This window comes from Equus przewalskii, unplaced genomic scaffold, assembly GCF_037783145.1.
Source record: "Equus przewalskii isolate Varuska unplaced genomic scaffold, EquPr2 ChrUn-13, whole genome shotgun sequence".
Lineage (NCBI taxonomy): Eukaryota > Metazoa > Chordata > Mammalia > Perissodactyla > Equidae > Equus > Equus przewalskii.
In genome coordinates, this window is record NW_027228750.1 from 8,314,397 (window position 1) to 8,386,485 (window position 72,089).

The 72,089-nt window shown below is 38.3% G+C and overlaps 2 protein-coding genes across 2 annotated transcripts; both read right to left on the minus strand.

The window, feature by feature from the left end:
- Positions 1-6,020: 6,020 nt before the first annotated feature.
- On the minus strand, positions 6,021-33,329 carry CD53 (CD53 molecule). Its single transcript, XM_008542022.2, has 8 exons — positions 33,033-33,329; positions 15,608-15,687; positions 14,538-14,726; positions 13,686-13,760; positions 13,046-13,141; positions 8,895-8,975; positions 7,753-7,836; positions 6,021-6,888 (listed from the first exon to the last, which is right to left on the minus strand). The coding sequence occupies exons 2-8, from the start codon at positions 15,668-15,670 to the stop codon at positions 6,817-6,819; spliced, it is 660 nt and encodes a 219-aa protein (XP_008540244.1). The 5' UTR covers positions 15,671-15,687; positions 33,033-33,329; the 3' UTR covers positions 6,021-6,816.
- Positions 33,330-43,069: 9,740 nt separating this feature from the next.
- LOC103565859 (olfactory receptor 11A1-like) lies at positions 43,070-44,020 on the minus strand. Its single transcript, XM_008542026.2, has one exon. The coding sequence runs from the start codon at positions 44,018-44,020 to the stop codon at positions 43,070-43,072; it is 951 nt and encodes a 316-aa protein (XP_008540248.1).
- Positions 44,021-72,089: the final 28,069 nt, after the last annotated feature.

Sequence of the window (72,089 nt, forward strand, 5' to 3'; positions counted from 1 at the left end):
GTTTTCTATTGTTTAACTTCTGCATTTTAATTTTCTTCCTTCTGCTTTTTAAACATTGTTTAGGTTTCCTTTTTTGCAATTCTTTTTCTAACTTCTTCAGTTAGCTCATTTATTTTCATTCTTTTTTCCCCTAATATAGGCATTTAAGGCTGTAAATTCTCCTCAAGATTCAACTGCTTCCCATAGATCTTGATATATACTATTTGTGTTATCATTCAGTTCAAAATGTTTGCTAATTTCTATTATGATTTTTTCTCTGATCCCTGGGTTTCTAGGAAGTGTATTTCTTAACTTCCAAATAAATGGATATTTTTTATCTTTTTTTAGTAGATTTCCATTCTAAATGAATTATAAACAAATAGACGTATGCTATATATTTTAAGTCCTTTGAAATTTTAAATATTTCTCCTGTAAACAATTCGTAAACAATATATAGTTTGACTTACATTTTTTTTCTTCTTCTCCCCAAAGCTCCCTAGTACATAGTTGTATATTCTAGTTGTAGATCCTTCTAGTTCTGATATGTAGGATACCGCCTCAGCATGGCTTGATGAGCAGTGGTAGGTCCATGCCCAGGAGCCAGACTGACAAAACCCTGGGCCGCTGAAGCAGAGTGCACGAACTTAACCTCTTAGCCACGGGGCCAGACCCTGACTTATTTTTTTTTAACCCATTGTGATAATTTTTGTCTTTTGACTAGTTAATACAGTCTATTTATATTACCGATATAGTTACCGATAAGTTAAGATTTAGTACTAAGTTACCGATTTAGTTACTGATTTAGTTACCAATAAGTTAAGTTTTCTTTCTACTCTCTTATTTTGTTCTTTACGTTTATCATATATGTTCACTCTTTTTCTTTCTTGACTTTTCTTTAACTGACTAAATATTTTATCATTATTTTATTCTATTGGAAGTTTTAAATTGCTCTTTCTCTTATTGTGGTGCCTACCCTAGAAATTATAACGTGTACACTTTATCAAAGTCTGAGTTTAAAGAATATTTACCCACTGCTTAGATATACAATGAACACTTTAAGTCCATTTATCCTCTTCTTGACTTGTTCAGCATTTTAAATCTTATCTTTTTTACCCCAACAATACATTACTATAGTTGTTTTGTAGAAGCAATGGTCATTTGCATTTGTCCACACATTTACCACATATTTTTCCCCGTGATTCTTCTTGTAGTTCAGATCTTCCATCCAGCATCACTTTCTTTATCCCTGAAATTTATCCTTTATAATTTTCTTTACTTAATGTCTTCTGATGACAAATTCTCTTGGCTGTTATCTAAGAACATTCTTATTTCAACTTCAGCACTTTGAAGTGCCCTGGAGAGAGTTAGTACTGATAAGTCAGTGGTCAATGTAACTGTCGTTTCTTCAAAGATAATCTTTGTTTTCCCTATGGCTGTTTTAAAGATCTTTCTCTGTCTTTGGTTGTCTTCAGTTTTCCTATGATGCTTAAGAGTGTGGGTTTAGGGGCCAGCCCGGTGGTGCAGTGGTGAAGTGTGCATGTTCCGCTTCAGCAGCCCAGGGTTCACCACCTCGGATCCCGGGTGCGGACAGGACACCGCTTGGCACGCCATGCTGTGGTAGGCGTCCCACATATAAAGTAGAGGAAGATGGGCACGGATGTTAGCTCAGGGCCAGACTTCCTCAGCAAAAAGAGGAGGATTGGCAGCAGTTAGCTCAGGGCTAATCTTCCTCGAAAAAATAGAGCGTGGGTTTATTTTTATTTATCCTTCTTGAGATTAAGTGGACCTTTTCAATCAATGCATTGAGGTCTTTCATCAATTCTGTCATGTTCTCTTCAAATATTGCCTTTGGCCCATTTATTCCCATTTATTCTCTCTATTCCTTCTAGGACCCTAATTAAATGGATTCAAAATGTATTTTCTATGTCTCTAACCCTCTCTACATTTTCTGTATTTTTGTATCTGTGCTGCATTCTCAATACTTATTTCTGTTCTGTCTCCCAGGTCACAAATTCTGTCTTTTGTTTGTGTTTAATCTGTTGCTAAACACATCTATTGAGATTTTTTAATTTCAGGGGTTTTTTTTTTTTCCCCATTTCTAGATGTTACTTGGTTCTTTTAAAGTCTGTGATTTTTTTATGGTTTCCTAGTCCCTGTAGAAATTTTAAAATTTGTGATTTACTTTTATAACATGGTATAGTTGACTTAAAACATGTCTTAAAAGTCCAATATTTGAAGTCTGTGCAGGTCTGTCTCTGCTGACTGTTGTTCTCATTGGTTCTTGCTCATGCTATATTGTTGTTTTCTTTTATGACTCATAAGCTTTGATTTCTTGCTGACTATTGTCCTTAAAAAATTATTCTTGGGCATTTCCTAGGCATAAGATGGATTTTCTCTCCTCAGAGAGGTTTTCGGTTTGCTTCTCTCAGGTCTCTGGCGTATGTTTAGTTGGGATGACTTCAGACCGAATTTAATTTGAGAGTCCAACGAGGCCTTACTTACCTGGTGTGCAAAGATATGGGAGACTTGGTCTGTCATCATAACCACACAAGGAGGTTTCCTTTTGCTTTTCCTGTTTTTTTCCATTCCTACCTAGTTCAAAGCCATAGTAGCCCATTCTGCAGTTCTCAGAGTTTGAAAGAAGTATAGTGGGTCAAACTCTGGTTTGTTCTGACTCCGAGGGTGGGGCTCACTATGAAGATGTCCCATCTGATCCCCTCCCCTCCCATAATGGTGGATCCTGTCAAAAAATCAAAACACAAGTTTTTGTGATAGTAGTTCATGCTTTCTGGATATAGGCAATTTTAGTGCTCTAACATTCCACTTCTATTTGCCCATTACTAGAACCCTAACTTCTATGGCTGTTTTTAAATTGTTTTCTTTGTTTTTACCCAGGATGACCATGATATGTCTAAGTGTAATTTTCTTTCTTTTTTTTTTTTTATTAATGTTATGATAGATTACAACCTTGTGAGATTTCAATTGTACATTTTTGTTAGTCATGTTGTGGGTACACCACTTCCCCCTCTGTGCCCTCCCCCCACCCCCCCTTTTCCCTGGTAACCACCGATCAGATCTCCATATCAATATACTAAATTCCACCTATGAGTGGAGTCATATAGAGTTCGTCTTTCTCTGACTGGCTTATTTCACTTAACATAATACCCTCGAGGTCCATCCACGTTGTTGTGAATGGGCCAATTTTGTCCTTTTTTATGGCTGAGTAGTATTCCATTGTGTATATATACCACATCTTCTTCATCCAATCATCAGTTTCTGGGCATGTAGGCTGGTTCCACGTCTTGGCTATTGTAAATAATGCTGCGATGAACATAGGGGTGCAACGGACTCTTGAGATTTCTGATATCAGGTTCTTAGGATAGATACCCAGTAATGGGAAAAGTGTAATTTTCTTTTCTCCCGTATGAAAGTAATTTATTGGGCTTCTTATTTGTGGATTGAACCGTTCATCAATTTTGGCATATTTTCAGCTGTTATAACTTCAAATGTTGTTTCTACTATGCTTTGTATCTCCTCTTTCTGAAACTCCAGTTACACTTATGTTAGACTTTCAAACTCTGTCCTCATCATTTCTTAACCTCACTTTCATATCTTCCACTCTTTCCATGTGCTGTGCTACTGTATTAGTTTCCCAGAGCTGCTGTAACAAATTACACCAGCAAATTTGGTGGCTTCAAACAGCAGAAATTCATTCTTTTACAGTTCTGAAGGTTAGAAGTCCAAAACTAAAGTGTCCAGAGTTGGTTCCTTCTGGATGCTCTGAGAAAGAATCTGTTCCATGTCACTCTCCTACCTTCTGGTGGTTGTCAGCAATTCTTGATATTCTTTGGCTTGTAGACACATCACTCCAATCTCTGCCTCTGTATTCGTATGGCTTTCCCCTATGGGTCTTCTCCTCTGTATCTGTGTTTCAAATCTCCCTCTCCTTTGTCTTATAAGGACACTAGACATTGGATTTAGGGCCCATCCTAAATCTAGAACTTAATCACATCCACAAAGACTCTATTTCTTTTTTTGTGTGTGAGAAGATTGGCCCTGAGCTAACATCTGTTGCCAATCTTCCTTTTTTGCTTGAGGGAGATGGTTCCTGAGCTTACATCTGTGCCAGTCTTCCTCTACTTTGTATGTGGAATGCTGCCACAGCATGGCTTGATGAGCAGTGTGTAGGTCCATGCCCAGGATCCAAATCTTCAAATCCCAGGCCATCAAAGTGGAGTGTGTGAACTTAACCATTACTCCACTGGGCTGGCCCCATTTCTGAATAAGTTCATATTCGCTGGTACGAAGGGTTAGGATTTGGACATACCTCTGTAGGGGACACAGTTCAACCCACTATAGCTACATTCTGATTAATTTTCTCATATAACTCTTCCTGTTTATTAGTCTCACTTTATTGGTATCAAATCTGCTGTTAAACCTATTTATTTAAGTTTTTAAATTTCAATTATTATATTTTCCTCTTTCAAAATATTTAGTCTTTCTTTAGGTTTTTTCTCTGCACATATTTTAAAGTTGTTCTTTATTTTCTTAAATATAGAAAAACATGGCTATTTATATTTTGTGTCAAATAACTCCAATATCTGAGGTTTTGTGGGTCAATTCCTATTGTTTGTTGTTTCTCTTGGTTCATAGTACCTTATTTTCTCATGTGTTTAGTGAATTTTGACTGGAAGTAGTTTAATTTCATTGAAAATTTGCTTTTTGAGATTCATGGAGAGCTGATTTTAATATGGGTTCTTTCAGAAAGCGTGTGCATTTTGCTTGTGCCAGAGCCTGGGATAACTTTCTGTGTGAGATTACTTTAAACTAAATTTTTATTTTGAGAGTTTGGGGATAACTCAGACACTATAAATTTGCATTTTGAGTCCACATGATAGCCAGATTATGGATTCAACTTTATATGGATGTTGCCTTCCTCTGCTAAGTTGCCAAGTTTCAGACAGATTTTCATGTAATCTTTGGTGAAAGTGAGTAGTATTACTAGTTCACTGCTATACTAAGATACAGCACTTCAGCATCTCTGCCTTCAAAGAGGAAAGATTTCTGCTTAGACTCCTCACCTTAGGCAGACCCTGAAATTTGCCTCCTGTACCCCATGTCCATAAGGCCATGAAAACTGAAATCCAAGTTCATCTAGTTTGGCAAATGTGCTCCAATTCCTCCTACCTCTCTGGTTCCCACAATCACTAGGTCTCTGGCTTGCATATTCCTTACTTTCTTTCCAACAGAACAGTGCTCTTAATAAAATATTTTAAAGCTTTTATCTAGCACATTTGTTGTTTATAGTGGGAAGTTTAATCTAGTAATAGTGTCTGCTATCTTATCAGAAACAGAAATCTTGCTTTACAAAACATGGTTATCATATAGACAATTTAATTTAGCATATAGATAATTCAATTTAGCTTCTCCTGACCCAACAAACATGGTGTGGGTGGCCACTTCAATGACAGCCCCCAATAATCTCCACCCCATATTATCCACACCTTGTGTAATCTCCTCCCCTTGAGTGTGGGCTGAACTTTTTGACTCACTTCTAAGGAATAGAATATGGAAGAACTAATGAGATATCACTTCTGAGTTAGGTTATAAAAGGACTGTGGCTTGTTTGGTGTACTTTATTTTATGCTGTTAGATTTCTTGCTATGGGACAAACCAGCTGCCATGGCATAAGGCAGCCCTGTGGAAAGGCACACATAGCAAAGAACTGAGGCCTACCAAAAGCCATGTGAGAGAGCTTGAAAGTGGGTCCTCTTCCAGTCGAGCCTTGAGATGACTGCAGCTCTGGCTGACATCTTGATTGTAGTCGTGTGAGAGACTATTAACCAGAACCCAGCTAAGCTGCTTCCGGATTCATGACCTACAAAAACTGTGAGATAATAAATGTATGTTCTTCTCAGACACTAAGTTTTGGAGTAAACTGTTATGCAGAAATAGCAAACTAACATACTTGGCTTGCTGGCAGGGCAATCAGACTGAGTCATGGAAAGTGTGTTTGAGATGTAGAAATGAGAATATAGTGATTGAGATCATAGCTATTTTATTTATTGAATATTTAAAATAGTACATTAATAAAACTTTGTGTGATAGAGAAATAACACTAGAACTCTTTTGAATGTGATTGTCAACTAAACCACCATAGATACTGGTTCTGCTGAGTTCCTCCATAGTTATGTAAATCAAAGGCTGAGAGATTGGCTGGAGTCAGGATACAAATCTCTGGATCATTTCTTCTGAAAAGACTTAGAATGAATCAATAAAGTCCTTTAATAAGGAAATTGAAATGAAACCTTGCCCTTTGAAGAAAAAGTGCTCTGTCATACTGTGACCAAGGCCTCTAGTCAAAAGGAAACAGAGGGTTGTGACAATGATCTGGTGAGTCTGGCCCCAGAGCTCCCTTCAACTGGTTTCTTGGTTGACTTTGGAGAGTGGACTGTGCATGATTTAGAGGCTAGAGATTTGTTTGACAATGGGAAAATGCAGAAATTCAAGTCCCAGACCCATCCTTTGACCTGGAGCCATTAGTGCCACAGGTTCTCTTAGGCTCTCACATTTGAAAAATGTTCAGGTGTCAGTGTCGACACCTTGAGAGACATGGCAGCTGACATGAGTGAGTGAATGACTGGCTTGCTGCCTGAGGTGGGAAATGACTGCCAGCACCCTCTTCTCTGGTTTTATGAAACAGGAGCCAATACAAGGAAGAGATAGGAGGGGAACAAAACTGCCAGTCCAAAAGGTAGTCATTTAGGGTTTCACACGGTAAGTGGTTTGAGATTTCCAGAGATGAAACAAGTCTCTCCAGGACAAGGCAGCGGCAGGTCACAGCCCTAGGACCTGGCTGGTTTTATCAATCTGGCAGTTCAGCGTCAGCGCAAAGGACATCCCCAACACCTGAGAAAAAAGTTGGGAAAATGTGAGGTCTAATGTAAGAGGACCCATCTCTCCCACAAGCCCTGGGATGAGCCTCAAAGAAAAAGAAAGTGTCCATCACAGTGAAACCACCCTTCCTGCCCTCACTTCCAGTTCCTCCTCAGGAGTTCTCTCCTTTAGCTTTAGAATGGCATCAGGGAGATAAGTTGGGTGGCATTGGCAAGACAGTAGATTATAAAGTGTTGGGACATTTTTTTGTCTGCTGAAGAAGTCACAGAAGCTCTGCTGCAGGTATAGTCAAGTTCTGCACAAGTCAACATTTCATGCAATGAGTCATCTCTACCCATGCCCTAAGCCTCCTTAGTTTCTATGTAAAGAAAAATCATTTATCTCTGAGCTTCTTGATTAAGTCTTACTAATGTGCAATATACCCAAAACATTTGGGTATAAAAGTGGTAGAAATATAGCATAATAAAAAAACACAAAACTATCCCCAATTCACCCTTGACTTTTCAAACTAAGCAGAGAAACAAGGAAGAAATTGATTAATAATTGACATCATCAACTTCTGCTTAGCATAAAAGGCCAATTTTTCAAGTGGAATGTTTTATCCATCACAAGCTTTTCCAGACCAGTGAATGAAGGACCAAAGTAGGGATCTATTTGGTGGCTTTTAATTTGACTATGAATTACTCATATCTCTTAGGGATAAGTTGACCAGATAGATCTTACAGCATATTTTTTATATGCCTTAAATTGGTAATAACATCATTTGACTGGGGGAGCTCATATTCACTGAACACATACTATGTCCTTGGTACTGTTCTAAAACCTTACATTACTTAACTTGTTTATTTTCACAATAGCCTGTGGTTAAATTCTTACCTCTACCACACACACGCAGATAGTGATGATTCCAATATACAGGAAATTGGAGTGAAACCACTGTTCTGCTTTTGCATAGCAACCCTAGAAAAAATTACAAGTACAAATGAGACTACTATTATTCAACTTTATCAGAAGGCTTATTTGGGAAGATAGTTTGTGTTTTGCCTTATGCCAAAATACTTAGGCCAGGTATTATATTTTTATTTTCTTTATATGGATGAAGAAACAAACCTAAAGTAGAGAATATTAAACTAGAGACTTTTCTGGTGTTATCATTACAGTGGCACCTAATGTAGAAGTCCTAGATCCTTACACACTGAGTTAAACTAGCTCCCAAGAGGCATGTCAGCAACAGATGTCCTTATGTTTTTCGAACATTCACCACTGACTTGGGATTAACAAATGGGAATATAGGCTGTGCAATCCCAGCATTGATTGCATTTCAATTTTGCTTTAACAAGGAAAACTTTCATGGCCCTACTAATCTCCAGGACAGTTGCTGGTTGGTGGATGTCCCAGTATTTCTTCACAGACCTAAAAAATTTTGGAGATTTCCAAACAATCCCAAGAGTGGAAAACATGGGTAACAGGATCTTAGGGACTTGGTCTAGAAGATAATTTTGGCTTCTTCTCTGGGCCCAGTCTGGAGGTCCAAATTAAGCAGGCAGATTGTTTCAGAAGTTCCACCAACTTTTTCCCCCAACTCCTTGCTCTTTCATTTATGATTCATTTCATTAAGGGGCTGGATGCTGCCATCTCCAAGGTAAGAGAGCAGAAAGACAGGTAGAGAGAGAAGCTTTCCTACCTCAACATTACAAATTTCACTTTCAACCATAAGGAGACCTATGTCTTGCTGAAGAAAAATCTAGACATAATCCTCTGCCACTATCACACAAACTTTTCCTCTATAATGAAATAGTTTAGGGTAGCAAGATTCTTAATGGTGTCTCTAGTCTAAAATGAGCTTATTCCTTATTTTCTGATTTGTCTAGGTACCTGGGTTGTCTCCCTGGTCTCTATTTTGTTCAAGATTCTCTGTTTCTGGTTGGGAGGACTAAGTCCTATATGACTGGAGTTCCTAAGGCAACTAAAAGTTTAACCAATGAGGCCAATAACAGAAAAGTTGCCCAAAAAATTACCTGAACTTCTGGATATGGAGGGCAAGATGAGGGGTGGGCTTTGCCCCAATCACTCGCATTATTTACACCACAACATTGCAGCTAAAAAACAAACAAAAAAATGTGATGGTTAGAAAGTCAACAGAAAGAAAACTGTGGGCCTTGGAGAATAGGTGGGCCCTTCAGATCTGACTCTATAGCAGAAAATCCAGAATTGGCCTGACTACTGTGGCTTTTTAGGAAAAAAGTACTTTAAAACCCATTATACCATTTCATTCACATAAGACTCCTTGAAGTAGAGAAGGCATGCTTAATTTATTCGCATTTTACAGATCAAAAATTAGGCACACATGGGACTTTATAATGGAGGGATCAGGCTGACTATACCTAGACCCATCAACCAGTCTTAAGATCATAGGAAGTAGGGCAATCAGACATTATGTGCCTGCTTACATGATGCAATAGGAAATATGAGCTATGTTAGTCTCACCACAGATGGAACATGCATCAAGTCTCCATATTCACAAATATGGGAGATAAAGACTCCCTGACACTAAATACCTTGAGGAAACAACTAGCCTGATCCAGAAAATGGGGGATTCTACAGGACAAACAACATAATTTCTTTCCACAAATAAATAGCATGAACAAAGAGGGATACTGTTATAGATTAAAAAAGATTTAGAGAGACACATCATCCAAATGTAACATGTAGACCTTGTTTGGATCTTGATTTGAAGAAACCAATTAAAACTAACTTCTTGAAGTAGTTACGGAAATTTGAATATAGATCATTTATTAGTGTCATTAAGGAATCACTGTAAAATTTTATGTGTATTAAAAAGAAGTTATTTTACATGAATATTAAAAAACACACTTCTAAATAACACATGACCAAAGAAGAAATCTCAAGAGAAATTAAAAATCCTTTGAAGTAAATGAAAATGAAAACACAACTTGTAAAAATTTGGGGGATGCAGCAAAAGCAGCACTGAGAGAGAAATTTATAGCACTGAATTTATAGAATTGAAGTTCTTGCTAATGCAATAAGGCAAGAAAAAGAAATAAAAGGTATACAGATTGGGAAGGAAGACATAAAACTGTTTTTGTTCATAGAAGACATGATCATCTATGAAGAAAATTCTAAAGAATTGACCAAAAAAACCTCCTGGAACTAATAAGTGATTATAGCAAAGTTGCAGGATACAAGGTTAATATACAAAAGTCAGTTGGTTTCCTATATTCCAATAATGAATAAGTGGAATTTGAAATTAAAAACACAATGCCATTTACATTAGTATCTCCAAAAATGAAATACTTAGGTATAAGTCTAACAAAATATGTATAAGATCTATATGAGGAAAACTACAAAACTTTGATAAGCAAAAATCAAAAAAGAACTAAGTAAATGGAGAGGTAGTCCATGTTCATGGATAGGAAGATTCAATATTGTCAAGATGTCAGTTCTTCCCAACTTGATCTATTGAATACAGATTCAATGCATCCCAATCAAAATCCCAGCAAGTTATTTTATGGATATCAACCAAATGATTCTAAAGTTTATATGGAGAGGCAAAAGACCCAGAATAACCAACACAATATTGAAGGAGAAGAACAAAGTTGGATGACTGATGCTACCCAACTTCAAGACTTACTATAAAGCTACAGTCATCAGGACAGTATGGTATTGGTGAAAGAATAGATAAATAGATCAATGGAACAGAATAGAGAGCTCAGAAATAAAACCACATAGACATAGTCAACTGATCCTTGACAAAAGTGCAAAGGCAATACAATGGAGAAAATATAGTCTTTTCCACAAATGCTGCTGGAACAACTGGACATCCACATGCAAAATACTGAATCTAGACAGAGACCTTGCATCCGTCCCAAAAAGTAACTCAAAATGGATCATAGACCTAAATGTAAAACACAAAACTGTAAAAGTCGTAGAAGATAATATAGGAGAAAACCTTGGTTACAGTGATAACTTTTTAGAAACAACACCAAAGGCATGATCCATGAAATAAATAATTGATATACTGGATTTCATTTAAATTAAAAACTTCTGCTCTGCAAAAGACAGTATCAAGAGAATTAGAAGACAAGCCACAGACTGGAAGAAAAAATTTGCAAAAGACACATCTGATAAAGGATTGTTACCCAAAATATACAAAGACCTCGTAAAACTCAACAATAAGAAAACAAACAACCTGATCAAAAATTGAGCCACACCTTAACAGACACCTCACCAAAGAGGATTTAGAGATGGCAAATAAGCATATGAAAAGGTACTCCACATCATATGTCATTAGGGAATCACAAATTAAAACAACAATGAGATAGATGCCATTATATACCTATTAGAATGGGCAAAATCTGGAATACTGACACTAAATGCTGGTGAGGATGTGGAGCAATAGGAACTCTTATACATTGCTGGTGGGAATGAGAAATGGTACAGCCACTTTGGAAGACAGTTTGGCATTTTCTTAAAAAACTAAACATACTCTCACCATATGACCCAGCAGTTATGCTGCTTGGTATATTTCCAAAGCAGTTGAAAGCTTATGCCCCTCACAAAAAACTGTACATGGATGTTTACAGAGCTTTCTTCATAATTGCCAACACTTGGAAGCAACCAAGCTGTCCTTCAGCAGGTGAATGGATAAATGAACTGTGGTACATCCAGACAATGGAATATTAATTGACACTAAAAAGAAATGAGCTCTTCAAGCCATAAAAAGACATAGAAGAACCTTAAATGCATATTATTAAGTGAAAGAAGGCAATTTGAAAAGGCTACATACTGTGTGATTCCAACTATATGACATTCTGGAAAAGGCAAAACTATGGAGACAATAAAAGGATCAGTGGTTGTCAGGGATGCGAGTAGCAGGAGAGATGAATGGGCAGAGCACAGAGGATTTTTAGGGTAGTGAAAATACTCTGTACGATATTATAATGAAAGATTTATGTCATTATACATTTGTATTTGTTCAGTTGCATAGAATGTACAACACCAAGAGTGAACCCTAATGTAAACTATGGACTTTGGATGATACTTATGTGTCAATGTAGCTTCATCCTTGGTAAAAGAAAAAAAATGTACCGAAAAAAATGTACCTGGTGAGTGACACTGATAATGGGGGAACCTATGCATGAGTGGAGGCAAAGGGTATATGGGAATTCTCTGTACCTCTCTCTTTGTTCTATTGTAAACCTAAAATTGCTGTAAAAAAATAAAGTATTTTTTCTAAAAAAAATAAATTATTATCTTTATATTTAATAGGTAAAATGATAAAATGTCTAATATTTGCTTTAATATATTCTAGAAAAAAAAAGCATAGGGATTAGCTGAAATGACACTGGCAAAATGCTAACTGTTGAAGGTGGGTGATATGTACCTGGAGATTCATTTTGCTGCTATTCTCTTTAATTTTGTATATATCTGAAAAGTCTATGATAAAAAGGCTTCTAAAGTGAATTGAAAAGAAAGAAAAAGAAAGAATTGTAGATCTAAAGAGGCTAAGCAACTTTCGCAAGGCCCTCCAATCCTTGTCTCTAGGCTCTAGTTCCTGTGCTATTTTTCTACTCCATACTAAGCAGATATGGCAGGGCCACAGGTGGCTCCATGTGGTCACAGTGGTATTATCTGAGACACAGACTATGCCGGTGCCAGACTGGCTCCCTGACTCTTCTTTATCCCCCAACACACAAAGGCAGGAATGAAGAGATAATATATATGTTTGTGGGTGGGGAAAGGGCATGAGGAATGGGGGACTGGTGGGCTAGCTAACAAGCATGATTTGGGCTTCTCAGGAGTTCAAGAGATTTGCTGTATTGTACAATTTCCATTTTAAGAAAAATTTTGGAAAATACTAAACTAATCCAGTATGACTTGTTTGGGTCTTCCTTACATCTTAGTAGGGTTTAAACAATGAGCCTATCTGAGTTGGTGAAGGAAGAAAGAGAGAATGTAGATAACATTGTACCAATCAGACTGATTCCTATGCTTCCCTGTTTGTGAGAGCCAAGCATTATTCTGGACCTAGGGGCTGTGGACCTTAGATTCTGAAACTTTAAGGAAAAGAAATCCCCTCTAGCCCCTAGAGACTGAAGTTGGAAAATTAAGCCTGGGCTGAGCTGAGGAGGATTCCATCTATACTCACAAATGACTGGATGGAGTCCCACGCTGCCTTGGTGCTGTTGTCTGAGTTGTATCGCCGGATGCTGTCATTCAGGCCTTCAGCCACATAATTACTCAGCTGGGTGGGGCACATTCCAGCAGAGGAGACATTAAAAAAAGGAGGTGAGTTCAAGGAACAAGGAATTTCTGGGAAAGGCTAGTGGTTCCATTTGCTACTCCCTCCAAATGGTCTCCTCAGGGCTGAGGAAGTGAAGAGAGGGAGTTTATATACAGGAAGAAGTGCTGAGGCTGAGATGGCATTGAAGGAATAAGTACACAATGGTCTGTTGTCCTTCCAGAATTTTGGTTTTACAAAGGAGGAAAAGGGACCATCAAAGCATGAGCTCTCTTAGGCACTGAGGCAGATGTTCTCTACTGCCTAACACATGGAAAAAAGTAAGCAGGAGGAAGATAAAGTTGTTTTACTGTTCTTCCCATTCATTCCTTCAAAGCACCACTCAAATGCAATCTCCTTCATGACTGTTTTTTTCTCCCCAATTACAGTTAATCTCTCTTTCCTCCATCCCTCCACTTTGCTTCTATGTCTATTATAGGACTTATTTTATGCTACTTCTTTTCCACTGTCAGCAATACAACAATGAGTTGTATTCTTTATAACTTACCTTTTGTTCATACACGAAGAGCAGGATGGCCAAGGTCACCTCAGCAAGGAGGATAATCAGCAGCAGGACAAAGAACTGGGGCAAAGCAAAGACATGCTCACAGTACTGATCCCAGTTCTTCCCCAACTCCCACTCCATCCTGGGAGCATCCAGGCATGTCTCTGCACCTAAGCAAAGGTTCCTGATCCGGCCTGTTCAGGCCTTCATGAGCCTTCTCTTGTTTTGTGAGGAATATTTGCTATTTTCTTTCAACTAGACTCCAAGACTCTAGAAGGTAGATCAGCTGTCATCTAACTTTGTTCCCTCTTTCCCACTGTGCCTATCGAGCTCCATGGGCGTAATGCATAAGCAATACCATTTGTTGAATCAATGAAGCAATTTTGGCATTGGCTTTGTTGAAACAGCTGAGCAAAAGACCAGTAAACTAGACTACGTGTCTTTAGAGTCTGGGGCCTAGTCCTTTCTGCAAGATCAGGGCTAGTTTGGACTGGAGAACAGGTGATGGCGGAGATTGAGAGGAGTCCTCTACACGTAGGGAGAAAAGGTGCTGTAATTATGGTCCTAACTCATATTTATCTCCAACTTTAGATGCTTACTCTCTTTATGTTAATCATATACAACAGAAAACACGTTTTTACTTGTTCCCTCTCCTTCACCTTTTTACCCAACACTAATTTTGACTGATTAAAACCTTTCCCCCATGTCTATTATCTTCCACCTTTTGCCATTAGTCTGGGAACTAACCTGTGATTTCCCTGTGCCTGTAGGTGAGCTGCCAAGAAATATCTTCCATGAGAATTAAGGCAGCATGTCCCCCAACTTAGGGCACCACATCAGCTGCTAGGAACTCACCGACATAAGCAGGCACTTGTTCTCCTTGATGGAGCCCATGCAGCCGAGGAATGCAACCACCATGATAATGGAGCCCACGATGACGAGCGCATTGCCCAGTGTGAGGGAGGGGAGATTATGGAAAAGCACCCCGAAGTTGTTGTGGATCAGGAGGTAGATACCAAAGCCCAGAATGCAGCAGCCACAGAACTGAAAGGAAGAATCCCACAAATTTCTGAGATAAAACATGGTTCTTCAATATCTTTTCATATTTTCACTTGCTTGAGGTCAGAATCATCTTTTTCCACTGGCTTTATCAAGGTTCTCATGAACAATCTTTATCCAGCTTTCCCTATGAACCTAGAAAAGAGGTGATCCCAGCTTCACCCTGTGATATCCTGTTCATGCACCTCCTTCACATATCAGATACCAGGGGAATCTCACTCCTGGGAGTAACACAGTATCTTCATGCTTCAGATACCCTACTCCTTGTTCCCTGAACTGGTTACACATGGTCTTCCCTGTGGAAACTACAACCACGTGGATGGGGTGCCATGGTTGAGGAAATTCATCTTGGTAGGCAAAAAACTAGAGAAGCCAAACTTTTAAGAATTTTCTCATAGGCACATGAATACCATCCCATCCTATATCTGAAATTCAATTGCTGAATTTGGTACAGTGAAATCTCCCCAGAAGGGGTGACTTCCTTTTCAATCAGCTATTCTTCCAAGTGGCCCAGAGGGGAAAAAGGAAAAGCTGGAAAAAAAGAGGCACTCAATACACAGCATGTAGAGTCTCAGGTTTTCACCCTTGGGTGTAAGCAGTGAGCAGTAGTAGGCTAAAGTCCCCAGAGAGAGAAACAGCATCCCCATAAGTAACTGCACTGGTACCTTTCAATTTTACAGGCTTCTACTGTGGCAGGATGGCAAGAGGGGAGGAAGTTATTTCCCTGTTCTTAGGTTGAGTATGCTGCACATGACCCAGGTATGCATGGGTTGCACTCCATACCAGGCTCTTCAGTAGAGGAGAGAGAAGTAGAGTGTAGCTGGGGAGGAGGTGGGTGCAGCCATGCTCAGAAGAGACACACTTACCCAAAAGAGCAAGTTGAAGAAAAACAGGACATACTTCAGCAGTTTCAAGCTACTCATGCCCATGTTGGGACAGTTTTACCCTAAAAAGTAAAAGGAAGAAGAGAGGAAGTAAGTGACCTGGCTCTGCAAGGTGGCACAAGAGATCAAAGGCACCACTGTTCAGGGTTCAAGGATCTCCAGCATCACCTTGGATTTGAGCTGTGACTCTCCTCTGGAAAGTTTGCCCAAACTCCCTATTATCTTAGTCTCCAAACTGAGGTAACTATTGGATCATTTTGGACACTTGCTTTTGCTTTAATTCAGCAAGCCCAAAATGCTTGACATTGAATTAAGCACTGTAGAAGAAAGGATTAGAGACACTTTCAGAGGAGGGTGAATCACAGTGACACATACCAGGCCAATGTTCAGGGACCAGTTCCTGGGCACTTACTCAAGGAGGCAGCCCTGGGGTCAGAGATAGGCTGGTCAATCAACTATGGAGAAGGCCAGTGACTTGATTAACCAGTTCCTTAAATTCCCTGAGATGTATATACATACTACATTTGGTCTATAGCCCTCTCCACATGAAAGTGGGAGGGACATATCTATGCCTCGTTCATTCTTTTACCAAAGAAACATTTATGTTTCTAGATGCTGTGGGGGAATGCAACCATGACTAAGCTGTAGCTATCCTTCAGAGGATGTCAATCTTACAGCAGAGATAAAACTGGCCAACAGGGGCTGGCCGAGTGATGCAGTGGTTAAGTTCACACATTCTGCTTCAGAGGCCTGTGGCTCACCAGTTCAGATGCCAGGTGTGGACCTACACACGGCTCATCAAGCCATGCTGTGGAGGCATCCCACATATAAAGTAGAGGAAGATAGGTATGGACGTTAGCTCAGGGCCAGTCTTCCTCAGCAAAAAAAGAGGAGGATTGGCGGCCGATGTTAGCTCAGGGCTAATCTTCCTCAAAAAAAAAAAAACAAAAAAACTGAGCAACAAATATTCAATGGGGAAATGAAAAGAGATAGCAATGAAAGCTTGACTTTTAAAAAAAATAGAATTACGTTTTCTTGGTGAGGACATCAATACATCAATGTCAAGTCTTGTCCCCAATTCTAGAGATACAGATACACAATTTTGAATTTTCTCTCAGAAATAACAAGGTCCTACAGAGTGACACATATTTAAAAGCTGCATGTGAAACTGATAGATAGAGCATAATGTCAATTTATTGTTTTTTTATCCACTAGAACTATGCCTTTCTAGTGCATAGATTGCTTGTACAATCCATCATACCATCTTTGCAATGTCAAGGTACCCAGAAATCAGATGGTCTTGAGGAATAGTTCAACAAGGCTGTAGATAAGCCTGATGAGCTACTTTTGTTCCACAATACAATAATCCTCTCTGTTGAAAAGACCAAATACTTCTATCTATCTCAAATTGTTTTCCTTTTCCTTTACTTTGTCCTTCTCTTTCCCCTTTTCCTTCTTGTCTTGACTCTCAGGATTATTCTTAATTCTTCATTACTTCAACCAGTTAAAATAAAATTAATTATATTATAAATAAATTTGGATATACTTGTGAGATAAAAAAACATATGATGATTTACTACATAGGCTTTGAGGTCAAACTTGAATTCAACTCTCAAATATGCCACTAGATAGCTGTGTGAGATTTAGAAATCTACTTAACATTTCTAGTCACAATTTATTCCTATGTAAAACAGGGGTAGGGCTGGCCCTGTGGCACAGTGGTTAAGTTCACACATTCCACTTCAGTGGCCAGGGGTTCGCCAGTTCAGATCCTGGGTGCAGACCTATGCGCCACTTGGCAAGCCATGCCGTGGCAGCATCCCACATATAAACTAAAGGAAGTTGGGCACAGATGTTAGCTCAGGGCCAGTCTTCCTCAGCAAAAAGAGAATTGGCAGCAGATGTTAGCTCAGGGCTAATGTTCCTCAAAAAAAAAATGGGGGTAATACTTACACCTCAAGAGTAGATGTAAAGATCAAATGATCTATGACAAAGACTGGCATATGATTAGTACTCAGTAAATGTAACCCATGATTAGTTACTCTTAAAGGACCACTCTTGTTTGTCAGGAATGGATGATGGATTTGAGTGTTTCCCAGGCCTCTATATGTTGACCAAGTATCTCAAGACTAAGACACATCCATGGATAAATAATCTTACTCATTTTGTCTAGAATTTTAAAAATTAATTTAACTCTTAGGATGTGACATTTAACAGTTCTCATCTCCAAATTCTTGAGAATCCTTACTGTAGCCCTTTGTACAGGCTGTATCAAGTAATAAAAAATGAATATGTCAAGTCTCAAAGACAGTACCAAATGCCATGGAAATTCAGAGATTTTTCAGCTGGGTTAATCAAGGAGGTGACATTTAAATTAACATATTCAAATGAGTGCCCTTCCTTTGAGCAACTAAACATTGACTATCATGATTCTCCATAACTTAGAGCTCTGGTTGGCTACTGAACACTTGAAATCTGGCTAGTCTGAATTAAGATGTGCTATAAGTATAAAATATACACTTATAATGAAAAAGAGCATATTAATTTTTATATTGATTACATGTTGAAATAATATTTTGTGTATAATGTGGTTACTAAAATATATTATTAAAATTAATTTCACCTTTTTCCTTTTAGTTTTTTAAATGTGAAAATACAAAGTCACATATTTGGGATATGTGTCTCTGGGCAAGATGGATTGACAGGGATCAGATTTACCCTTTTACCTAAAACAACCAAAAAATGTAAAAATTATAAAACAATGGCCTGCAAGACACTGAACATCAGACAACAAGAGACAGTTATCCCTGAGAGATGGAAATAAAGGGTGTGAGCCCTATGATTGCCCCAGCTTATTGTGCTGACATAGTTTCCAGACCATGGGGCAGAGAGGAGGAGCCTGGCAGATTCTCTGAGTTGAGGAGACAGAAGATCTACAGATGATGCCTATATTATTTTCCTATTGCATCTATAACAAATTACCACAAACTTAGTGGCTCAAAACAACATAAATTTATTCTCTTATAGTTCTGAAGGTTGGAAGTCCAAATTCAAGGTGTTGGCAAGGCTGAAGTCTGTCTGAAGGGTTCAGGGAGAGAATCTGTTTCCTTGTCTTTGTCAGCTTCTGGAACTCATTTGCATACCTTGACCCCTTCCTTGCAACACTCCAATCTCTTGCTTTAGTCAAACACATCTGCTACTTCCCACTCTGACCTCTTGCCTCTTTCTCATAAGAACCCATATGATTAAACAGGGCCTGCTCAGATAATGAGATAATCTCCTCAGCTCAAAATCTTTAATTTAATCCCCCATAAAAGTTTCCTTTCCCTATAAGGTACATGAACATATTTTGGAGTTCATTATTTAGCTTACCACGGTGTCCATCAAGGATTCAGTTGAATACTGATTAACACATGCATGTAAAGAAATTATCCAAAACTAAGTAGCATATGAACAGTGCTTGGCGCTCACACAGAGCTGGGATTAGTGCTGTTCCCACCAGCCAGAATAGAAAACCTCAAGATTCTCAGGGTAGAGTACACAGAAGGGTCTTGCTTCAGTTAGTGGGGAATAAATAGCTCTAGACTGAATGCTGCTCCAGATCCACCTAACAAATCTTAAAAGCAAGGCCCAAAAGTATCAAACACTTTCCAAGTAACTTAAATTCACCCCAGAACAAAGCTGAATAATATTTGTAGGAATATAAAAATATCCATCCCTCAACAAGGTAAAATTTGCAACGTCTGGATTCACTCAAAATATCAGGCATGCAAGAAATAGAAAAGTATAACCCATAACCTTGAGATATGTTCATCAATTAAAACTTACCTAGATGTTAGACTAGTGGTTTAAGACATTAAACCAGATATTTAAAAAAGTAAGTAGAGACATGGAAAATATTTTAAAAAGATAAATCAAACTTGGATTGATTAATGGAAGATTGGACATTGCAGAAGAAAAGGTTAATGAACTTGAAGACAGCAAGAGAAACTATCTCAAAAGGAACACAGACAGAAAACAAAAATTTTTTTAATGAGAAGAGCATCAGGAGTTGAGAATTTCAAGTGGTTTAACATATACACGATTGAAGTCTCAAAAGAGAGGAGAGATAGGGTGAAGAGAAAAATATTTGAAGAAACAATCACTGAGAAACTCCTATATTTGATTTAAAAAATATACCCACAGATCAAAGAAGCTCAATGAACAAGCACAAGAAAAATGAAGACTACATCAAGACAGTTTATAATCAAATTACTCAAAATCAGAGATAAAAATAAAATCTTAAAACAGCTAAAGAAAAAAAAATCTTAGGTACACAAAAACAAATATAAGGATACGAACAGACTTCTCATTGGGAAAGAGGCAAGCCATAAGACAGTAGAGCAACATAGTTAAAATACTAAAAGAAAAAATGTGGTCAACCTAGAATTCTACACCCTGTAAATATATATTTCAAAAAGTAAGAAAAAAATACTTTCAGACATACAAAAGCTGAAAGAATTCCTCAGTAGATTGATACTATAAGAAATATTAAAGGAAATCTTCCAGGTAGAAGAAAAATGAGGTCACATGGAAATATAGGACTACACAAAGAAAGGAAGAGCACTAGAATTAGTAACTACATGGATAATTATATAAGATTTTTCTTGTTATTTAAATATCTTTAAAATATCCTGGACTGTTCAGGCAAGAATAATAGCAATGTTATGTGTGGTTAATAAAAAAATGCAAAAGTAAAATTTCTGATAACAATAACATAAGGCTGCAAAGGGAGAAATGGAAGTGTACTATTGAAAGGTTCTTATATGTGAAATGGTAATATCACTTTAAGATAGACTGTAATGAGTTAAAGATGTATGCTATACACCATAAAGAAATCACTAAAATAACAAAACAAAGAATTATAACTAATAACCCAGCAAAGGAGATAAAAATCATAAAAGTACTAGATAAATAAATTTTTTTTAAAAGCCAGAAAAAAAAAGAGGCAAAGGAAAACTGCTATCATCTGAATGTTTGTGGCCCCACCAAATTCACATATTGAAATCCTAACGTCCAGTATAACACAAAATATTGATATTAGAGAGAAGAATGGTCTCAAATAAATGACTTCATCTTCCATCTTGAGAAATTAGAAAAAGAACGGCAAATTAGACCCAAAATACATAGAAGAAAGAAACCTGAAATCAACAAAAAAAGATCAGAAAAACAATCAAGAAAATCAATGAAATCAAAAGTTGATTCTTTTGGCAGATGAGTAAAATTAATAAACCTCTACCCAGAAAATCAATTTAAAAAATAGAGAGGACAAAAATTACCAACATTAGAAATGACAACTAACAACACTAGATTCTACAGATATCAAAATGATAATAAGTGAATATGATAACAACTTCTTGCCAATAAATTCAACAACTTAGATGAAATAAATTCCTTGAAAGATGTGAATTACCAAAGCTCACTCAAGAAGAAAGAAATAATCTGAATAATATTATATCAAATAAGAAATTGAATTTGGAATTTAAAAAAGTTCCCATAAAATTCTCCAACTAAATGACATAGAAAGGCTGAATGGATAAAAAACAAGACCCAACAATATGCTGCCTAGAAGAGACTCGCTTCAGCTTTAAGGACACACCCAGACTGAAAGTACAGGGATGGAAAAAGATATTCCATTTAAATGGAAACCTAAAGAAATCAGGAGTAACTATATTTATATCAAACAAAATAGACAATGAGCCAAAGACTGTAATAAGAGACAAAGAAGTCACTATACAATGACATAGGGGTCAACAGGAGGATATAACATTTCTACATATTTATGTACCCAACATAGGAGCACCTAAATATACAAAGCATATATTAACAGACCTGAAAGGAGCAATAGAAGTACAATAATATTATAGGGGACTTCAACACATTACTTTCAAAATGTATAGATCATCAAGACAGAAAATCAACAAGGAACTATTGGCTATAAATTACATGTTAGACCAGATGGACTTAACAGACAAGTACAGAACATTTCTTCTAAGAGCAGCACAATACCCATTCTTCTCAGGTGCATATGAAACATTCTCCAGGAGACAATATATGTCAGACCACAAAACAAGTCTTAATAAATTTAAGAAGATTGAAATCATATCAAGCATCTTTTCCGGCCACACGAGTATGAAACTAGAAATCAATTACAAGAAGAAAACTGGAAAATTCAAAAAATATTTGGAGATTAAACAACATGCTCCTGGACAACAAATGGGTCAGAGGAGAAATCTAAAAATATCTTGAGACAAATAACAATGGAAATATACCAAAATTTTGGGGATCCAGCAAAAGCAGTTCTAAGAGGGAACTTCCTAGCAATAAAGACCTACATTAAGAAAAGATGAGTATGGGCCGGCCCTGTGGCACAGCGGTTAAGTGCGCACATTCCACTTCAGCAGCCCGGGGTTCACCAGTTCAGACCACAGGTGTGGACATGTCACCGCTTGGCAAGCCATGCTGTGGTAGGCATCCCACACAGAAAGTAGAGGAAGATGGGCACAGATGCTAGCTCAGGGCCAGTCTTCCTCAGCAAAAAGAGGAGGATTGGCAGCAGATGTTAGCTCAGGGCTACTCTTCCTCAAAAAAAAGAAAGATGAGTATCTCAAACAACCTAAGTTTACACCTCAAGTACTTAGACAAAAAAGAACAAACTAAGCCCAAAGCGAGTGGCAGGAAGGAAATAACAAATATCAGAGTGGAAATAAATGAAATAGAAATGAAAAAGACAATAGAAAAGGTTAATGAAAATAAGATCTGAGTTTTTAAAAAGACGAACAAAATAGACACGTTTATCTAGACTTACCAAGAAAAAAAGAGAAAGGCCTCAACTAACTATCTGAAGGAAATGAAAACACTATCTCAAAAAGATATCTGAGCCCCCATGTTCGCTGTGGCGTTATTTACAATAGCCAAGACATGGAAACAACCTAAGTGTCTGGTGACAGATGAATGGATAAAGAAGATGTGACATATATATGAAGGAATACTATTCAGCCATGAGAAAGAAGGAACTCCTCCCCGTTGCAATAACATGGATGGACCTGAGGGCACCATGCTAAGTAAAATAAGTCAGACAGAGAAAGACAAATACTGTATGATCTCACTTTTACGTGGAATCTAAAAATAGCAAGCTCAGAAACAGAGAACAGATTGGTGGCTGCCACAGGCAGGGCTGGGGGAAATGAGTGAAGGTGGTCAAAATGTACAAGCTTCCAGCTGTAAGATAAATAAGTTCTGGAGATGTGAGCTACAGTGATAATACCGTGACTATAGGTAACAATATTGTGTTGTATATTTGAAAGTTGCTAAGAGAATAAATCTTAAACGTTCTTATCATAAGAAAAATATTTTTTAACTATGAGATGATGAATGTTAACTAAAGTCACTGTGGTAATTATTTTGAAATGTATAAAATTTATCTATTTTTTCCAGTTTTATTGAGATATAATTGACAAAAATCATTACGTTGTCGGGTCTGGCCCCGTGGCCGAGCGGTTGAGTTCGCGCCCTCCACTGCAGGCGGCCCAGTGTTTCGTTGGTTCGAATCCTGGGCGCGGACATGACACCGCTCATCAAACCACGCTGAGGCGGCGTCCCACGTGCCACAACTAGAAGGACCCACAGCAAAGAATATACAGCTATGTACCGGGGGGCTTTGGGGAGAAAAAGGGAAAAAATAAAATCTTTTAAAAAAAAAATCGTTACGTTGTATACCTTAAACTAATACAATGTTGTTTGTCAATTATGTCTCAATAAAACTGAAAAATAGATAAATTTTAAAAATAAATAAAAAGCTTCCCATAGAGAAAATACCTGGCTCAGATGCCTTATTGATGATTTCTGCTAAACGTGTAAGGAAGAGCCATCACCAAATATATTCAAACTCTTCCAGAAAATAGAAAAGGAATGTAAACTTCCCAACTCATCCTTTAATGCCAGAATCATCAGATACTAAAAATGTAGAAAGACATTACTGGATGTATAACATAGACCAATATACCTCACGAATATAATATAACAATTATAAACAAAATTTTAATAAATAAAATCTACTAATATAGAAAAAGGATAAGAAATTTTGACTAACAGAGGTTAATTCCATGAATGCAAGGTTATTTTAACATTCGAAAAATCAATTTAATTAACTATACCAACAAATTACAAAAGAAAAAAATGATCATCTCAATAGATGCAGAAAACTCATTTGACAAAATTCAACATCTATTTCTGATAAAAACTCTCAGCAAAATAGTAACAGAAGGGCACTTAACCTTATAAAGAGCATCTATGAAAAAGCTAGAACTAACATCATACTTAATGGTAGAAGACTAAATGTCTTTCCCCTGTATTAGGAAGAAGACAAGGCTGTCCACTCTTACCAATTCTATTTAGCTTTTGTACTGGAGTTTCTAGGCAGTGGAATAAAGCATGAAAAGAATGCCACCCAAATTGGAAAGGGAAAAGTAAAACTGGCATTATTCACAGTTGACATGATTGTTTTTGTAGAAATTCTACAGAAATCTACCCAAAAAAATCTATTAATAAACTAATAAATGAATGTAGCAAGATTGCTGGATATGATTCAACATATAAAAATCAATAGTATTTTTATACTTTAGCAACAAATCAGAAATCAATTTTTAAATACATTTACAATGGCATTAATATATGAAATACTTAGGAGTAAATCTGATAAAAGATGTGAAAGGCCCATATACTGAAACTGAAACAAACACAAGCAAACAAAAAACGTGGCTGAGAGAAAGTTAAAAAGATGTAAATAAATGGAGAGATATACCGTGTATATGGCCTGGGAGACAATACTATTTAGATGTCAATTCTTCCAAAATTTGCATGTAGATTCATTGTAATCCCAATCAATATCACAGCAGACTTCTTTGTAGACATTAACAAACTGATTTTAAAATTTACTTGGGAATGCAAAGGTCTTAGAATAGCAAAAGCAAATTTAACAAAGAACAAAGTTGGAGCACAACCACTACCTGATTTCATTACTTTCTATAAACCTACAACAACAAAGATAGCATAGCACTGGCAATAAGACAAACAAATAGATCAATGGAACAGAATAGAGACCAGACATATATGGACAACTGACTTTCAACAAAGATATAAAGTCAATACAACAGAGAAAGGATATTCATTTCAAAATGACTCTGAAACAATTAGATATCAATATGCAAAAATAAAAATTAACTTGGATCTGTATCTCTCACCATATCAAAAAACAACTAAAAAATGGATCATAGACCTAAATGTTAAACCTAAAGCTATTAGGAGAAAATATTTACCATCTTGGTTTGGCAAAGAATTCTCAGATTAAGACACAACAAGCACAATCCATAAAAGAATTGATAAATTGAATGTCTTCAAAATCAAAAACTTCAGCTCTTCAAAAGACACTATTAATGAAAAGACAAGCCATGGACAAAGAATCAATATTTCCAAATCAGACATGAGTAGGAGCTACTTCACTCGTCTTTGAATCCTTGAGACCTAGCACAGTACTTGATTACACTAAAAAAAAAATGTAATTTTGAACAAATGACTGGATCTCTGCTCATTAACTCTTAAATAATCCCATGTAGTAGAATGAACATGACGCTGCTGAGCCAGGAGCCTTGGGCTTGAGATTCATTCTGCCAATAAACTAATCTTTGGACATGGGCAGATAACTTAGACAGAAGGAGATTGGGCCAGATGCCTCCTAGAGTCACCTCAGCCCCAACATCCTTGGATCCTGTGACAGCTGCTTCAGGCCCTTGTCATCTAACTGTCCACAGAACACCAACTAATGAGATGCCTACAAAACTGGGAATAGCCTCCTGATTCTTCTCTTCACAAACAGGAAGGAGAACCTCTATTTTCTCCTTCCCTGATTTTCCACTTACTCAGACTCACACTAAATTGAAGGAGAAAAGCTGCCCATTTGGTGAAGATTGTCACTGCTTTTACCTCATGCAATGATGGGCCCAGTTTTCATATAAACCCAGAGAGAATGCCACTCTGTCTCTCTTTCCCTTTCTTCACTATGACTGGCCAGTTCTTGAACTCCACCCCTTCCAACCCCGGAGTCTAGAAGAAGTTAAAGTCTGCAACTTCCAGCCCAGTGACTCATGACTCTGTGAAGAAAGTCCCTGACGTCAGCTTCCAGGAAGCTCTGTGACGAACTGCAGGTAGCTGTGGCTGCCTCCCACGGCCCACTGTGGAGGCCAGGGATGAAGCTCACCCTTTAGCTTCCTCCAAGCAAGGAGCTGGGACTGATAGATTCTTGTGGATCTCTAGTTCAATCCCTCTCTTTTCTTTGACCCACATGTGCAGCACCATCTAATCTGGTCTTGAATTTAATCAAGTTTAAAGTGGCTAAATTTGGACAGAAGCTTCAAGAAACTATCAATTCTTGATCTCCAGCCTCATCTGATTCAATCTTGGAGACCAATCTGGAGCCATAGCAAGCCAGCTTTTGTGTTACACAGACTGTTATATTTATAAGATATTAATAACTGTTCCTCAAAAAAACCAAGCAAACAAACAAAACAATAGAGAGTGAGAGGAATCCACAGTCAAATAACTTTGGAAATAAATGGGATTAAATAAAAATAAAATATAAAACAATAAACAGCTTTTTTAATGTATGACTTCTGAGAAACTTGTTAGATGCTAATATACATTATGGGTCTCTAAGAGAAAAATCTACTTAAATAACTACAAACGTGTTCTTATATTGAAAAATTACTTAACAGCTCAGAGAACATAGTGTTCCATGGAACAAAGATTGATAAATACTAGTAATGAAATCAGACAGGTCTAGTTTTGAATGCTGGCCAGTGCTACCTACCAGAAGTACGGCCTTGGGCAACTTATTTAACCTCTCTAACTGGTGGATGCCTGAAACCACAATAGTATCAAACTCTGAATATACTATGTTTTTCCCTGTACATACATACATACCTATGATAAAGTTTAATTTATAAGTTACAAATACAAAGTCCATAAGTAGGAGATTAACAACAATAAACAGTAATAAAATAGAAAAATTATAACAATATACTGTAATAAAAGAACCTCAGCATACAAGTTTTTTCTTTGCTTATTAACTCAAGAACTCTCACCTTTTCACTTAAAGGAAGCACTTTATGACTTCTCTTTGGCACATACAAATTGCTAGCATCACTACTCTTGCACCTTGGGGCCATTATTACGTAAAATAAGGATTACTTGAACACAAGCGAAAGTTGATCTGATCACCAAGACAGCTACTAAGTGACTAGCGGGCAGGTAGTGTATACCACATGGATACGCTGGACAGAGGGATGATTTACATCCTGGGTGGGAGGGAGCAGGACTGTGCACAACTTTATCACGTTCCTTAGAACGATGCACAATTTAAAACTTATGAATTGTTTATTTCTGGAGTTTTCCATCGAATATTTTCAGATTGTGGTTGACCATGTGCAACTGAAACTGTGGAAAGCAAAATCCTGGATAAGGGGGAGCTACTGTACTGACTAAAAGGTCAAGTTCAGAGCTTTCCTATCAGTCCATTCCTAAGGGCCATCCTGAGCTTCCTGCTAGAGTTTCAGGAATAAAATACATCAGGTGCCAAAAGGCCTTTAATAATCCTTTGCTTGTTTGACTTTTTGTAAATACCTCTTAAAAATAGTTTTGTGTACCCTTTGTAAAAAAATACAAAAAACAAAGAAAGTACAGAGGAGAAAGCATAAAATCTTCTGAAACCCCACCTCCCAGAGATGACCACCATTAACATTTTTGGTGAATATCTTCCAGACATTTCTCCACATAGGTTCCTCTATATACAGATCTTTTTACCAATTTACATAGAAGAACACGGCATTCAAAAAGATAGTCATTGGGTTCCTATCCCCTCCTACACAGAGCCTGTGGAAATCTTTGGTTCATCAGTGAAGAATATTAGGGCCTTGATTAATAACAATTTTTTCTAAACAGGAAAGAAACTGTTCTCCAAGAAAGCCCTCAAATTAAGGCCCTCACACCAAAATAAATTTAGATAGATGATAGAGTTTGCAGAACCCTGCGAAGTGCCAAGTTCTTCATAGAAACATACCTTATTTGTAATCCTCATATCAGCCCTGCAACTTAGGTGTCAATTTCTTTGCAAACAAGAAATATGACTCAGACCGCCTGCATAACTGGCATAAGATCACGAAGCTAATAATCAGCAAAGACGGGACATAGGCCCATATCTTTCAGCCACCAAAGCCCAGGCCCCTTCCACTGTCCCAGGCCCCAGTTTTGTGCTCTCACTTCCCAACTCAACTCACTTGTCGCAATGTGATGAGTCTCCAGGAGGACTCCTTCTCTCTTTCAGTTTGAAACTCTGTGAGCGGTGGCTGAGAAGGGACGGGGTTATGTATGCATGTCTCTTTGAGGGAGCAATTGTGGGGGAAGAGGTGATAGTAAAATAAAACAAAACCAAACCATCAACTTATAAGCATTAGTTTCCTGTCATCTCTCCATCACTTCGTCAAAGGGATGTGTCTGTCATCTTATTCCTCCTTGAAATTGTGGTCTGGTGAAAATTCTTTCATTTCAAGGCTCCTTTTGTGGGAGAGAAATTAATGATTTGTAGAAGAGAGAAAGAAGAAAGAAGCAAAGAGAGAAAAACCGAGGAAAGACAAATCCAGATGATCTTGGAGGCTCATTTCCTTCCCTTTGGAAGCGTAGAAAGATAATAGCTCAACAGAAAAATTATAGATGCTACTGGTAGCTGACCTGGGACAGGAACTTTTATAACAAGGCCACTCTCTAAATCAGGAACAGTTACATGAAACAGTTATTACTATTGCAGAGTCAGTAAACTAGGGGTTCTTTGTCCTTACCCTAAAGATATGCGGAACTTGGCAGCGGAGGGTCCCTGTCAGAGAGGCCTGTCCATGGTGCGTGCAAGCAAGCTATGCTCAGTGTGAGTAAGGCTCTGTGTGACATAATGAAAGCCACTTCTGTGGTATCGAAAGTTTGAATAACCTGAATCTAGTCATGAGAAAACATCAGACAAACACAAACACAAATAAAGCAACATTTTAAAAAAATAACTTGCCTATACTCTTTAAAAATACCAATGTCATGAAACACAAAGAAAGACTCAGGAACTGTCCCAGACAAAAGGAGACTAAAGAAACATGACAATTAAAAGCAATGTATGATCAGAGATTTCCTTTTGCTATAAAGAATATTAATGGGGCAGTTTATGGAATCTGAATAAAATCTATAGATTGTTAATAGTATTCTATCAGTGCTAATTCCTGATTTTGATCATTGTAACATGGTAATATGAGAGAATGTTTTTGTTTGTATAAAATACACCCTAAAGTACTTAGGGGAAAGGATATCACATCAGCAATTACTCTCAAAGGAGAAAGCCAGGGAAGGATAAAGAGAATGTGGTAAAATGTTAATATTTGGGAAATCTGGGTGAAGGGGGTTCAGAAATTCTTGGTACTCTTTCTGCAACTTTTCTGTAAGTCTGAATTTTTAGCAAAATTAAAAGTAGAAAAAAAGAATTGAACATGAGTAAACAATCTACAGGATTTTGATCTCAAAATTATTACAACTCAAGTCTCTGATGGTGTAAATACTGAGATTCTATAATACCTATTTTTAGAACAAACCATCGGGTAACTCTTTAATGCCTCTGTTTTTCCTGATACAGAGTCAATGCTAAGCCATGAGTTCAAATTTACTTGAACAAATTTTAAAAGATGTGAAGTATCAAAATCATTTCTCACCCCTATTTCTCAATCTAGCTCTTCCAAAATAGGAAATGTCAGACAGCAGTTGACAAATTAAATATATAACTTGCTAGCATATTGATTTCAGATTAATTGGATTTATAACTAAGTTGTCTTTTTATGTTTGCTTATGTTAAAATGTGCTGGAAGTTTCTTTAAATAGAACACAGTCTATTTAATAAGAAGTCTATAAGAAAAGGGAGAATAGCCTAGTGCGGAAGAAAGAGATTCCATAGAGAATCAGAAAACATTCTAAATAACTAGTTAAGTAATTTTATGACTTTGGACAAGTAACCATACCTGAAAAATAATCAGATTGGAATGTTATAATAATAGCTAATATTTATTGGGCTCTCCCTATGAGTTGGACACTTTATTTGAACCTAAATTATCTCTAAGTTTCCTTTACGGAAGAACATTCTATCACTTGGAATATACTGCTCTTATTTTAAATGATTATAGAAATGTATCCTTGTGGGATCTTTTCTTTCACAACAATTCTTGGCCATAGCTATGATACATCAATGCTACTGCTTGGGTAGGAACTCTATTGTGTGCTGGTGAAAAGGGACAAGAGTAGAGGGCTTGCCTCTATATCCCAACACGAAGATCCACAGCCTCCGCTCTAAGTGCTCACCCACTGGCTTTGGAAAGGCATTTTCTTCCTATTTTCCAGAGCCTACTTACAGACAGCCTTCCAAAACTGAATGCCCAACATCTAGCTGTAATCCTCTTCTCTTCCACCCCTACATCCACCCCAGAAGCGCGCTTGACACAGCTGTGTGGTTTCTCTGTGTTAACTTGCTTCAGCGCTCTGCACCTGCAGTGGTAGCTGGGTCCTGGAGCTTCCTGAGGGCAGATGCCCAGTCTCTAAGACCAGGGTGATTTTCACACATTGAATGCTCACTGAGTACCGGAAGTGCTGTGGGCTGACTAATGTAGGAACACAAACCAAACCACTGCAACTAAATCAACACAGCATTTCCTGGAACAGAGCTGAAGGCAAATGGCTGTAATCTTACAGAAAGCTACACCCTTCCCTCTAATCCAGGAGAAAATCTTGGTTGAGGAGGAAGAAATCTGCCTCTTCACCCTCATTTCAGGCCACATCCCATAAATTCTGGCATGTGGACGTCTCAGGGGTAGCCCATCCAAGGTAGGCCTAGGACCTGCCGGGTTAGTGATCTCACCATCCACTTTCAGGTTCTGGGGTTCCAGAACCAAGTAGGAGAAAGGGATTTCCATTTCCTGTGGTCCTACAACCATGACTTGTTATACTTCAGTCTCATTTGCTTACTCTCATTCCCAACATGCCTGGAAGTTCTCATTTGATTTTGTGTATACTGTGCCCTGTCTGGAAGGCCATTACTTGCATGCTCCATAATAAACTCATACCTCTTTGAAAATGAACCCAAGTAGTCACCTCCCCTCCCAGGGAGTCTTAGGCACACTCCTAAACTCCTCCAACATTTTGTGCTCACTCTTCCTCTGTTATAGAAAAGATCACTTTGTCTTATATTTGTGCATTGCTGTGTCTGTCCTCCGCACTAGACTCTACAAACACGTTGAGATTGATAACCACATCAGCTATCCTTGTGTCTCCAGCACTTAGCACAATTCCTAGCCACTGGTATTTTTTGGGGTGGGAGTGAGGAAGAGGAACAGGCCTCAGCTTCAGAGTCTGAAGCCCTCTGGACAGTCAGAAGTCGACCTGAGGACATAAGAAACTAAAGACCAGCAGAGTTTGACCTTTCCAGTTTGTGCCTCTCATTAATTACCAAAGATGAGGTCACTAAGGCAATGGAAGCTGTGAAGGCATGGACTTTGAATCCTTCCCTGTGGCTATAAAGGTACCCAATCCTGTCATTTAAATGCTAAATACTCTTAGCTGGCCCACACAGGAAATATGACAGGAAATCACACTTCAGCTCAGCCTCTGCTCTAGTTCAACCACAGTTTCAAAATAGTGCAGATTCCGGTGGAGGTTGAGAAAGCAAAACTTTGCTCAGCCAACAGCTAAGACTCCGCTTTTGCTCAGTTCTCTTCCAAATCATTTGCATATATATCTGATGCCTCTTACCTCCCATGGTAGTTCTTTAGGGGCAGGACTATTTGGTGGACAAATATCCTTCTTCTACCTTGACCCTCCCCCGCCCCAATAGTATTTTCCAAAGCACAGTGCCTGGCCCCAGGAGGCACTTAACCTGATTATTAAATTAACTCATTAAAAACTCTGGTCTTAGCCTGGCCCAGTGGCATGGCAGTTAAGTTCGCACGTTCTGCTTTGGTGGTCTGGGGTTCATCAGTTCAGATCCCGGGTGTGGACCTACGCACTGCTTGTCAAGCCATGCTGTGGTAGACATCCCACGTATAAAGTAGAGAAAGATGGGCACAGATGTTAGCTCAAGGCCAATCTTCCTCAGCAAAAAGAGGAGGATTGCCAGCAGATGTTAGCTCAGGGCTAATCTTCCTCAAAAAAAAAAAAAAATCTGGTCTTTATTTTTAAATTCAAGGCCTAATAGCCCCGGAGGTGCTTTGGGAATCTAGAGCTCTCTGGCTCATTCCCATCCTTCATTGTTAGGTAAGTGAGTGTGGTCCTAAGGGACTTTCTTTTCCCCTCCAGGGCATAATCAGGTGAGATTCTTGGAGGTCATGGAAAGAGAAAGCTCTGATCTAGTTTCCTGTGGTGACTAGATCTCCAGTAACTACTATGGGGTCACAGAAACCCAGGACCAAAGCTTGGCTATCACTTTGAGTCCATGAGACCTCAATCATTAGTTATGGGACATGAATTAGAAATCTTTGCAATATCGAGTTTTGTTAGTTGGTGCATTTTATACTATATTTATCTATATTGATGTTTTGTACACCAAGGACAAGTTTACTTGGGGGAACCCTAAGGATCACAATGTTCTTCCTGCCCTTTGAAAACAATCAATCTAAGCATCTCTTAGAAGTATCTAGATTTCGCCTCTCGAAATACAGGTACTGGGCACGTCCTGAGTTCTTGTCTGAGCTGGGGGTTGCGATTTGTAGCTATCGTTCCATTTAGTGGCTGTGAGGAATCACAGTGAGATTCACTAACTTTACTTTTGAAAATTTCTCAAATGAAAAAGACCTGCATCTCACAGCTGCCTTTCTAAATGGCTCCGGCTGTTGGTTCTCTCCTCATTTTAACATCACAAAACCAGTCTTCTGAAGACCAGAGCATGTAAGAAATCTCCCCAACTTCATCTCGCACACAAATGTCCAGGCATCAGCAATGACTATACACAGAAATTCAAGTTCTGAGGCAACTTAAGCACATGAATGCCCTGACCCAAATTGATATCAGATACTGTAATTGGAAGCTGGTCAATTAAAAGTGTTTCTGGCCTGATTGCCTGTTGAAGGTTACTAGGATCCTACTGATCTTTTTACTTCCTACACTAAAGATTTGCGAAACAGGCATAGTAGGACATTTTAGGGTTGCTAGAGAGAAGTCTACAGAGCCTCCTAAGAAGATACTCTATCCCACATAATATGGTTCGGGTCTTCGCTCTCAAAGCAGATTAAAATGTCACCAGTCTTACCTTTTGCAAGCACTTCTCCTCAGTCGTTTAGACAGAAGTGGTGATTATTCTTGCGTTGGCTGCGACAAGGCTGGTAACACGGATGTCTGGGGCTATTTGTGTAGAAGGAGAAATGAAAGAGGAATAAGTGTGATCACACTGTGACGACAGAAAGTCCAGAAAAGGAGAAGGAGGAAGTGAGGCTGGGCCCACCCTCTTTAGCCTCAGTTACTATCTTTCCCCTGTGGCTTTTCAGATGTTTACTCCCACGAACCACCCAAATATCTAAACTGGTTTCTGTGAAACACAAGAAAACTCAAAGAGCAAGTTGGTTCTGGGGCTAATCTGTGAGCCCTGGTGGGTTCTGGGGTGATTTTGGTGTTGACTTTTCTCCAGGAAAAGATAGTGCTTCCTTAATCAAGGTGACACCTCAGAATTACCTGGATCTGTTCAAAAAGAAGTAAACCTAGCCCTACCACCAGAGTTTCCCATTCAATATTTTAAAACGTTTTCTAGGACTGAGACTTAGGAATGTCTCCTAAGCCACTCCACCTTCTCCCTACCCTCCCTCCAGCTGCCTTCTTTAAAATCTTTGGTCTCCAGTTTGATCAGGTGACTATCTTCAGACTTCTGTGTCTCAGAAGCTGGACTGTCCTTATGTAAGGGTACTGTCAAGGGCAAACCTCAAGGCACAATCCAAAGGACACTTGTAGAAATGATTTGGTTAGTAGAGGGAGCCCCATATTTAGAGCCCAAAGACCTGGGTTTCAGTCCCAGTTTTATCTCTGTTGGATGTGAGACACTAAGCAAATCTCAACTTTCAGCTTCAGTTATATTAATAGTAACATCTAATAATAATCCTACTAGAGAGTTACTGTTATATCCCCATTTACAGATGATAAAACAGAGGCTCAAAGAGGTCAGACAATTTGCCCAAGATTACACAACTAAGAAGTACCAGAGCTGGTGATGTGGGCTCAGCAAGCTGAGGAGTCGAAAGAAAGATTTCTTGGACTCTCAAGGTCTGGTAGTAGTGCCCCTTTATTCAGAGAATGGCGTGGGGACAGGACCCATAGGTAGTGAAGAGCTGCAATGTGTTGAAGGTTAGGGCTAAATTTATAAGGCATAGGTAAGTGAGTTATTTTTTACCAGACAAAGGAGAGATCATGTAAAAAAGTCGTTACAATGGTATCAGTGCAGGTGGAATCTGGTTATCGGGTGGTCGTATAACTTTGGATACGAATCAGGTCAGGACGTCCTATGTGAGATATATAAGAAGATGATATAGATCGGTATGTAGGCCAGGACGCCTTGGGCTTCTCTCCCTGGGGCAGCCTTGATCCTCACAAGTGGGACTCAAATTCAAGACCACAAGAGAATGCTATTTTAGAAATACTGTGAGCAGTAGATTTTGAAAAATATGTTTCTATTTCTCACTCTGCTGTATCTACTGGGATTCTCTTAGATTGAAAGGGTCAAGAGACTAAGTGATAACCCCAATGGATTCCCAGCCAGCTGTCAAATGTGGAACTGACCACTGAGCCACAATATTTTCATCTGATGAATGAAGAGAGGGATACTCTCTCCAGTGCTTGACTTAGCCATGCTTCTGGGCAAGCTGGTGCTCTCTCTTCCTTCACCCTGAGACGTCCAGATTCTGGAATAACTCCCACAAGGGCTGGCTCATGGGGAAAGCTGAGTTAAAGAAGAAAAAGATTTTTACAAGGGAGTTAGTCAGTCCTTAATGTTCTCTAAGCGGAGAATATGGTATGTATAGTATGCAGATTTCCCCAAACATATTTGATCATGGAACAGTGTGTGTGCGCGTGTGAGTCTGTGTGTGTATGTGTATGGTTTTTCTCAGGGAACAATTTTTCAGCATAACTACACCTTAGGAAACGCTGTTATAACCTTTCCTCTCATCTGCTGGCATCAGTCTGAGGAATAATTGCCCCTCACTTGGAGCTGCTGTCATGTCGACAGGCCCCTGAAGTGGAAGAGCTGAGGAAAGATTTCTCGCTTGACTCACATTTCCTATCTCACTCATCCCAATGGCTTCAACTAGTATCACTCTGTGCCAAAGATTCACAAATCTCTATGCACAACCTGATCTCTCATTTGAACTCCACACCCGCACCTTAAATCCAGTATCCATAATTCAGTTTAGTAAATTTTGCAGGCTCCCACTCAAGCCTGCTCCTCCTCGGTATTGACCGTCTCAGGGAAAGGCCTGACTGACCTCCCAGTTGCCCAAGTCAGAAACCAGGCATCCTCTTAGACTACTCTCTCTCCCACACCCCCACCTATTATCAACCATGAAGTCCTATACATCATACCTTTGCCTAAGTGTCTCAAATCAGGCCATTTCTCTCCAACTCCAGAGCCATTACACTAATCCTTATATCTCACCTGGGTTACTGGATTCCAGCCTCCTTCACGATCAGCTTGGAGATTTTCTCACTCAGCCCCAAGGAGGAGAGGCTTTTAAAATACAAATTTAATCGTGTTACTTCCCAGCTTAAAACTCTTCAATGGCTTCTCATAGTTTTTAAGCAGCTCCTGTTAATTCCTAACACTCTCAGCTGGCTACTCCTTCCCCACCCCCACCCCCACCCCCGTGGTCTTGCTGCACTGGACTGAATTCCTTTATGTTGCTTGAATAAATCAATCTTGTTTTCCCTCTCTCTCTCCCTGCTGTCTCTGGAATATCCTCTCATCTCTTCACCTGACTAATTTCTACACATTCTCCACATCTTATTTCCTCCAGGAAACCTTCCAAATGGAACAGGGTACTCTTGCTATGTGCTCCCATTGCCCACAGGCATCCTTCTATCATTCACGCTTTTATAATTGTCTGTCTTCTGTATAGACTCAAAGCTCTGTAGGTAGGTTCTGTGTTGCTCTGCGTATGTTGAATGATTGTGTCTGACACATAAGAGGTGCTCTATAAATGTTTACATAGCTTCAAGTAGCGTGAGGCCTGAAAGTTATGGGAACTGGACATTTGGGAAGGGGAGAGAGAATAGGAGAAAGAGGGATAAGCATGGGGAAAATCTATGGGGGGAGATCTTAGGAATATCAAGAAGAATACCTCAAGACAAGTATTTCTCACAGCAGAAATGGATGACCATTTTAATAGAGAGAAGTTTTCCTTTGATGTACGCTTCTCCATCATGCCAAAGGGAAGGGTTGGTCCAAGTGCTTGACAACCAGAGCTGACTATGGGAATCAAGGAAGAGTAGAGAATTATATATTCACCTAGTCCCAAACCTTCAAGTTTTTGTTGAGAACTAATGCTGTTTCTGACAATCACATGTTTGCAATCCATTTGGAGGGACAAGGGAAAAAACCAAAGGAGAACAAGACAATGTTAGTACAGCCTACGTTGTTGAATAATCTAGAAGAACGCTCAAAAACTTTGAAAAAACTAAATTAGAAAAGGGGTTTAGCAGAAGCTCCAACTCATGTTTTGGTCTTCTCTGCGTGGTATATTGATGAAGCACCGTAGGTGATAATGGAACCTGGGAGTTTAGGAGACTTGAAGCTGGCCACACAAGGAGCAGGAATACAAGTTATTGATGCCCCATGATCATGCAACGTTACCTGCCAAAATGCATCTTAAATGGACAAAATATACATGGAGAGATCAGTGGGTCCCCAATGAGGCCGTTTTTTAAAGGCATTTTAGGTGAGTGAGTCTGTTTTTGTCATTGGAAAATAGTCACTATTGAAATACAAGAATACAGATAGAATTTCCAAGCTTTTTTCAGCAAGTTACCTAAGTATGCAAAAATATTAGAGTTCAGAAGGCATAGATGTTTGTGTAAATTAAACTTAATCTCTCTAATCAGAGATTAAAGTTAACAGTACCACCTTGGATTTTGCTTATGGACTCTAAAGTTAGAGTTTTGAAGACAGTACAACAGAGCATCATTTTTCTTTTTTTGAGGAAGATTGGCCCTGAGCTAACATCCATGCCAATCTTCCTCTACTTTATATATGTGATGCCTGCCACAGTACGGCTTGACAAGGGGTGCATAGGTTCACACCCAGGATCCAAACCGGCAAACACCAGGCCACCAAAGCAGAACGCACGAACTTAACCATCACGCCACCAGGCCGGTCCCCAGAACATCGTTTTTAAGTAGAAAATTTTTCATGCAATTTGATTCTAATTATAATTTGTTTCTTAGAAATAAATATGAGTGCTTAAAATTCTAACGTTTGGCTTCATATCGTTTGGATATTTCTGGAGCTTCAAAAAACCATTAATATTGAGAGATGAATTAAAAATCTGGGTTTCAGAAATTAGATATGTATTATCTAAAGCCCATATCATTCCTAGGATCTAAATGAAGTAGCTATAATATATCATAGACATTATGTAAAAAAGTGCCAAACTGTTTAGCAGGTGGCATCTGGGACAATGGTCCCAGTAAGGGACTGCCATGAATGCAAGTTTGCCAATCCATGTCATACTGGATTAAGCCCCAAAGTCAAAGCAGTATCATTGTTGGTTATTGTAGCTATAATAAAAGAAAATACTGTCTGGGGCTGGCCCGGTGGTGCAGCAGTTAAGTGTGCACATTCTGCTTCAGGACCCCGGGATTTGCTGGGACGGATCCCAGGTGCGGACATGGTACTACTTGGCAAGCCATGCCGTAGTAGTCGTCCAACATATAAAGTAGAGGAAGATGGGCACGGATGTTAGCTCAGGGCCAGTCTTCCTCAGCAAAAAAAAGGAGGATTGTCAGATGTTAGCTCAGGGCTAATCTTCTTCTTCAAAAAAAAATACTGTCTTAGTCCATTGAGCTGCTATAACAAAAATACCATAGACTGGGTAGTTTATAAACAACAGAAATTTATTTCTCACAGTTCTAGAAGCTGGGAAGTTCAGAATCAAGGTGCCAGCAGATTCAATGTCTAGTGAGAAGCCACTTCCTGGTTCACAGACAGCCATCTTCTCTCTATGTCTTCACATGGTGGAAGAGGGCAAGGGAGCTCTCTAGGATCTCTTTTATAGGGGTACTAATCTCATTCATGAGGGCTCCATCCTCATGACCTAACCATCTCCAAAAGTCCCCATCCACTAAAACTGTCACATTGGGGATTAGGTTTGAACATATGAATTTGGGAGACACAAACATTCAGTCTATAGCACATACCCAGAAGAGAAACTGAATTATGGAATGTTAGAGCTAAGAGTACGACATAATAGAAATAACAGAGGGTTAGAAACCAGAAGACACTCACAGAGATACTTTGAGGAAGTCTTTTAACATCTTTGAGTCATAGTTTCTTCATCTGTACTGCAGGGACAATTTCTACTTTATAGCTAAGTGAGGACCAAATGAGAAACTATGTGGAAAAGCTTTATAAAGTTTAAAGTACGATGTGAATATTAGTTACTATTCTCAGTACAGCATATTTCTTAGAAAACACCTAGCCAGTCTTCAGACTTTTTAGACTCAGATCCTGAGACCTAAAGCACTTAAGAGATTTGCCACAGGTCTCTCAGCTAGATAGGAACTAAGCAGATACCATGACCCTCAGCTCATTTGATGGTTACAGGAATAGTCAGACCCCAGGAGGGTCTGGGGATCCCCTTGTGGTCCCCAGATGGAGTGATGTCCTTATGCTGCACACTCTTGATTTTTGCATGAAAATTGTGACTCTCTCCTATTAAGGTCCCATCTTCTTTCAGCTCAAGTGGGTGTGGATCAGTGAGAAGCCACCAAGATCGTACGACTGTGCCCAAATTAGGTAGATTTTCTTGTAATTCTGCCTGAGCTCACAGAGAGCAGGGTAACAGGTCTCTCTGAAAACCCAGCTACTCCATGTGATGGCAGGAGTGGCTGCAACCTCTTCTCCTGACCTCCATTCAGTTTTGTCTGTACATCTATTGCCCTTACTATCCATCAGCAAAAGACTGCACAGCTCTGGGACCAGAAGCAGAAACTTATCGATCATCACTTTGCATTCCGTTTACTTCTCCTCAGAAGGGATCTAAGTCTGTGGATGACAAAACCACAGGAGTGGTTAGGAGGCTAACTCATCCTGAGCCTCAAAGAACAAACATGGCTGGGTGTGGCCATGCTAACTGGGAGTATCCGGTGCCCCACAAGGACAGGCACCTTTGATAAGTCCAGAGAACTTATTGGCAAGTGTTGCCTTGTGCTCAACTTTAGAAGAGAAGTCATTTACAGAGATTGAGGCTTAAAAAATACAGTGCAAGTAACTATGACATACAAAACCATCTACAGAAGCTCGTTATCCTGGAAGCTATGGCCTTTCTAAACACCCTCTCCTTATTCTCCTCTCAGTCAAGGCACACCAACTGTCCTTGACCTTACAGGACATAAATTAACCCAAACATGACCTCAGTGTTTTGTATTTTTTTTTTTTTGACAGAAAAAATAAGAGAAGCTATAATGAAAGGAAAGGTGTAGTAAAAAAAAAAAAAAAGTGGTTTGTGTATGTGTGTATTTACATATATAGCAGCAAAAGTCTTTATTCAAATGAAGTTTTAAATGGAACAGAAATAAATAAAATAGATAAAAGCAGAACTACTCAGGGAGCACAGAGGTGGGACTCAGAGACTGCGCATCCTTTTCTCCACTCTGGTGGTTTCTTAGGCACATTCGCCCAACTTGAAGGATAGAAAATCACTGTCCAGGTGGCCAGATCCTGGGGTCCCTTGTAGGGCTGGGGTTTATTTTTAGTTGTTGGACCAGGGCCGTGGCTCCTCCAGTCCTGCAGGCCTCACTAACTTGGAAAGGGACTTTCCTGGCCTCTTGTTTTATTACCATGTCTCAATGGAAATGGGAAGCCATTTCAACACCCAACATCTTCCCTTCCCCATTTTGGAGGCTGGGAGCTGTGGCTTCCTACAGAAGGAATAGTGGGGAAATATTCCCCCCAGCTGATAGAAATTGTGCTGGCCATAGATATCCTGACGCTTTGTTACTCACCTCGAGGCTGTAAACTTGGAGGTACAGTGGGGGTCTTGGGGCTGGTGGGGAATGTCAAGGGCTCTGGCATGTGCTGTGATACACTACACTCTCTCCTAGCCAAATATAACAAAGTCGTGATCCTACAAGCAATGCTGGTGTATACAATGGGAGTTCCTTATGTGTTTCTGGGCAAGGAGAAAAGCCACTGAGTTGGTAGGTGGTGTGGTATAGGGGAGAGAGGCCTGGACTCAAATGGAAGAGCTGGGTTCTAGTCTTTGCTCTATAATTACTGAGGGATAGTCCACTCAATCCCCTAGGGGATCACTTCTCTATCTGTGAAAGAAGATAGACCAGATAATCCATGCATTCTCTCCAGGCCTTAAAAATTTTGAATATTTGTAAGTTTCTAGAATCAAAAATGAATTCCTATGACATTAGTTTTGGCTAGGATTTGGTGCAGAAGGTGGAAGCTGGAAGAAGAGTTACAAGAGCAGCCATTTACTGAACTCTTCCTATGGGTCAGACAGGGCACGCTGCATGTTCTCACTTAGTGGCAGTGTGAGGTAGGCACGGCATTTCCTCCTTTACTAGAGAAAGGCTAAGGGCATAACTTGCCCAAAGCACACTGCTAAAAAGAGGTAGAGCCTGAATTAAACTTTCCCATGACACAAAAGCCTGCTCTCCTATCCAGCTTCCCCCAGAGCTAATCTGACATCAACAGTTGCTGCAGCTGAGCCACCTGCAGATAACCGTCAGCTGACAACTTTTACTTTCACCAGGAGTAGCCCAAGATTATCTCACACTGCTTTCCTAGTTTACAAGAGGAGCAATACAAGGCAATTCTCTCTTCATGAAGCAAAGTCTGACAATGTTTTCAGACACCGAGCACAGTCTCATATGTGTTGTTTCCCAGACAGGGTTTTCAGTAACTTCCATGAATGGCAAATATAATCTCTTTGCTTAACTCAAAAAAAGAAGAAAGCTTCAGGAGAAAAGTTAAGGCAAGAGATATTCCTATCCTCAGCACTGAGGGAGTGTAATTGGAGGAGCAAGACAAGGAGGCAGGCAGCGCATCTGAGTGTGCAACGCTGACTTCAGCTTTTCTACTCTAAAGTCAACTCAGCTCTTTAGAGTTGCAAAGAACAAACACAGGCCCACCACACCCTATGTTCTAACTACTGAGAGCATATGCCAGCAGGAAGGGGAGTGAGGACAAGCAGAGCCTGGCAGAAGGAGGCGGCACCCAAATACCAAGCCCCAGCTTACACCTGAGCCTGCCGCTACAGCAGTATGGGAGATGGAGCAAAGCAGATGCTGTCATGGGTCCTTTGCCTTGCCTCATCTCCCCAAACCTTCGATTCCCACTTCTAAATCCCAGAGGGCAAAGTATTAGATTAGTAGATTTGCCTAGGTCAAATCTACTCCAGAGAAAGGAACTGAAACTCCGTATTCTTTTTTTTTTCAAGATTTTATTTTTCCTTTTTCTCCCCAAAGCCCCCTGGTACATAGTTGCATATTTTCAGTTGTGGGTCCTTCCAGTTTTAGCATGTGGGATGCCGCCTCAGTGTGGCTTGATGAACAGTATTATGTCCCTGCCTAGAATCCGAACCAGCGAAACCATGGGCCGCCGAAGCAGAGTGCGCGAACTTAACCACTCAGCCACGGGGCCGGCCTCTGAAACTCCATATTCTTGATGCATAATTAATATCTTATAATTATTATTACTATTATCATTTTTAAATAAGTTTATTTTTTGCAGTAGTTTTAGGTTCTTAGCAAAATTGAGCAGAAAGTACAGAGAGTTCCCATATATCCCCTGGCCATACACTTGTGCAGTCTCCCCTACTATCAACATCCCACACCAGAGTGGTATATTATTTATAATCAATGAACCTAAATTGACACATCATTATCACCCAAAGTCCACAATTTACGTTTGAGTTCACTCTTGGTGTTGTATGTTCTATTGGTTTTCACAAATGTATAATACCATGTATCTTCCATGGTAGTACCATACAGAACAGTTTCACTGCCCCCAAATCTTCTGTGCTCTGCTTATTCACCCCTCCCCCCACCCTAACTTTTGGCCACCTCTGATGTTTTTACTGTCTCCGTTGTTTTGCTTTTTTCAGAATGTCAAATAGTTGGGATCATATAGTATGTAGTCTTTTCAGATTGGCTTCTTTCACTTAGTAAAATGCATTTAAGTTTCCGCCATGTTTCTCATATTTTGATAGCTCATTTCTTTTTAGTGCTAAATGATATTCTATTGCCTGGATGCACCACAGTTTATTTTTCCATTCATCTACTGAAGGACATCTTGGTTGCTTCCAAATTTTGGCAATTATGAATAAAGCTGCTATAAACATCCATGTGCAGTTTTTTGTGCGAATATAAGTTTTCTCAACTTATTTGGGTAAATAAAAACGAGTAAAATTTCTGAATCATATGGTAAAAGTATGTTTAGTTTTATACGAAACTTCCAAACCGTCTTCCAAAGTAGCTGTACCATTTTGCATTCCTACCAGCAATGAATGAGAGTTCCTGTTGCTCTACACCCTTGTGAGCATTTGGCGTTGTCTGTGTTCCAGATTTTGGCCATTCTAATAGGTGTGTAGTGGTCATCCTGTTATTTTTAATTTTGAATCACAAATGTGGTTTTACATTTGTATATGTAGTTTAGTTATTTGATTAATGTTTGTATTCCCTTTATAAACTGTGAGTTCAGTGAGAGCAGGGGCTGCCTCTGCTTTTGTTAATTTTATCACTTATATGTAGCATAGTGCCTTGAACATAATAGACCCTCAATGAATATTTCAATGAGTGAGTGACCAGCCTCATCAACTCATTTTGAAGGTGAACTTTTACACAAGGATCCAGGTCTACTGAAGATAGTGGAGCAGAATCTGACCTGCTTAGACCATTCCTATGACACCAGTTCACCTGAGGCTGTCAGAACTCGGCAGTCTCCACAGCCATAGTCAGAGGCATCTGGGCATCTGGCTTTGGTAGTTCCTGGTTTAGGCAGTTGTCTTTATGCAAATTCTAAATTATTCAACCCACTTCACCATCCCTTGGCCAGACACAGCTCTTTTCCTTTTTGCTTCATCTGAGGAAAGCAGACTTCTTACTCAAGCACTTCTTTAGGGCTTCGTGGATGTCCTTGTTTCTCAGGCTGTAGATGATGGGGTTGAACATGGGTGTCAGGATGGTGTAGAGCAGAGAGAACCCTTTGTGCAAGAGTTGGGAAGAGTTGGCTGAGGGCATGAGGTATGTGCCAATCAGTGTCCCATAAAACACCGTGACCACCGTGAGGTGGGAGGAGCAGGTGGAGAAGGCCTTTTGCCGACCTGTGCCAGAGGGAATTCTTAGGATAGCAACAAGAATGCAGGAGTAGGAGGCCATGATGAGGAGAAATGGGACCAGAGTCACTGCAGAAGAGGTGGCATAGGCAATGGTCTCAGTCAGTGAGGTGTCCATGCAGGAGAGATGGACCAGAGGGGTGAAGTCACAAAAGAAGTGATCAATTTCATTGGGTCCACAGAAGGTTAGTTGAGACAGTAGGACCATAGTGATTGCTGTGAGGAAGAAACAGCAGAGCCAAGAGCTGGCAGCCAGCCTCATGCAGAGGGGGCCAGTCATGAGGATGGGATAGTGGAGAGGTTGGCAGATAGCCAGGTATCGGTCATAGGACATCACAGCCAGCAAGAGGCACTCTGTTGCAGCCAGGGATCCAAAGAAGTAGAATTGTGTCAGACAGCCAGCTACAGAGATAGTTTTCTGTTCAGCTATGACGATCAGCAACATCTTGGGAACAATGTTGGAGGTATACCAGATCTCCAGAAAGGACAAATTCACCAGGAAGAAGTACATGGGGGTGTGGAGGTGATAGCTGACCAAAACTAGCAAGACAATGAGGATGTTTCCAGAAACAGTTAACATGTAGAAAACTAAAAATATCATAAAGAGGAAAATATTCAGCTGTCGGACGGAAGAGAATCCTCGAAGCACAAATTCCACTATAGTTGTCTGGTTTTCCCAGAGTGAGATCGCCATGCCTTGGCTGCCCTACACACCCAGTGGTAAAACACGCCAAATGCAGGAAGTTCTAGCTCACACACAGAACACGGGCTGACAGCAGATGACTTTCACTCCCCACTTAGGTTTTTGAAGTTTTTTATTTGAGTTGAGGAGTATCTTCTTTCTTTTTACAAGGCCTAAAATGGGAAAGAAAAGAATTTGCAGTAAGAACTTATGAGCACCTCAATCCCCCTTCTTCTCTTATCTATTTCTTCACTTCATCAGGAGCAATGTCAGGCTTTGGGGAAACCAGGAAATGGAAGAAAGGGGAAGAAGAGGGGAAGGAAGAACAAAGGAAAAAGAAAGGGAAGAATCACCTGATCTACCCTTATCCTGAATGTACTATGAGAGCCTGGGGAATTATGGGAAGAAATGAAGGAGATCCAAAAGGAAGATGAACACATTCCAGAGGGTTTATGAGCTCTCAGACAGGATCTAGCAAATCAAGGCCCCAGGACCAAGAGCTCCCCCTCCCTCCTCAAGCACTGGTTATCTTTAGGGAAAACGCTCCTATCAGATCTATTGAGTATTCCTCTCCTTTCAGCTTCTTAGTGAGGTGAGAGGAAAGTTTCTTATCTCTGTTTTGGTTTCCAAAGTACTAGCAAGAGAAAACCATATGAGTGTGAGGTTTAAGATCCTCTGATTATGAGGCCAGTGCCCAGGCTGATGTAATTCAGGGGCAGGAATGTTTTCTCTTACAATTTTAAATAGATAAAATCAGGCCATTAAAAAGACTTTTTAGGGGGCCAGCCTAGTGGCATAGTGGTTAAATTCCTGTGCTCTGCTTCAGCGGCCCAGGGTTCATGGGTTCAGACCCTGCGCGTGGACTTACACACTTCTCATCAAGCTATGCTGTGGAGGCATCCCACATATAAAACAGAGGAAGACTGGCAATAGATGTTAGCTCAGGGCCAATCTTATTTACCGAAAAGAAAAGATTTTATTTGGGGCTAAATGGGAAAAGAAGATTTGAAGATTTGGAACCAGGTGGGCAACCAACCAACTGAGTGTAAGATAGCCTCAGGTTCTTTTGAGTGAGATAAGGAAGTCTTCTCCTCAATTCCATCTTGGTCTACACCATACACCCTACCATGAGTTTAAGACAGATAGAGAACTGCCCAAAACACACTGCTGTCCACAGAGGGTCTGAGACTGAAACCACTTTACCATTCTCAACCCCCTTGTACTGGATCTGTATCTCCTTAAGATAGCTGTGGAGGGACCAGATTGCTGCAGGTTAGCAAGTGGAGATGGGAAGACCCACGTGCAATTCAGAAAGCACTCTGTGAGTGTAATAATGAGGTACTTATTATGAGTGGCCAGAAAGCCCTAAACAAAGTCAGGGGCTCTGCTTTATAAGAAACATCCTGTGCAAGTTAACACCTCTGAGATGCAGTTTTTCATCTGTAAAATAAGATACAGGGTAGGAGAAGAATTTAACATGTGCTTAGCATGTGCAAAAATCATATAAATGATTGTGAAATCACAGGGCTGCCAATATCACTTAAATCTACCAAGGAATTGCCCTTACTTTGAAGGAGGTATTGACAACAAATCCTGGTTTCTTTTGCTGCATCCTGCAGCATATATGCATGTATTTGTGTGAGTAATTAAGCTCTTCCTGCTATGTCTTATACTAAAAGGTTTTGGCAATACATCAATCTCATTTTAAAATTGATCCAGTGTCCTAGGTACCATTCTGTGGAGCCCTAGTTCCAGCTTTTCAAGTGGCTCAGAACTAACCTGGAATCTGTGCTGACCAACAGTCCAGGTACTCAGATGATGCTCAGCAGCTGGCGATCAGAATCTGAGCCCATTGAGCGAAGCATGGTGAAGATACAAAGAGAGGACTTCGCTCCATCCCCTGCAAAGCACAAATAAGGATCTGAGACCTCAGAGATAGGGCTTCGGTTCTGACAGAACACAGCTAGACTCCTGAGTGCTGCTAATGATGACGTTATTACTTGATACCAGGCACTGTCTTAAGTGCTGAAAATATATAACTCAATCATCACAACAAGCCTATGTGGTGATACTCTTAATATCCTTTCTTTCCAGATGGAGTCACAGAGAAGTTAAATAACTTACCCATGGTTATCAGCTAGAAAGTGACAGAGATGAGATTCAGTCTTGCTCTGGAGCTCTCAGTCCTAATTACTAACACTGCCTCCTATAGGGCCCTGGTACATAGGCTAGCTTGCATTATCTCACAGAGATGGGAAGAGGAAAGTTTCCACAAGCAGCCTCTCATCCAGCTTTTCACTTCAAAGCAAGTGAGGCTTGCTTTGTTGGTTGGTGAGGGAGCAATCCCATAAAGGGTCACGAACTCTGACAAGATAAGGTTTCTACCTGTCTCCTGGAGTTGCTTTCACACTGCTACTTTTATGTCCTTTCTTTATAATCTTACAAAAAAAGTCAGGTCAGCCTATTACCTTAAAAAAAATCTAAAAACACTTTTTGAGAATGTGCACAGGGAATTACCACTTGCTCTTACTGGAAAATTACATTTCTGCTGCAGGGCTGCTGCACCAACTGGATGCGGTGCAGAAAGGTATGATGGAGAATGAAAAGCCACTGAAAGGTAGGAGACAACAGACAAGAAAGGCAGTGAAGCCTGGTTAAGAGCACAGGCTCTAAAACTAAATAGGCCTGGATTCAAATCCCTGCTCACCCACGAAGACATGTGAGCAAAGACGTCTTATAACCTTTAAGAGAAGAACAACTCTGCTGCCTCCAAGTCTGTGAAAATGTGGTTTTAGAGGTCAACAGAGAAGTTGATGACACTAACCTCCCTACCCTAGCATGTAGCCACTCTCTCTTCTTCTATCTCCTGAGCAGAAGTGAGAAAACCGAGAAAGGCTATTATTGAAAAAGCTAGAGATGTGGACTCTGCTAACATGCTCCTATGTTAACTTTGCTCGTGTATGCTGCATGACTCCAGAGCCAGACACCAAAGTCACACAATATGTCTGCAATTCATGTTAGCACAGGGCTGAGTCCAGAGTAAGTGCTCAATAAATGGCAGAGCTTCTCTCCTCTCCTCTTCCTCTCTCTCTTCCACTTCCTTTTTTCCTCCCAATTATGCCAGCACAGAGAGCTCTTTTAGGAAGGCTCACTGGAGGTGTCCAACAAAAGAAACTTATGAAGACAATTAAAGGAGACTAAAGCACTGGAGAAAGTGGATTTGATGATTTTTAACATCCCTTTCAAACTTGAAATTTTTTTCTAATTGAGAAGCATTCCATTCCCCCAGGACACACACACACAAATCAAGCTTGTGGGAAGAAGAGGCTTATCACAAAGCAAAGGAAAAACACAAATACTCCGTGAATAATCACAGGTTTTGTTGCTTCCACTAACAAAAAAGTAAGGGATGACATGAAGTGACTCAAGTGCCATCTAGACAGGGTCCGTTCTCTTAACTGAATTAAGTGGTCAATGAATTAACCAATCAATTCAGCCAACGTTTGGCTTGATAACAGCCGTGACTCTTGCCAGCTATTACTTAATTCAGGTGAATAGTTGGTCAACCAGATAGACAAATAGTTTGATTTTTGTCATTAAACTGATAATTGATTTTGTATGCACGGGAATTGTACCCCTGGCCTCATCTAGGGAGGGCAGGCTCAAAACAGGAAAAACTGAAGTGTATAGCAGCAGAATAGATGAGCTTTACCTGTCAGTGCCTCAGAGGGATCCACTCCTACTTTGGGGAGCCAGGCCGAGACAATGGCATATCCATCCCCTCTGGATTCAGAGAAATGGGATAGACATCTGAAATCCCACTTTTATTCAAAAGTACACGTCCCTGTGCACTTGACAAAAGCTAAGTCGGGGTGTTTTTCTGCATGAACCTAGGTGCCAGTTGAGTTTTGGGCCCATCTCTCAACCTCCTTCCTCTGTGTAAACTTCAGTCCCACTGTGAGCAAAGCCATCACCTCCCCTGACACTGGTGCTCGTGGGCATTTCCCAAATGACCCTGGTGGGGAATTGCTGTTTATTTTGCAAACTATATGAAACCAAGTTTCCTTTACCTTAAAGGAAATCTCTTTTTCTCTTGCTTTGTTTTAAGCTTCTACTTTAATGCTCTGTTGTATTTATATGACCTTTATAAAGAGATTTAACTTGATAAAAATGCATGATTATGTTATGCTTTGGGAGAATGGATTAAAATAATATTTTGAGGAAGTATTCAATTCTTTTTATTCTCTGGAAGAAACATTATTATGCATTTCCTTATTGTGTAGTTTTGATAGGAAACAGAAACAAGTATCAGTGATAGTAAACACATTATCAAAACCATTAATTGGGATTCTAAAGAACTTATGTCCTCCTGGATTCTTGTCATTGATGCAAAATAGTAACTAAGGCTAGCCTTGTTATAGGAAACGTAAGTTTGTAAGCAGCAACCTTATGGAATTAAAATTATCATTTACTGACTGGCATTAACAAACTGGAGAGATATTTGCTCAAACTAAGAAATTAATACAGCTGTCCAATAAGTGTAACAAATGAAACAATAATAAAATAATCAATGAATTGAAACTACCTCATTTGTTCTTTTTTTTTCTCAAGATTGGCACCTGAGCTAACATCTGTTGCCAATCTTTTGTTTTTTTCTGCTTCCTCTCCCCAAAGCCCCTCAGTACATAGTTGCATATTCTAGCTGTAAGTGTCTCTGATTGTGTTAAATGGGGCACCGTCTCAGCACGGCTTGATGAGCAGTGCCATGTCCACGCCCAGGATCTGAACCAGCGAAACCCTGGGCCACCCAAGCAGAGCGCGTGAACTTAACCACTTGGCCATGGGGCCAGCCCCTCATTTGTTCTTTAGAACTGAAGTATTTTCTCTATGAACCAGTACCCAGACTTCCTGAAACCCTGGTATTTGCCACTATTTGAATGTCTTTCCTGAAATCTGCTAGGAAACCACTGTATGCCTACACCAGGCATTGTGCTAAGCCTGCATTATCTGTAATCTTCACAACCCCTCTGCATGCTGCCTATTTTACAAATGAAGAAATACAGGCTTTGAGAGATGAAGTGACATGTTCAAAGTTACTCAGGCAGAATATGAGGGAGCTGGAATCCAACTGAAAGCTCCATGAGGACAGAGCCTGTCTATTTTAGTTATTACTCTATCTACAGCACAGTCTGGCACATAGTCAGATTTTTAATAAATATTTATAAGTCAAACGAATGACTAAACATGTGAGCAGATGTTTGACTTCAAATCCAATGTTCTTTCTGTTTTAGCAAGCCCCTTCCTCCAACCTTCACAAAATGGTACTGTTACTCAGACAAGTTACAGAAAGGGCTCTAGAACCTGAGTTGAGGCTGAAGAGGTGATGAAAGCAGTTAATGATGCTGAATTTTTTTTAAGTGGCAAATTATACCTAAAAAAGTCAAAGACATTGATAAAAAAAATTATTTTATTTAGAGTAAGACCATTTAGGAGAAGCCTGCTTCAGTATTTGAACCAATTAGTTATTTCACAGAAAGGCTACTTTGCAAATTCTAAGAGGTTGTGAAACCATTTTCTACTCTTAAAAAGAAGAGAGATTTATTTTTTGGAAACCAAGCCACTGATACGAATTTATTCAAGAATACAGGCTGCAAATATGTCCTGCAGATACAGACTCAGCTAAATATTTCAGACTCTCAATCCATATAGCACAGCACAAGAAACAATTATAACTCTGATCCTTTGACTTCAAGAGGGATTTAAATTATAATGTCTATATACTATAAGTCTAAAAAAGGTGAAAAATTCTAAAAATAAAATAAAAACGGTTAAGAGAAAAGAATTTTTGAGCCTAATGTGTTAATTTCAGTTATTCAGCATGACTGGGAATGTGACTTTGTGGATGAAGTGGGAAGTTAACTGTGTTTGGCTGCCTATTACTTTTTTTCCTCCCTTGTTCCCATCTCTTAAGATCCCTTCTATCTCAGAGACTTTGTAATTGTTGACTCTTCCTAGACTATGCCCTGTTTTTATTTCTATGTGTCAGGTATCTTTATTTCAGTTCATTTTATTTGTTTACTTGGTTATTGACCATCTCCCTGCCAAGACTGCAATCCTACAAGAGCAGGGAACTCTTCTGTCTTGTCTGCTGCTGTAACCCAGTGCAGATACTACATGCATGTGCACATAGTAGATAGTAACTGGATCATGGTAGATAATAAGTATTTGCAGGAAATAACAGAAACAAAAATATATAGTATTACCATGAAGTTTGTAGTTCTCCTCAGTGATTGGATTCTCAAAGCCAGCCTTCTGGAAACTGGTTATTTTTTTCCAATTATTTTATTGAAATCATAAACATTTACAACATTGTATAATTTCGGGTGTATATCATTATTTTTAAATTTCTGTATAGACTTGTGCTCACCATCAGTAGTCTAATTTTTATCTGTCACCATACAATATGTGCCCCTTTACTCCTTTCACCCACCCCCCAGTGCCCTTCCAATCTGGTAAACACTAATCTGTTCTCTTTAGCCATGTGTTTGTTTATCTTCCAGATATGAGTGAGATCATGCTGTATTTGTCTTTCTCTGTCTGGCTTATTTCACTTAACATCATACCCTCAAGGCTGGTTGGCTACACAAAATGGATGTCGAGGCAGCAATATTATGGAGCAGTTTAGCTAAACTCTTAACTAACCAGCCAACTTTTTAGGGGCCTTGCCCTCAGGGGAAAAATGATACTTGTGTGACTGTTGTGACTTTTTTAAATTAACGTTTGTTAAGGAGAGTGCTGGGGTGTCAGTTGTTGAGCCCAACTGAAGACTGAAAAGGAATTGAAACTGAAAAGTTCATTACTCATAGGTTCTGGAGGAGGTGCGTTGCACATCTCAAGGCACCGAATGCTGAGGTCAAGGCAGGGTGCAGGTAGAGAGTGTGACAGGAGCTGGGGCACATGGCTTTATTAGTGCTTTGGGGTTCCTGGGCTAATGCAGGATTGGTCAATTCAAACCAAAAAGTGTGAGATTTTGGTAAGCTTTCCAAGGAGTCATCTAAGGGTGCAGAGGGGAAGGCCGTGGGAGACAAGGGAGAGTGCTTATCACAAGGGCAGCTGAGGGAGTCATATCAGGATCTTACGTTTACTCATGACTCTGCAGGCTATTATCTAAGGCACACACTCGTGGGAGGGGCTAGAGTCAGTTCAAGGCCCTGCAGGCTACTTGGCTACACAAAATGGATGTCAAGGCAGCAATATTATGGACTAGTTTAGCTAAACTCTTAACTAACCAACCAAGTTGTCTTCACATACAGATCACAGACAGAGGGAATGTGGATCACACAACCCCACTCCTTAGACTTTCTAGAAACATACTTTAAAAGAGAGATGTAAATATTAAGGAAGTAAATTACTAGTACTGTACAAAATTTGTGAAGATAAAGATTTAAAAATATATATTTATGTGAATTAGTTAACTATAGATTAGTTCCTCTTAGGTTATTTTATAGTAATGTCTGGGCCTCAGTAGCAAAGTTAACCTGAAAAGCACTGTGGGGAACTGTGGATTGCACTAGCACTTGGGCTTCAGGCTCTATTGATAGGTGGCTTTGTACAATCTCACTTCCCTGTTCATAACCTATGACAGAGAAGAGAAGGTACTAATTTACCTCCTGAGGACTCTGAAGTGACTTGTGAGCAATAGTTAACAGATGGAGGGGGAAATCTCTTTTTGCTTTGTAAAGCTTTATTTCAAAGCTCCTCTTCATCTTTATTTCTTGCTATTTTCTTTGTGACATGGAAGAAGGAACAGAACTATTTCTCGAGGTGACTCCTGGAGCCTACCTAAATTGTTTGGTGGTTCCCCTCCAAGCAGAAAAGGATTTCTTGGCAACCATGGTGCTAATTTACTCATTCAAAATTTATCTTGCTAAACCTGTGTTCCAGACACTTTGTGCTTGAAGGTTCAGAGAGGAGGAACCTACTTACCTACACAATTACTAGGTTTCTGGTTCCATTTGGTTTATGTCTTCATTCATTTATTGACTATGTACACTGTGCTAATTTAAGTTTAAAGACAGAAAATTATGAAGGTACACTCCTTGCCTTCATGTTACTTATAGTCAAATTAGGGAAGTTGAGTACAAGCAAATAATGTCAATAAGGTAAGATACAACTATTTTAAAAGAAGACTAAGAGAAGGGAGGGTCAACCAACATGACAACATAGGAGGCTCCTGAACTCCCCTCCTCCCATGGACACACTGAATGTACAGCTACACACAGAACAATTATTTCTGAAAGAAATCCAAAAGCAAGATGAGAGACTCCTACACATTGGGCAAATGAGAAAATACCCACATCAAAATGGGTAGGAAAGCTGATTGAGACACATGTTCACCATATACCCCACTCCAGCACAGTGTCATATAATAGGAAGGGAGGCCCCAACTCTAAACTTCTCCCTGAGGGTTGAAGGGTTGGGACCCCATTTTTAGGGCCACAACTTTTTAGACTCTCACAAAAGGAACAGGCCCCCCAAACACCTTGCTCTGAAAGCCAACTTGTGGTCTGCATCCACAAGACCAACAAAACTATAGCAAACAACGAAGCAGTTGTTAGGAGGTGCACACACCATGCCTATTTCCCCAGGGCTCAGTGCAGAGAAGGCAGGCAAAATTGCCCATCTCTTAGTCATTCCCTGAAAGAGTTCCACGTGAATACTTTAAAAGCTGCTACCTGAGGGTCAGTCTTCTAATTTAGCATGCATCTGGGGGCTGGCTATGATCCTCTCCAGAGACCAGGGAAGATGGTGCATACCTTCCCTGCCTTCTCCCTCTAGCCTGCCCCAAGCCATCAATATCTCCCTGGAAAGAGCTTGTGCACATAACTGGCACCCCAGCTCTTGTGGCTGCTGCCTGAGGCATGGGCCTCTGGATTGCCTGGTTCTGTTAGCCAATGGAGCTTGCATTTATGACTCCCACAGTATTGTAGCAAACAAAGAAACAATTCTTAACAGATACAGAAGCACCCCTCTGCAGCTGGGTGCAATGGAGAGAAAACAGGCAAAAATACCCATCTCCCAGTTTCTTCTCCTTTGGAAAGGGCTGAGCTACATACTTTCCCAGCTTCTGCCAGAGAATATAGCTTTCAGTCAGCTTGCATCTAGGTGCTGAATGTGATTCTCCCCTTTGGGACACTGATGGGTCTTGGCACACCCACAGCTTTGGAGGGGCCACTAAGAACAAAGACAGCTGCTTGGAAAATCAAAGATTTCAGAGACAACCAGGAACTTGGGCTGGACTGATTGACAAAGTTCATCTCCTACATAAGAAAACTCTACCAAGATGGGGAAAGTATCAAGGCAAACGAAGAAAGAGAGAAATATATTCCAAACAAAAGAACAAGATAAATCTCCAAAAACAGATCTTACTGCAACAGAAATAACTGATTTACGTGATAGAGTTCAAAATAACAATCATAAAGATGCTCACTGAGGTCAGGAAATCAATGAATGAACAAAGTGAGAATTTCAATTAAGATATAAAAATATTTAAAAGTATCAAGCAGAAATCACAGAGCTGGAAAATACAATAACTGAATTTAAAAATTAAATTTTAGGTTCAACAGCTAGAAGATATAATCATTGAATTGAAAAATTCAATAGAGGGGTTCAAAGCAGAAGAAAGGAATCGGCGAAGTTGAAGACAGAGAAGTAGAATTATTCAATCAGAGGAGCAAAAAGAAAAGAGAATAAAAAAGAATGAAATAGCTTTCAACAATACATAGATCATCCAGAGATAAAAATAAATAAGGAAACATTAGGCTTCAACTACACATTAGATCAGATGCACTTAAAGACACTTACAGGACATTCCATCCAGCAGCAGCAGAATACACATTCTTCTCAAGTGTACATGCAACATTTTCTAAGATAGATCATATGTTAGGCTGCAAAGTAAGTCTTAATAAATTTAAGAAGATTGATATCATATCCAGGATCTTTTCTGATCACAATGGTATGAAACTATAAATCAACTACAAAAAGAAAACTGGAAAATTCATAAATATGTGAGGATTAAATAACATGCTCTTGGCTAACCAATGAGTCAAATAAGAACCCAAAGAGAAACTAAAAATATCTTGAGACAAGTGAAAATGGAAACATAACATACCAAAACTTACAGAATGCAGCAAAAGAAGTTCTAAGAGGTAAGTTTATAGTGATAAACGCCTATTTTAAGAAAAAAGAAATACCTAAAATAAACAACCTAACTTTACACCTCAAAGAACCAGAAAAGAAGAACAAACTAAACCCAAAGTTAGTGGCAGGAAGGAAATAACAACAATCACAGTTGGAAATAAATGAAATAGAAACTAAAAAGATAGTAGAAAAGATCGAGGAAACCAAGTACTGTTTTTTTTTTAAAAGATAAACAAAATAGACAAAGCTTTAGCTACACTTATCGAGAAAAAAAGAGAGAAGATGCAAATAAATAAAATTAGAAATAAAAGAGTTATTACCACACAAATTGATACCACACAAATTTGAAGATCATAGAGAATACTCTGAACAATTATATACCAACAAATTGGACAACCTAGAAAAAATGGATAAATTCTTGGAGACATACAACCTACCAAGACTAAATCACAAAGAAACAGAAAACATGAGTAGGCCAATTACAAGTAAGGACATTGAGTCAATAATCAAAAACCTCCCAACACAGAAGAGTCTATGACCAGAAGAATGAATACCAATCCTTCTCCAACTCCTTCAAAACACTGAAGAGGAGAGAACACTTCCAAACTCATTTTACAAGGCCAGCATTACCCTGATACCAAAGCCAGACAAGGACCCTACAAGAAAGAAAAACTACAGGCCAATATCTCTGATCAACACAGATGCAAAAAAGTCAGCAAATCAAATTAAACAATACTTAAAAGGATTATACACCACGATCAAGTGGGATTTATTCTAGAAATGCAAGGATGGTTCAATATCCGCAAATCAATCAGCATGATATACCACATTTAAAAAATGAAGGATGAAAATTATATGATGATCTCAATAGATGCAAAAAAAAAATGTGACAAAATTCAACATCCATTCATGATAAAAACTCTCAACAAACTTGATATAGAGGGAACATACTTCAACATAATAAAGGCCATATATGACAAGTCCACAGCTAACATCATGCTCAATATTGAAAACCTGAAATCTTTTCCTCTAAAAACAGGAACAGCATACCCACTCTTGCCACTTTCATTCAACATAGAACTGGAAGTCCTAGCCAGAGAAATTAGGCAAGAAAAAGAAATAAAGCCATCCAAATTGGAAAGAAAGAAGTAAAAGTGCCTCTGCAGCTGATATGATATTATATAAAGAAAACCTCACAGACTCCACCAAAAATGTTGTTGGAACTAATAAATGAATTTAGTAAAGGTAAAACATTAATATGTAAAAATCAGTTGTTTCTATACACTAAAAAAGAACTATCAGAAAGAGGAAGTAAGAAAACAATCCCACTTGCAATTGCAACAAAAGGAATAAACCACCTAGGAATAAATTTAATCAAAGACGTGAAAGATCTATAAACTGAAAACTATAAGAGACTGCTGAAAGAAATTGAAGGAGGCACAAAGAAGTGGAAAGATATTCCCTGCTCTTTGGGTTAGAGGAACTGATATTGTTAAAATGTCCATATTACCTAAAGTGATCTACAGATTGAATGCAATCCTTACAAAAATTCCAATAGTATTTTTCACAGAAAAAGGAAAAACAATCCATTCATGTGAAACCATAAAAGACCCTGAAGAGCCAAAGCAATCCTGAGAAAGAACAAAGCTGGAAACATCACATTTCGTGATTTCAAACTATATTACAAAGGTATGGTAATCAAAAAAGTACGGTATTGTCATAAAAAAACAGACATATAAGTCAATGAAACAGGATAAAGTCCCCAGAAATATACTCACACATATATGGTGAATTAATTTTTGACAAAGGAACTAAGAATATGGGGAAAGGATAGTCTTTTCAATAAATGGTGGTGGGAAAATTGGACTGGCACAGGTGAAAGAACAAATCTGGACTGCTATTTTACACCATACACAAAAATCAACTCAAAATGGATTAAAAACTTGAACATAAGACCCAAAACTATAAAACTCCTAGAAGAAAACATAGAGAGTAAACTTCTTGACATTGGTCTTGGCAATGATCTTTTGGATTTGACACCAAAAGCAAAAATAAGTGTATTGCATCAAACTAAAAAGCTTCCACTCAGCAAAGGGAATTATCAACAAAATAAAGACAACCTATGGAGTGGGAGAAAATATTTGCAAAGCACAAATCTGGTAAGAAGTTAATATCCAAAATATACAAGGAATTCATCAACTGAAAAAAAAAAACCCAAACAAACAGAAATAACCCAATTAAAAAATGGGCAAACTGGGGCTGGCTCCGTGGCTGAGTGGTTAAGTTTGAGCATTCCGCTGCAGGCGGCCCAGTGTTTCGTTGGTTCAGATCCTGGGCATGGACATGGCACTGCTCATCAAGCCATGCTGAGGCGGCGTCCCACATGCCACAACTAGAAGGATCCACAACTAAGAATATACAACTATGTACTGGGGGGCTTTGGGGAGAAAAAGGAAAAAAATAAAATCTTGAAAAAAAAATGGGCAAACTACCTGAGTAGACATTTTTCCAAAGAAGACATACAAATGGCCAACAGGTACATGAAAAGGTGCTTGACATCATCAGAGAAATGCAAATCAAAACCACAAGGAGATAGCACCTCACACTTGTTAGGACAAGTGATAACAAATGCTGATGAGGATTAGAGTAAAGGGAACACTTGTACACTGTTAATAGGAATGTAAACTGTGGAAAACAGTATGGAGCTTCCTCAAGAAATTAAAAATAAAACTACCATATGATCTAACAATCCCAATTCTGGGCATATAACCAAAGGAAATGAAATCATTATCTTGAAAAGGAATCTGTCCTCCTGTGTTCATGGCAGCATTATTCACAATAATGATTCAAGGTATGGAAACAACCTAAATATCTGTCACTGAGTGAATGGATCATGAAAATGTGGTATGTATATACAATGGAATATTATTCAGCCTTTAAAAAAAGCAAATGCTGTCATTTGCAACAAAATGGACAAAACTAAAGGGCATCTTGCTAAGTGAAATAAGCCAAATACTGCATGGTATCACCTATACGTGGAATCTAAATTAAAAGCTCATAGAAACAGAGAGTAGAAAAGTGGTTGCCAGAAGTAGGGGGTGGGGGAAATAGGGAGAGCTTGGTAAAAAGGTACAAACTTTCAGTTATAAGATTAATAAGGTCTGAGGATCGAATGTATAATATGGTGAGTATAGTTGATAATACTGTATTGTATAATTGAAATTTGCTAAGAGAGTAGAACTTAAATGTTCTCACCAAAAACAAATAAATAAAAAACCAATGGGTAAATATCAAAATGATAGTTGGGTTAATAAACTAGATGTGGGGAATCCTTTCACAATGTGTATGTATATCAAATCATCATGTTGTATCCTTTAAATATCTCATAATTTTATTGTCAACTATATCTCAAACAGAGCTGAAAAAAAATAACTAAAACAAATATGATAAGCTCGATGGATAAAACTTATAAAATAGTATTATTCTTAAAAAGAAAAAGATAACTGAAACTCAGAAGAGTTAAAAAATACTTGCCTGAGGTCCACTGGTTCGTCAGCAGCAGAACTGCTGAACCCATTTCTTGGGACTCCAGCTTCTTTACGGTGGGCTAGAGATCACAAGTAACCAAAGAACTCATTATCCTTTTCGCAAAACTCTATCATCAGTTTCTCTTCCCTGTAATTGTAGAAATCTTTACCACAGGGAGACTGTAAAATGTTCTCCCCCTGTTTGGTAGCCAGAGACAGAAGGCAGAAAGGAAGTAGACAGAGCCTCAGCAGGTCCTCCCGCTCTTGCCACCTCTAGGTCCCCCTTCCTGAGTGCTGTGCCCTGGTGGGACCAAGAGGTCACAGTACTCACGGCTGCTTTGGCCAGCTTGATGGCTATGGCTGAAATCCAGCAAGACCTTCCACCCTCAAGGTCATCACCAGATAGCAAAGACTTTGTCAGAGGAGCAAATCATATTTCTTTTTATTTTCCTTTTTTAAGCTTATTTATCTTGAGATAATTGCAGATTCACACACATTTGTAAGAAATAATACAGAGAGATCCTATGTACCCATTCCCTGATTTCCCCCCAATGAACACATCTTGCAAAACTATAGCACAATATTAGAACTATACTATTGCCACTGATAGTCAAAATGAAGAATATTTACATCACCACAAGGATCCCTAATGTTACCTTTTTATAGCCATACCCTCAGCTCTCTCACCTCCATCCCCTCCTTAATCCTGGCAGCAACTAACCTGTTCTACACTTCTTGATTTTTATCTCCTTTTCTATAACATTATATAATGTAATATAACTGTTATGAATGTTATATAAATGGAATCATACAGTACCTAGTCTTTGGGATTGGCTCTCTCACTAGTTTTCTGGAAATTCATCCAGAGAAGACTCCAAGGCATGCATGTGACAGTTTGTTTAACTGTTCACCAATGGAAGGACATCTGAGTTTTTACCAGTTTTTGGCCATTACCATAAAGTTGCTATAAACATTTGAGTACAGGTCTTAGTGTAAACATAAGTTTTCATTTTTCTAGGGTAACTGCACGGGAGTACAATTGTTGAGTAGAATGATGGTTGCAGGTTTAGTGTTTTAAGAAACTGCAGAACTGTTTTCCAGAGTGGCTGTACCATTTTATATTCCCACCAACAGTGTATGCATGATCCAGTTTCTCTGCATTTTTGCCTGCATTTGGTGTTATCACTAGTTTTAAAAAAATTTTCATCAAGGTAAAATCCATATTAAAAATTCAGTATTCTTACTATTTCAAAGCATAGAATACAGTAGCTTTTAATATATTCACAATGTTGTGCAACCGTCATCATTACCAATCCCAGAATATTTTCATTACTCCAAAAAGAAATCCTTTTACCCATTAAGTAGTCACTCTCTATTGCCTCCCTACCACTAGCCCCTGGCAACTACTAATCTACTTCCAGTCTTCATGGATTTGCCTATTCTGGACATTTCATGTAAATGGAATCATACAATATGTGACATTTGTGTCTGGTTCCTTTCACCTAGCATTATGTTTTTAAAGGTTTATCTATGTTGTATAGTACTTCATTCTTCTTATGGTTGAATAATATTCCATTGTATGGACATACCACAATTTGTTTCACCAGTTTATGGAAATTTGGGTGGCTTTAATTTTAATTTTTTGGGTGTTATAAATAGTACTGCTATGAACATTCATGCACAAATTTTTCTTCTGTTTTTAATTCTCTGGAGTTGATGAGTAATGTGGTAATTCTATGTTTAACATTTTGAGAAACCGCTAACCTGTTTTTGACAATGACTGTACCATTTTACATCTTCAGTAGCAATGTGTGAGAGTTCCAATTTCTTCACATCCTCCTCAACACATTATTTTCTTTTTCTTCTTATTATAACCATCTTAGTGGGTGTGAAGTAGTATATCATTGTGGTTTTTATTTGCAATTCCCTAATGACTAATGATGTTGAGCATCTTCTCATGAGTTTATTGGCCATTTGTATTTCTTCTTTGGAGAAATGTCTATTCAAGTTCTTTGTCTATTTTTAAAATTTGGTTACTTTTTGTTGTGGAGTTGTTAGAGCTGCTTACATATTTTGTATACTAGATTCTTATCAGATATATGATTTGCAAATATTATCTCTCACTCTGTGGTTTGTCTCACTTTCTTTTTTTGTTGAAGCTCACAGCAATTTCCTATTTTTTTTTCATTGAGTTCATAATAGTTTACATCATTGTGAAATTTCAATTGTACATTTTTTCTTGTCCATCACCATATATGTCCTCCCCTTTAGCCCCTGTACCCACCCCCCACCTCCCTTCCCCTGGTACCCACTGAACTGTTCTCTTTGCCTGTGTGTTTGATTATCTTCCACATATGAGTGAAGTCATATGGCGTTTGTCTTTCTTAGTCTGGCTTATTTTGCCTAACATAGTACCCTCCAGGTCCATCCATGTTGTTGCAAATGGGATGATTTTGTCTTTTTTTTATGACTGAGTAGTATTCTATGGTGTATATATATATATATATATATATATATATATATATATATATACACCATACCTTCTTTATCTGATCATCGGTCAATGGGAGCTTGGATTGCTTCTACGTCTTGATATTGTGAATAGTGCTGCAATGAACATAATGGTACACAGATCACTTTGGATTGTTGATTTCAAGTTGTTTGGGTAGATACCCAGTAGTGGGATGGCTGGGTCATATGGTATTTCTATTTTTAGTTTTTTGAGGAATCTCCGTACTGTTTTCTACAGTGACTGCACCAGTTTGCATTCCCACCAGCAGTGTATAAGGGTTCACTTTTTGACACACCCTCTTCAACATTTGATGATGTGCTTTGCTGTGGAAAAGTTTTTAATTTTTATTAAGCAATTTATCTTATTTTTTAATCTTTTGCTTTTGGTGTCCTAGCTAAGAATCCATTGAAAAATCTAAGGTCATGGAGATTTACCCCTATGTTATCTTCAAAGAGTTTTTATAGTTTTAGCTCTTACATTCAGATCCTTGAACCATTTTGAATTAACTTTTGCATATGGTGTGAGGTAAGGATCCAACCTTATTCTTTGGATGTAAATATCCAGTTATTCCATCATCTATTGTTGAAAAGACTCTTTCTTTCCCTGGTGAATGGCCAGGGCACTCTTGTCAAAAATCAATTAACCATAGATGTAAGGGTTTATATCTACACTCTCAATTCTATTTTATTGGCCTATATGTTTATCCTTGTGCCAGTACCACCCTGGTTTGATTACTGTTGCAGTGTGGTAATTTTTCAAATTGATAAGTGTGTGTCCTTCAGCTTTATTATTCTATTTCAAAATTGTTTTGACTATTCGCGGTCTCTTGTAATTTTATATGAATTTTAGGATCAGGTTTTCAATTTCTACAAAAACACCATTGGAATTTTGATAGGGATTGTTGTGAATCTGTTTACATCTTTGGGGAAGTATTGTCTTCTTAACAATATTAAGTCTTCTAATCCATGAACATGGATATCTTTTCATTTATTTAGGTCTTTAATTTCTTTTGGTAATCTTTTGTAGTTTCCAATGTGCAAGTCTTGTACTTCATTGGTTAAATTTATCCCCAAGTATTTTATCCTTTCTGATGGTATTATAAATAGAGTTGTTTTCTTAATTTCATTTTCAGATTTCATTGCCTATGTGTGGAAATACAACTGATTTTTGTATATTAATCTAGTATCCTGAAACTTTGCTAAGTTTGTTTATTAACTCTGTTATTTTGTGTGTGAATACTTTAGGATTTTCTTTATATAAGATCATGTCATTTGCAAGTAGAAATAGTTTTAGTTCCTCCTTTCCAATTTTGATGCCTTTTATTTCTTTTCTTGCCTAATTGTCCCTGCTAGAGCTTTCAGTACAATATTGAATACAAGTGGCAAGGTGGACAATCTTTTCTTGTCACTGATCTAAGGGGGAACTTTCAAACTTTCACTATTAATATGATGTTAGCCATGGACTTTTCATATGTGGCCTTTATCATGTTGAGGAAGTTTCCTTCTATTCCCAGTTTGCTGAGCAGCTTTTTTTTTTTATCATGAAAGGGTGTTGGATTTTGTCACATGCTTTTTTTCCACCTGAATTGGATGATCACCTGATGTTTTTTCCTCATTCTGTTAATGTAGTATATTACACTGATTGATTTTCATACATGGAGCCACACTTGCATTATTGGGATAAAGTCCACATGGTCATGGTATATAATTCTTTTAATATGCTGTTGGATTTGGTTTGCTAGTATTTTGTTGAGAATTTTGTATTGATAGTCATCAGGGATATTGGTGTGTAGTTTTCTTTTCTTGTGGTGTTCTTTGTCTGGCATTGATATCAGGGTAATACTGGTTTTGTAGAATGAGTTACTAAATGTTTCCTCCTCTGTTTTTGAAGGAGTTTGAAAAGAATTGGTGTTAATTCCATAAACATTTGATAAAATTTACCAGTGAAGCCATCTTGCCCTGGGCTTTTTTGGTGGAAGTTTCTAAATTACTGACTCAATCTCTTTCCTTGTTATAGTTCTATTCAGATTTTCTATTTCTTCTTGAGTCAATTTTCGAGGTTTCTGTGATTCCAGGAATTTGTCCATGTCATTTAGGTTATCTAATTTTTTGGCAAACAATTGTTCTTAGTATTCTCTTATAACTTTTTTTTTTCATTTTTGTAAGATTAGTAGTAAATGTCCCCACTTATATTTTTATTTGAGGAATTTGAGTCTTTGTTCTTTTTTCTTTCTTGGTCAGTTTCTTGTCAATTTTGTTGATCTTTTCAAAGAGCCATTGTTGCTGCATTCTCTATTTTGTTTGTCCATGCTTTAATCTTTGTTATTTCCCTCTTTCTTCTAGCTTTGGGTTTGTTCACTTTTCTTTTACTGTAGGCATTTACAGTTATAAATTCCCCTCTGAGTCCTTATTTTGCTGTATTCTATGTGTTTTGGTATGTTGTGTTTTTGTTTTTATTCATTTCAGAGTTTTTCCCAATTTCCCTTGTGATTTCTTCTTTGACTCATTGGTTGTTCAGGAGTATGTTCTTTAATTACCATATATTTATACATTTGGGGGTTTTTCCTACCATTGAGTTCTAATCTTATTCTCTTGTTTTAGAGAAAATACTTTGTGTAATTTAAATATTTTTAAATTTATTGTGACTTTTTTTGTAGCCTAACATATAACCTATCTTAGAGAATGTTCCATGTGCACTTGAGAAAAATGTGTATTTACTCTTGTTGAGTGAACTGTTTTGCAACATCTGTTAAGTCCAGTCAGTTTATGGTGTTTTTCAAGACTGTTATTTACTTGTTTATCTTTTGTCTAGTTGTTCTACACATTATTGAAAGTGGGGTGTTGAAGTCAACAACTATTATTGATGAGTGTCTATTTCTTCCTTCAATTCTGTCAGTTTTCATTTCAGATATTTTCGGGCTCTGTTCTTAGGTGCATATATGTTTATAATTGTTATATCTTCTTGATGAATTGACCCTTTTATCAATATATAATGTCCTTATATATCTCTTGAGACAATTTTTGTCTTAAATGCCATTTTGTGTTATATTAATATAACCACCTCAATTCTCTTTTGGTTATTGTTTGCATGGGACATATTTTCCATCCTTTTGCTTTAAACCTCTTCATATCTTTAGAGCTAATGTGAGTCTCTTATAGATAACATATAGCTGGATCATTCTTTTTATCTATTCTTGCAACCTCTGCCTTTTAATTGGAGAGTTTAATCCATTTATATTTTTGTGGTTACCAATAATGTCAGACTTCTACTATTTTACAATTTGTTTTCTATATGCCTTATATATTTTTTGTTGCTCAATTCCTTCATTACTGTCTTCTTTTATGTTAGATAGATATTTTCTAGTCTACCATTTTTGACTGCCCTCTGATTCTGGTGTTTTTTTTTTTAAGATTTTTTATTTTATTCCTTTTTCTCCCCAAAGCCCCCCGGTACATAGTTGTATATTCTTCGTTGTGGGTCCTTCTAGTTGTGGCATGTGGGACACTGCCTCAGGATGGTTTGATGAGCAGTGCCATGTCTGCGCCCAGGATTTGAACCAACAAAAGAGTGGGCCGCCTGCAGCAGAGTGTGTGAACTTAACCACTCAGCCATGGGGCCAGCCCCTGCCCACTGATTCTTTTGCTATATATTTTCAAGTTATTTCCTTGGTTATTTCCCTGTGGATTACAATTAACATCATTTTTATAACGATATAGCTCAAATATACTGACGTAGTTTCAACAGTATACAAAAGCCTTGCTCCTATATACCTACAGTCCCCTCTTACATTATTATTATCACAAATTACATCTTTATACATTGTATACCCACCAACTTAAGTTTCTAATAATTTTATTTAGTTTTTTTCTAAATCATATACAAAAAAAGAGAAATTACACACTAAAAGTACATTAATACTGATTTTATATTTATCTATGTAATTATCTTTGCTGGTGTTCTTTATTTCTTCATACGGATATGAGTTATTGTCTATTCTCTTTTCATTTCAGCCTGAAGGACTCCCTTTGGCATTTCCTGTAGGATGGGCTACCAGTCACAAATTCCCTCGGTTTTTGTTTATTTTGGAGTATCTTAATTTCTCTTCCATTTTTGAAGGACAATTTTTCTGGATACAGAATTCTTGGTCAACAATTTTTTCTTTCAGTATTTTGAGTATGTTATCTGTTTTAAAATGTACCTGGATTTGTTTTAATAGGGTATGGTAAGAGACATTGTCACAGAAATGACTATCATAAAGGAAGAAGTTTTTACTCATGGCTCTTTAGAAGTAGGAGGCACAGCATGCCATGCAGGACCACTCAGGGAAAATGAGCCTTTATTGTGGTTTTTTGAAGGAAGAAATGGGCAAGGCAGGATAAGCAGTCTTCAGATTGCCTAGTTGAATAATTTCAGTGGGCTCTTGGGTGTAGAGGCTGCCTCTAGGTGTCTAGTACCCAACCTTGGGGTGATTAAAGCAGGGGAAATAAAGGCCTGTAGTGTAAGAGCTCGATAAAGGAGGTTGTTGGGGGTTTTGGCTTTGGATTGGTTGGTTTACATATCAAAGATTTGCTCACAGGCAAGTCATTTACCTTCTCTAGGAATTAGCTAACACTGACAAGGGCTGTCCCTCCCTGAGTTTACAAGACCTCGGATACTAGAGCATCAAGAATACAGAAAATAAGAAAATACAGTTAATATATCATCCCACTGCTTTATGGCCTCCATGGTTTCTGAGGAGGAATGAGCTGTTAATCTTATTGAAGATTCCTTATGTGTGATAAGTCACTTCTCTCTTCCAGAATTCTCTCTTTCTCTTTGGTTTTCAATAGCCCAGAGAGTTCCAAGTAAGATAAACCCAAAGAGACCCATACCAAAACACATTATAATTAACATGCCAAAATTTAAAGACAAGGAGAGAATATTAAAAGCATCAAGAGAAAAGCAACTTGTCACATACAAGGGAATCCTCATAAGACTATTTTTTAAGAGAAACTTTGCAGGCCAAAAAGGAATGACATGATATGTTTAAAGCACTGAAAGAAAAAATCTTCCAACCAAGGATACTCTACCTGGCAAAGTTATTATTCAGAATTTAAGGAGAGAGAAAGAAGTTTCCAGACAATAAAAAGCTAAAGGAGTTCATCACCACTAAATTGGCCTTACAAGAAATGATCAAGTGACTTCTTTAAGCTGAAAAGAAAGGGTGCTAATTAGTAACAAGAAAACGTATAAAAGAATAAATCTCACTGGAAAGGTAAATATATGGTAAATTTAGTAGATTAATCACTCAACCTATATAAAGGTTAAAAGACAAAAGTAGTTAAAATAACTATGACTACAATAATTAGTTGAGGGATACACAAGATAAAAAGATGCAAAATGTGACATCAAAAATATAAAACATGGAGGGGGATTAAAAATTTTGAGCTTTAAAATGGGATCAAATTTAAGTTATCAACTTAAAATAGACTGTTAGAGATATAAGTTGCTATATGTAAGCCTCATGGTAACCACAAAGCAAAAACCTGTAGTAAATATGCACAAGAGGAAGAGAAAGGAACGTAAGCATACCACCCAAGAAGGTCGTGAAACCACAAAGGAAGAGAGCAAGAGAAGAAGAAAGGAACAGAGAGGAACTACAAAAACAGGCAGAAAATAATTAACAAAATGGCAATAAGTACATATTCATCAGTAATTACTTTAAATGTAAGTGGACTAAATTCTGCAATCAAAAGATATAGAGTGGCTGAATGGATGAGAAAACAAGACCCAACTATATGCTGTGCTTGGATTTTAAATCTTCCAGTATAATGGGTACTATTTGAATGCCTTAATTTCCCAAAGAAACTCTCTCCAAAATTTTCCTCTCAGACTTTAGGCCTATTCAAAGGGAAATTTTTGCTGCAGGAAGCTGTGGAATTTTGTTCACCTTACAATGTTTTCTCAGAACATTCACTGCTTTTCTGTCCTGAGTGAGTTCTGACTTAGATGAAACAGAGACCAATGACTTGCATGTCCGTCAGGCAGTCCCTAGACAGGTTAGAATAGATAAACAAAATAAACTGTAAATAAAATATAATCTTTTCACTCTAGAACCAGGTCCTAGGGTCCCACACTGGAAACATAGGCTACCACCTTCAAGACCACCACCAAGGCAAGGAGCTGAGATAGGGATAAGTAAAAACACCACAAAGCTTTCCTACTATTTTTAAGTTGCCTTTTTTTAATTCAGATTTCACTTGGTTGCTGTAAATCTTTTACTGTTTTTGTAGAGTTCTGACAAAGTTGGTTCTTACAGCTTCTGTTTGTTTTTTGATGTTTCTGTGGAGAGACAGGAGTTTGGACGTACCTACTCTGCCGTTTTGCTGATGTCCATAGATCTATTTTTAGCCTCATATCTTCTGCTTTGTATTTTGCTCTGATATTTCTGATCTTTTATTTATTTTTTTCTTGGCTTTTTCATTTTCCTTCTGCCACTGTCTTGAAAATATGAGTTCTATTTCTTTTCTTTTAATGTTTACCCTTAACATTTTAATATCTTACTTGGCAAGGTTAAAAGTTCATTGAGAGTCCACATAGCATAGTGGCTAAGTGTGTACATCCTATAACCAGACTGACTTAATTTAAACCCTGGCTCTACCATTTAATAGCTGTATGACATTGGGAAGTTACTTAGCCCCTCATTCCTAAGTTTCCTCACCTATAAAATGGACCTAACAGCAGCCTCTACCTCTTAATATACAAAGATAAGGAAAAATACAGAAAAATAGATACATGAAACATCAGCAGTGTCTAATACTTAGACAATATCAAATTGTTAGGTATTATTACCATCAATATCAGTCAATAGGCATTATTATTACCAATAGCCTTGCATTAAATACAAGGACCCTTAGAATGCTTTAATTTTGATTCCTCTCCATGCTATTTTCTCCTGTATTTTAGTTCCACGTTTTTAACCCTCTAAATTACCCATTATTTTTATTTTTTATAATTAATGCTTTTATAATCCAAATATTTCTTTGCACAGCCTTCTTTTTTTTTTTTTTTTTAAGATTTTATTTTTTTCCTTTTTCTCCCCAAAGCCCCCCAGTACGTAGTTGTATATTCTTAGTTGTGGGTCCTTCTAGTTGTGGTATGTGGGATGCCGCCTCAGCATGGCTCAATGAATCGTGCCATGTCCGTGCCCAGGATTCGAACTGATGAAACACTGGGCCGCCTGCAGCGGAGTGCGCGAACTTAACCACTCTGCCATGGGGCCGGCCCCACACAGCCTTCTTTCTTGCATCTCAGTCTTCTTCTGGGCTCAGTTTTCTTCTCCATGAAGCCAATCCTCTTTAGCAGTGACTTTCAACTAGTTTGACTATGAATTACCATAAGAAATACATTTTACATCATGATTCAGTTTCAATGTGTGCATTTTTTAATTTGAGAAACACTGTTTTAGAAGTTTTTTCAAAGAGGATATTTAGCAGTAACTTTCAGTTTTTATCTGAAAAATGTGTGTTTTTTAGAACATTTTGTCTTGTATATTAATTTAACAGGGTATAAATTTTTAAGATAACAGGTCTTTTTTCTTTCAGACTTTTAAAGATTGTTATTTCACTGTCTTCTGCTTCTATCATTAATGTTCAGGAGTCAGAAGTCAGCCCACTTTCTGACCCACTGTAGATAATGTAGCTTTTATCTATGGCTGGTTTTCTGCCTTTGCTGAATTGCCATTTTACTGAGACGTGTCTATGTCTAGATTTCTTTTTTTCTACTTTTTAAAATGGAAAATAATGAAATACATTTATTTAATAGTAAAATACACATCAGATAAAGTGTTGATTTTATTTTGTTTATTATCCCTGCATTTCATTGTGCTTCTTGTATCTGAAGAGTCATAAATTTTATCAATTCTGGAAACTTTCAGCAACTATTTCTCTGAATATTGCTTCTCCTCCATTTCTTTTAATATCTCCTTTTAGAATTCCAGTTACACATATAACAGTTATTTCTGTCTCTTAACCTTTCAACATATTTTTCATCTCATTGTCTATCTACACTTATCTATATTGTCTATGTAGCTGTATTTTAGTTAGCAATTTTAAATTTATATTCCATTCTAATAGTTCTTTTTAAATCTGTGTCAAAGGTACTGTTTACTACATCTGCTGAATGTTTAAATTTTAGTAATTATATTGGTCATTTATCAATGTTGTATTTGTTTCTTTTTAAAACACTCCTCTGGTTTTGATGGCGTTTTATTCCTCTTTCACTTTTTTCCTAATGTAAGTATTTTTTACTTTCTCATGTTATCATTTATTGCAAAATTTTATTGTCTAGAGACTCTGGAGTCCAATACTGCTGGTTTTACTTTCTTTCTTGGCTCTCATTAATGGTATCTTGTTTCTTTATGAGCCTTTAAGATTTTGTATTATAACTCATGAGACTTTACCTGTGGGAGCCTTCGTAGTCTAAGTTGAGAGAGTGTAATTCTGTTTTCTTCTATGCCCTCTTAGTTGCTGTCAATGTGGATACCCTTTTTGTTAATTTTTTTTGGTTAATTTTCCTAAATTCTGCAGGTAAATATGTACTCACACAGTCATGTGTATTAGTTTCCTATTGCTGCAGTAACAAATTACCACAAACTAAGTGTCTCAAAACACAAATTTATCATCCTACTATTCTTGAGGTCAGAAGTCCGAAATGGTTTCACTGAACTAAAATCAAAGTGATCAAAGTGTTACCAAGGCTGAATTCCTTCTGGAGGCTCTAAGGGAAAATCCATTCCCTTGTGTTTTCCAGCTTCTAGAGGCCACCTGTATTCCTTGACCTATGGCTCCTTCCTTTATCTTTAAAACCAGCAACATAGAATCTTCAAGTATCTCTCTGACTCTGACACTTTTTCCCATCTCCTTCTCATGTGAACCCCTGTGATTACCTTGGGCCCACCTGGACTATTGAGGCTAATCTTCCCAACTCAAGATCCTTAAAATAATCACATCTGCTGAGTCCCTTTTGCCATATAGGGTAACATATTGACAGGTCCCTGGGATTAGGTCATGGACATCTTAAGGGGGGAGCGGGGGAGACATTATTCTACCTGTCACATCATGTGATGAGAGGCTGTGGTTAAGAATTTTAGATTACTCTGCTTTTCCTCTCAGATAGTCTTAGCTATCTCTCCTTGACAGAATGTGCCTATTTTCTAGTCCACTCTTTCACTGAATGCATAGGACATGTAGGGTCTCAGCTTTAAACAGAGACCTAAGCTGAAACAGTACTTCATTTGGGCACAAAGCCGTGTTTCCTGGCCTCATGTAGTCATTAAAAAACAAGTCTCCTGTTTACAGAGATTGGTTAATGTCCCAAGGGCAGCTGTGACTTCAGCACCCACTCATTCCTCTGGTTTTTGCCTTCTCTGTTTTCTTCCTCTTTCTGTCTTTAAGTTTGGTCACATATGAAAGATGTTGGGTTTTTTTTTTTTTTTTTATCTAGCATTGAGGCCTTTCTAAGATGTTTTTAGGTGGAAAATCTTTCAGATTATCTACTCCACTATAATTCCTCTTCTTTAACATGTTATTAGTTAAGACACTTGAATTGGATTTTCTGATAACTGCAATCAGAAGCATCCCAACTTAATCACCATGTCCTAAGGAGATCACATCTTTTCTTTGTAAATGTTTGATCTCAGTTATTTTAAAATTTCTGGGGAAGTTAGGAACTTCAGAGAGGTTAGTGCTACCTACCCCTATCTTCCCAGAAATAACCAATGTAGAAATAACCTGAGTTCCTATCACCTTCTTACATGAACAAAAGCTTTATCTCAATACTGTGATATATTTTGTTTCCTGACTTTTCTGTTTTACTCTTTGAATCTGGGCCTGACCATTTGATTTCTTTGGCTCATGAGTTGTTAGCAAATTTGATACAAGTAGAGATTTCAAAAGTGCTTGAGCAATTGGGTTTGCTCTTGCTCTTGTATCTCTGCCATCAACACAAGAACACGCCAGGGCTATTGTGTTGGAGGACTAGAAACAGGTGGGGCAGCCAACCTGTTTGGAGCAGCCATCAGGTGAAATAAGCCAATCCATATGAGGCATCTTAGATCAGCCAAAAGATAGCCCATCCTTGAACACATGAGCAAGCCCAACCAAGATTAGCAGAGTCACCAAGCCAACCTCCAACAGGCTCCAGATGCATAAGCAATAAATATTTCTTATTTAATGCCACTGAGGCTTTGTTGTTGTTTGTTATGTAGCACATTTGTGGCAATAGATAACAGATAGAAAAATCTGTTTCTGCTGAAGGAAGTTTATCTTGTCTCTTTTTCCTCAGTGAGAGTAGCTTCTCTTTGCTCTTTCATGAATCAGTTAGGAATAGGGTTTAGCTATGAGTAACAGAAAAGTTGTCTACAAAATGGTTAAACGTATTTTGGATGTTATTTTTCTCATGTAACAAGAAGGGTTTAGTTAAGTAGTTACTGGCATAGGTTCAGCGGCCCAGGATCTTAGGAGTGAGATCTCTGTGATGTTCTTGACATTTCCTTCTTTATTGCAAGGTGGATATCTACACCAAATCCTCACATTCATATTCTTGGAAGAAAGAAACAGGAAAGAAGAGGGGGAAGAAGAAGGGAATGCTAGAAAAAGGAGTAAATGGAAGCAAGCAGTTTCCTTTTAAGGATTTGACAATGAAATTGAACACATCACTGCACTTACACAGTGGGAACTGTCATCTCTAACGTGGTAGACATATGCCCTGCTAAAATTTTTTGAGGGGAGAGAAAGTTCTGTTTTTATTAGGAAGAAAAGGAGAATGCCTACTAGGGGACCTGTATTTGACCCAGCAACACAACTAATTTAACTGTTTAATTTCATCTTTTAATTCTGAGCATCCAGCAAAGTAGATCCAACTGTTATTTTATTTTCTTTTTTAGAATTATTCTTGTTTCTTTCATTCTTCCCAATAGGCTTTATGAACATTGGGAGAGAATCTTGGAAAGCTATCCTCTCATGTTAAAAGACCGGCAAGAAAGTAGAACATTTTAAGAGAACAGAGGTGAGCAAACTACACAAAAGATGTGCATGAGATGCCAAAGTGAATCATAACAGTACTGAGCAACAGGATGAAAATAGAAATCAAGGCTGTCATCATCCCAAACAGCAGTCAACGTCATTTCACTCAAAATCAGTACCAACAATCAAGAGCATCAAACTACAGCAGTCCAAAACAAGCATTAATGAGTGTTTACTATGTGTCTGGTTCAAAGAAAAATAAAGAAAATTATAAATAAGAAATATAAAAACAGTTATGCCCAAAGTAGAAAATCACTGATTAGAGGAAAGCATTAAGATGTATTTAATTGCTTATAGGAACTAAAACTCCAAACACTTATGCTGTGTAAAGAGTTAAGCTCTAAATATTGTTGGAGGTTTTTTACAGAGTAAATTTGGTCAAGTTGTTAATTTTTTTTCTTGTTTTTTCAGTGGGAAAATAAAACCATACAGATGAAGAGTTTTGTAAACTATAAAACAATACAAACGTAAATTACTATTATTATTATTATTGTTATTAATCTGTTATGCAGAAATCAGGTGACAATAGAAACAGAATTGAAGCTAGAGGGATTCAGAATTTCAGCATTGGGTTGGCCTATGTAACAGAAAGCTTCTCCCCATCATTTTGTAACTAAAGAAATAAATTATGAAGTCACAGATGGACTGAAAACAGAGACTATACTTTTGAAAAGTTCTTTTTTAAAGAAGAAAATAAAATTGCTGCATCTCATTACCTAAGGATAACTACTGTTAATATTTTTATATATATTCTTTCATATCCTTCTCTCTTTCTCTCT

What these genes read in the sequence shown, in the direction of transcription:
- CD53 (XM_008542022.2), bottom strand. Translation starts at nt 15,670, where the DNA reads ATGGGCATGAGTAGCTTGAAACTGCTGAAGTATGTCCTGTTTTTCTTC. An exon ending in ACAAGTGCCTGCTTATGTCG is followed by an intron (nt 13,761 to 14,537) that starts GTGAGTTCCTAG and finishes GCTTTGCCCCAG; the next exon opens with TTCTTTGTCCTGCTGCTGAT. An exon ending in GGGACTCCATCCAGTCATTT is followed by an intron (nt 8,976 to 13,045) that starts GTGAGTATAGAT and finishes TTTGTTTTTTAG; the next exon opens with CTGCAATGTTGTGGTGTAAA.
- LOC103565859 (XM_008542026.2), bottom strand. Translation starts at nt 44,020, where the DNA reads ATGGCGATCTCACTCTGGGAAAACCAGACAACTATAGTGGAATTTGTG.